This window comes from Gossypium hirsutum, chromosome A12 (assembly GCF_007990345.1).
Source record: "Gossypium hirsutum isolate 1008001.06 chromosome A12, Gossypium_hirsutum_v2.1, whole genome shotgun sequence".
Classification (NCBI taxonomy): domain Eukaryota; kingdom Viridiplantae; phylum Streptophyta; class Magnoliopsida; order Malvales; family Malvaceae; genus Gossypium; species Gossypium hirsutum.
The window spans coordinates 82300296-82372384 of record NC_053435.1 but is presented as its reverse complement, the minus strand read 5'-3'; the positions used below and the strand labels follow the sequence as shown (position 1 = coordinate 82372384).

The following is a 72089-nucleotide window of genomic DNA, read 5'->3' as shown; positions in this document are numbered from 1 at the left end:
ATGGAAATGCCTAGGCCGTGTGAAACACTAAATTAGGCCTATTTTGTCTATTTTTGGCCTGTTTCTTGCTCTTCTCGCCTTCCTATGCTCACCTAAGTATAAAACATGAAATTAAAGGATTAGGAGCATCAAATTCACTAAATCTTATGATAAATTGTCCAAAAATATGCTAAGCATGGGATTAAAAATATGTATATATTATGGTTTATCATCAACCGAGAGTATTATGAATAATATAGACTGTACTCCCGAGTAAAAACTTAAGGGTGCAGTATCATTGCTTCGCGACAAGGCATATCAATGGTGGTTATCGGTTGAGGAGGGTACTCAACTTTATCGTCTGAACTGAGACTTCTTCAAGACTGCTTTTCAAGGGAGGTATGTAGGGGCGAGCTATGGGGATGCTCATAGGCATGAGTTCATGAATCTCACGCAAGGTGATAGATCTGTGGCTAAGTATGAGGCTGAGTTTTTGAGGTTAAGTCGCTACACTCAAGGCATGGTGGCGTCTGAATATGAGAAATACGTCCATTTTGAGGATGGCTTAAAGAATAATTTGAAAGTACTGATTGCTTCATAAAGGGAGCGAGAGTTCACGGTTCTAGTTGATAAGGCAAAGATCACCGAAGAGGTCAAACGCGTAGACCGCTAGAATAGGGACCGTGAGAGAGGCAAGAATAAGATGGACTCGAAGCTTTCTAGTTCTGTTCAGATGCCTAAGATACGAGCCAGACTTGTTGGGCCAGTTAGAGTGGGGCTCCTGTTGTTCCTACTGGGATTTAGCCATGTAAAGATTGTGGTAGGCATCATCCGGGTAAGTGTTGGAGGAGGTTAGGGGTGTGTCTGAGGTGTGGGTCTTTGGATCATTGAATTCGAGAGTGTCCACAGCGGGTTGATCAGATGCAAGCTTTAGGACCGGGTTCTGTACAGCCTCAGAGGGCAGTTCAGCAATCGCCTAGAGGTCGTAGACTAGCTAGGGATGGTAATTCTATGGGCCAAAGACTGAGAGCACCGGGTAGGGGTGCTAGTCAGACTGAAGTGAAACAGCCTACTAGAGATGGTTTATGCTGCTCGACGCCGAGAGGATAGAGACGTTCCTGATGTTATCACTAGTATGTTCTTTATTTTCGATGTACCTTATATTACTCTAATAGACATAGGTTCTACTCAGTCTTATGTAGCTAGTACTGTTTTCGAAAACTTAGGGATTTTTGTTGAGAACACTTCTGGTGAGATTATTGTATTAAGCCCGTTGGGGTAGTCTATTCGGGTTAATAGACTTTATAAGAATGTTCTGTTAGAAGTGCAAGGGGTTGTATTTCTAGAAAATCTAATGGAACTTCCATTTGGATAGTTTAACTTAATTCTGGGTATGGAATGGTTGGTTGAGCACCGATTTAGTTTAGATTGTGCAACTAAGAGGGTTTTTCTGAAGACCGAGGATGATAAGGAGGTGGTTTTGATAGGTGAGTATCAATATTATCTATCCAATGTGATCTCCACTCTTGTGGTTGAGAAATTGGTTCGGCAAGGGTATGAGGCGTATGTGGCTTTCGTCAGTGTTTCAAATTCTGGGAACTCTTCTGTCAGGGATATCAGAACAGTGAGGGAATTTCTGGATGTCTTTCTTGAGGAGTTACCAAGTGTACCTCCGAATCGAGAAGTAGATTTTGGCATTGAGCTTCTACCGAGTACAGCGCCGGTGTCTATCGTTCTATACCGTATGGCATCGAAAGAGCTTACAGAGCTTAAGGCTCAACTTCAAGAGCTTATGGATCGTAATTTCATCTTCCCTAGTATGTCTTCATGGGGGTACCGGTGCTATTTGTAAAGAAGAAGGATGAGACCATGGGGATGTGTATTGATTATCAGCTGTTGAATAAATTGACTGTGAAAAATAACTATCCACTTCTGATGATCGACGATTTTTTTTATCAGTTTCGAGGGACTTCAGTGTTTTCGAAAATAGACTTCCAATCTGGGTATCATCAACTTAGAGTTAAAAAATTTGATGTTCATAAGACGACATTTAGAACTCGTTATGGGCACTACAAGTTCTTGATTATTCCCTTTGGTTTGACGAATGATTCAACTGCATTCATGGATCTGATGAACCCAGTCTTTCAACCATATTTGAATTAGTTCATCGTGGTCTTCATCAACAATATTCTAGTTTACTCTAAGGCCAAGGATAAGCATGATGAGCATCTTAGAGTAGTGCTTCAGATACTCCGAAAGAAGTGATTCTACGCTAAGTTGAACAAGTGTAAGCTTTGTTTGTGAGAGGTAACTTTTTTGGGGCACGTGGTTTCTGCTGAGGGGATTCGAGTTTATCCGAGAAACATTGAGGCTATGCTTGATTGGAAGCAGCCTAACAATGTATCTTAGATCCGCAATTTTCTGGGTCTTACGGGATATTATCAGCAGTTTGTTGAGGGATTTTCTATGATTGCGGCACCTTTGACTAAGCTTTTACGCAAGGGTATTCCTTTTTTATAGACTGGTGAGCAACAATCGAGCTTTGAAAAGCTCAAGTCTGTTCTAACTCAGACTCCTATTTCGATACAGCCTGAATCTGGTAAAGAGTTTGTGGTCTATAGTAAAGCATCACATATTGGTTTGGGGTGTGTTCTAATGCAAGATGGTAAGGTTGTGGCTTATGCGTCCCATCAACTTAAGACATACGAGGCTCTAGGTTCGAGAATGGACTTCAGTACTGCGTTTCATCCTCAGACCAAATGTCAATCTAAGAGAGTGATTTAGATACTGGAGGATATGTTTTGGAGTTGTGTAATAGATTTCCGAGGTAGTTGGGAGGATTATCTGCCGCTAGCTGAGTTCCCCTACAATTACAGTTTCCAATCTAGCATCCAAATGGCACCTTATGAACCTTTTTATTATCGTAAGTGATGTACTTCGCTATGTTGGACTGAGTTGGGTGAGCATCGAGTTTTGGGTTTTGAGTTGGTTTTTGAGACCGAAAATAAGGTTAGACTGATTCAAGATCATCTGAAAGCGCCTTCTGATAGACAGAATTCCTATGCAGATTTGAAGAGGAGAGATATTGAGTACTCTGTCAATGACTTTGCTTTTCTTAATATTTCTCTATAGTAGAAAGTTTTGAGGTTCAGTCGTAAGGGTAAGTTGAGCCCTAAGTTTATTGGGTCGTATCAAATTCTGAAACATGTGGGACCGGTCACTTATCAGTTGGAGCTACCTTTAGAGTTAGACCGTATCCACGATGTGTTTCACGTCTCGATGTTGAGGCAGTACCAGTCTAATCCTTCTCACGTTGTGTCTGTTAAGGAGATTGGTATTAAATCGGATTTGACTTTTGAAGAGGAGCCAGTTCAGATTCTAGATCGTGATATTAAGGTTCTAAGGAAGAAGCCCATCTCATTACTGAAGGTTCTGAGGAAGAATCATGGCACTAGGGAAGCCACGTGGGAACTTGAGAACTCGATGCTCAGCAGTATCCTCATTTGTTCTGATCAGGTAAATTTCGAGGTCGAAATTTCTTTTAGGGGGTAGAGTTGTAACGCCCAGAATAATTTAATTATGTTTCTATAAATATCTGACACAAGTATGTATCTGCTTCAGTGGTTAAGTGTTCTCGGTGTGTGGTGAGATCTGGGGTTCAAGTCCCATCTTTAGTAAATTTTTGTTATTTTTAGATCCAAGTCTTACCCTTGTTAAGTGGGCTTATATAGAATTGTCTGTTAATCCATATTAGAATGATCCTGCTAGTTTGAGTGGTAAGAGGGTTGGTGTGTTAGAGGTCCTCAGTTCAAATCCCTGAGTGAGTGAGGGTTTTTATTTTTGCTCGGTTCGAGTTTCGGTAAAGATAAAATTCCAAAGTGGTTGAGATTGAGGTGTTAGTAAGAAGTTGGGAATATCAAGTTGGTTTTTAATTTATTTTTATTTTCCAAAAAATTTCCTCAGTTGACTTATGTTGCTTCTCCTTCTCTGTATTTTTTTTCTTTTGTCTTCCTCTCCATCCTTTGAACTTTGCTCCAATTAAACTGTGGGATTTGTTGATTGATCGACATTGTGGTGTAATTGTGGCTTCTTTCTGTCCAATTAAATTGTGATGCAAATCGATAAGTTTAGGTAGGGTAGTTTTCCTTTCGCTCGGTAATTCTTTATTGATGGGTGTCATTAATGTCGTTTAAGGGAAGATTCTCAAAATCATCCGTCAGTATCTTAGTTGCACGGGAATTACCGTTGTTAAATTAAAGGTAAGGGTTGGTTGCTTAATGGATGGACGGACCGACTAGGGTTCGAGTTTAGTTTGGTTTTAAACGTCTAATTCAATGTTTTGTTGGACAATCTTAGATGTTGTGTGATTCGGGAGTGTTTCCGCATTGAAATCGTACCAAGTGTATACCCCTTACGCAGGAAATCGAGCTTCAGTAAAAGTCGAAAAACAATACTGTCAACCCTACACGGGCGTGTGTCTAGCCGTGTGGTTGGCCGTGTGTAAGACACGACCGTATGGTTGATGAGGGTATGGCCGTGCACAAGACACGATCGTGTGGTGGTGTGAGTATGGTCGTGTGGGCCACACGGACTAGTCCAAGTTGGACGTGTGGGCCCATACGAGCGTGTAGGTTTTTATCTAGACCATGTGAAGAACACGGGTAAGGCCAAATGGGCATGTGGGCCACATGGGCTAGGCCAAGTTGGGCTTGTGGGCCCACACGAGCGTGTAGGTTTTAGGCTAGGCCGTTTGACCCACACGAGTAAGGCCAATCTGGGCGTGTAGGCTACACAAGCACGTGGGCCCAAAATTTTAAAATTTTTCCTAGGGTCGCTCTGGTCGTTCTAATCGACTGTGGGCCTATCATAGGGTCGATAAGGGCTAACAAAACCCTAACACTATGTGATCTGATAGTCTGATATTCTGATCTGAGCGTGACATTGTGATGTATGTCTGATTATTCTGATATATATTTATTTTATATCTGTATATGAGCATGTAAGCATGATAATTTTGAATATATATATATCTAATTCGGGTGGCATTTGTATATGTGGAGGAAGTGTTGTGTATGGCAATCATCGCCTATATTCTGGCAGCTTGGCTACACATTATCTAATATGTGTCGTAGTGGCACAATATGGTGTATAAGGATGGGTGGGTATTTTTAACCCCACATGGTGTGATAGGATGGTCGTAGTTGGTGTGTAGATGATGGGGGAAGATTATGTATATCTACTTTGCATTTCTATTTCTGTTATCTGAATCTGCAAAGAACTTAAGTCCAAATCCGAGTCTGAATCAGAATCTGAATCTGACTGTGTATGTTATTTCTGCATGTACAGCATGTCTATTTCTGATGGGTTACACATTGAGTTTACGTAAACTCACTTCTTTTTGTCTGTACTGTTCAGGTAATCCACAACTTAGGCGAATTGGTGTAGCGGAGTCTTATGGTGACCACTAGTCTATGAACTGACTTTAAATAAAGGTTTTATTTATTTAAGAAATATTTCTAGGAGTTTTGTAATAATTGGACTCTCCGGACTGTTTGGTTTAATTTTTGGTATTTGGATTTTTCGTTTTATACTTTATTTGCGACGGTTTTACCAAAACAAAGGATTACCAAACTTGCCAATAGGATTTTAAAAAAATAACAATTACTATAACTTTCGTTGTAAATTAAGTTTTGGAAAACAAATTAATTGAATAACATTTTTGACAATAGATATAAACAAATATGGATTTAAAAGCTGGAATGATTCATAGTAATGACACCATTTTCAAAACACTTCTTTATGACATCTCTGAATTCAGTAATAACGTCTAGGCCGACTTTTTGGGTTCTACAAGCTATTATAAATTAGTTTTAACTTAAATAGATAAAAATACTTTAAAATGATCAAAATATACTCAAATTTTGATTGAAATAAAATTTAAATTATTTGATAATAATCTAATATCCGAATGAAACGGATACTCAAATTGAGTATTCCTCCCCACCATTTGCTAATAATCTCTTAGTCTGGTTCCATTTTCAAATCTTATAGTTACAAATTTAGAAATCATAGAATTTTGAGAAATTCTTGTGATGTTGGTTTGGATTTTGTTTCCTGGAAATGGACATTCGTAAGGAAGTTCTCTATCGCGGAGTCTTACAAATATCTCTTTGTGGCAGCCAATTCAGGATTTTTTAAAAGTAACAAGATAATATGGAAAATTGCAGCCCTTCAACGAGTTAAGATATTTTTGTGGTTGCTTATTTGTTTCCAGCTAATGAATAATGAGGAGCGTGTTAAACGAGGTGTGACTTAGTTTCCATTTTGTGAACAATGTGGCGCTATTTTGGAATCTACTTTGCTTGTTGTTAGAGATTGTTCTTATGCACAATCAATTTGGAATGTAACACCCCAAACCCAACCTGGACGTTATGGCTGAATCTAGCGATGTCACATGAGAGTGTTTTTGAAAATGTATTGACTTTCAAATCGTTCCAATTATTAACTTTCACCTAGTTTGGGGAAACTGTGCTCCAATTGATATGATTTAAACCATTTCTTTTACGTTGAAGCTTTTGAAACCCAAATAATTTTTTCTAAAACCGTTTCATTTACGAAAAATCTTAGTTTATTTTAGGAAAACAATACTTTGTTGTGTTGCAGTTTATAAATCCATAATCAACAGTTCAGAATCCCAAATTAAAAACAAAACAGTCCCAATGTCCATCATACATAAAATACTACTAATAAATAAACGATGTAACCGCAAAAACTGTAAATAAGCAGTTCAATATTGGTGGTCACCGTTGATCCCTCCGCTGCATCGATCCATCAAGTCTGAGGATTACTTACACAGATTAAATAGAAAAGGGTGAATTTTTGCAAACACAATGTGTAATCCCCACAGGAAATATACACAGTAGCAGAAGTCAGTCAAATATCCAAATAACAGTTAATTCGGGCCTAAGCCTTTACAGAATTGGTGTGAACCTTAGTCCACTTAGATACAGAATCAGATACGAATTGTGCCTTAGCCTATCTCAGATGTAACATGCATAACAGAGTAGAATAACATAGTCATGCCCACCAGCCCTGCACACCAACTCCGTCTAGTCCAACACACTATGTGGGGATAAAATCAACCCACCATCCCAACACACCATGTTGTACTGAAATTCGACACATAATCAGATAATTCCAGCTGTGCTGCCAGATATCAGGCCTAAGATCCTTTCAGAACACTTCCTCCATCATAACACCAACCCTACCCCGATGCAATGCATTATACAAATATGGCATGCTATAATGCAACTCAACAGATCATACAATTGTTCATATACGCATGCTAAGTGTAACATGCTTAATACATACATCACATAATCAGATCACAGAATCAGGGGTCGAAGTAATGCTTACCGACCCTACGGTAGGTCACAGTCGACTTGGGAGACCCGTGCAACCTTATAGATTATTTTAGAAAAATGGGCCCACACGACCCAATTGATAGAGCCCGTGTCTCGCACACGGCCCCGCCGACTGTCACACGGCCATGTTATGCACTCGTGTCATGCGCACATGGCCTAGTTCATCGACCACACGATCGTTAACTGCCACACGGCCTACCACACAGGCGGCCACACACTTGTGTGGCGTCGATAGTTTCATTTTTCAGTTTTTTTCACTACTTGTTTTATGTGTTTTCGGGTACACACCTGATTCGTTTTCAATGCGTAATCACTCTCGAACAAACCCAAGCCTATAATTGAACATGATTTACCCAGTTAATCTTTTATACAATCGAACTAAACCAAAACCCCAAAACTGATTAGACACTTTTCGAGTGAAAAACCCTTGCCTTACGAACCACGAACGCTTCCTACTATGAATCGACACTAGAACAGCCTTTCACACCAGATTTCTGGCTGTCAAAACAGTTAACAAAAAATCCCAATTATTAACTTCAAAACCAAAACCTCAAGGCACCAAAACCACTTACCGAATTCGCACGATACTCGATTGGACATTAAGAAACCATTGCAAACAACAAAAATAAAACCAAGAATGGAAAAAAAGAATGATAGAAGAAGAAATTTCAGTAGAGATGAAAGAGAGAAAGGCAACTAATGTCAGAACCAAAAGAGAATTTCGGGAAAACTAAAGTTTGAAAAAAAATAAACTAAACTGATTTGGTAAATCCCTTCAATCCCTTAATTTCCTCCACTAGACCCATCTCTAGTAACTACTCAAAATTCTACTACCTCTGGAACTCTATTGCAGAGTCGAACAAAAATAAACCTCCCTCACTCACGTACGAATTTGAACTCTAGGCCTCCAACACACCAACACACATCTTAACCACCAAACCAGCAGGCCCATTCTAATATGAATTACAAATGTTTTAATATAAGCCTGCTGACTAGAAGTTAAGGCTTAATTCAGGAAAAAGCCAAAATTCGCCAAAGCTAGGGCTTGAATTTGGAACCTCTCACACACACCCAAAACACTTAACCACTGAAACAAATACACAGTTGTGTCAAATCTTACAAAACCAACTTAATAAGATTTGGGGCGTTATATGGAAAGTAGTTGTCCTTATGAATTATTGGATATGCTTTTTCAATTTCCCTCTTGAAAAATGGATCACGTAGAACTTAGAGAATGAAGGTAATTTCGCATTTAGTTGTAGAAAATAGATCCCGATAGTTACGGGTGTCGAAAAATATATTTTTGAGACTCCATTTTCGTAAATCAGACTCGTAAATATTTATTAAAAATATTTACGAAGTTAGTTGTGTGGTTAATTAGGTTTTGGTTAAGAGAATTTGCTTTAATTAAGAGTAATTAGGCAAAAGGATAAATTGCATATAGGGTGAAAGTTGGATTATAGATTAAAGAAAAATTAAAGGGACTAAAGAGGAAATTATGTCATTTTTCTTAAATGAGGCGGCAAAAGTAAAAGTCTATGTAAAATTAATATATATTATAATAAAATATATTTACTTAACATTTAAGTATATATATTATAATAATATAAAACAATTAAATAAAAGAAAAAGAAATAGTAAAAGAAACAAGATAGAAACGAAACAAAAAGGAAAAAAAAAGAAAAATGAAAGAAAAGGAGAAAGGACAAAGCTAGGGATTTCAAAGTTTCAAGTTCAATTGGTTAGTCAATTTAGTACATTTTTCTTATAATTTTTATGTTTTTGGAATCACGGTGTTAAATACCCGACCTATGTCAAAAGTTTAGAAATTATTGAGTTTTTAAGTGTTGTCTATGTTGAATAATTTTAGTATTAGGGATTAAATTGACAAATTTTTAAGTTAGAAATGAAAAAAGATTAAATTGTAGAATAAATTATAAATTTTGAGTAATAGGGACTAAATTGTAAAAATTCAAAATTTAGGAATTTAACTGAAAATAAGGAGTTAAATTTAGTCTAAAGTGGAATTTGCATGAAAATAAAGAATTAAATGTGAAGAATAAAAGTTAGTCTCGGTTTAGGGATTAAATTGGAATTTAGGCAAACATTGAGTAAAAATTGAAATATTCAATATAAAATTTAATTGTCTTGTATTGATGAATTTTAATTGTTTTAATTCCGTAGCTAACGTCATACCGGAATCCTCGACTAAAAAGGGAAAAGATAAAGTCGACGAGGAATAGCTCGGAATTTCTAGTTTGTATTTCTATAATCCGAATTTATTTGTTAATTGTTATAATTCAATTTAATGTATATGGTAAGTGTTGAGGTGAGAATTATTGTATTTTGCAATTGAAATGGATTGATTTAGTATGTGATGAATTTATTGAATTTATATTTATTGAATTGGTGTATATATATATTGATTATATATTGATTATTTGAATTGAATTGAATATTGGTTGTAATTGAAAAGTCAAGTGAAACCCTATTAACTGTATCGAGCTGAGTCGAATATAGATGGCATGCCATAGGATTGGAAGAGTTTAGGGATTTCTTCGACTTCGAGTCGATGAGACACTTGGTGTCGATTTACTACTTCAGATTAATTCGATGAGGCATTGGGTGCCAATTTACTTCAGTTTAGCTGATGAGACACTGGGTGTCAATCTATTACTTCAAATTATCCAATGAGGCACTAGGTGCCAAACTGGTGTGTTTTGGTTGGATCCATGTATCTATCCGAATCCGAGTTGTGTTAATAGGGAAAAATGAATAATAAAGTTTTATGATTGATATTGGAATGACAAGGTATGAGGAATGAAATGTGAAATAAATTCTGAAAAACTATTTATATAGCAAGTATGAGAATTGAGATATTTGTAAATCAAATTAAATATGATATGGTTGTTGTAATATTTAAATATTAATATGTGTTTATATTTCAATTGTATATTTGAAATTTCTTATCTTTAAATATTCGGATTATAGAAATACCACTGAGTTTTACTCAGCATACGGTTTTGTTTTCCGTGCGCAAGTTAGGTATTTAATTTTGATCGCCAATTCAACATCCAACAACGGTCCCGAACTCAAACGTGGTGATGTCTTTCCTTTTGTGTCGGCATGTACCTAGGGTGTTTAACTATTAATCATTTTGTGGATTGATCGTAAATAATATTATAAGTTAATATTGGTTGGTTATATACATATAATTATGTGTTTATGATTGAGGTCATATTACGACATGTTTAAATTAATGTTTAAACGAACATGAAATAGGCAAAATAGATTGAATTTGGAATGTTTACAAATTAGACTTGAATAATACTTTGATGATATGAAATGTTTTGAAATTGTGTTTGTTTGATCAGTAATACTTTGAAACCCTATTTTGGCCACGGATATGGTTTAGGGGTGTTACAATTTAATGGTATCAGAGCTTTGTAGGTCTAGCCGATTCTCAGAATAAATCAAGCTCGGAATTGAGTCTAGAGGTACATGGCATAATTGAGTCAAATTGAGTCGAGATTTGAATGCTGATATATATCTGTTTATGTTTTATAGTTAAAAATGACGGATAATTATAATGATGATGTTAATCAAGAGATGTATACCGATGATGATGTCTCTAATGAGTTAGATGAAATCAAATCGGCAGCACTGAGTGTTAATCCAGTTAGTACTTAACAACCTAATGCTAAACGAGGTAATATTAGAGAAAGAGATGATTCACAATTACTTAGAGCTATTGTTGATGCTCTTCAGCGAATCACGAGAACCACATCCGCTACAACATCTACACCTACTATTCGTCGAGCTCCGATTAAAGAATTACGTTAATATGGTGCGATTGAATTCTTAGGACTAAAAGGATTTGATCCTTCTGCAGCTGAAATTTGGATTGAATTTACTAAATGTAACACCCTTTACCCGTGTCCGACACTGGAACAGGGTACGAGGCATTACCAGACTTAATCGTTCACAAACGTGCAAAAATCGGGCTAAGAAATTTCTTTTAATTCAAAACTTTTCATACACATGCATAATGTCCCATATACAGGCCTACAAAGCCCTAAACATGCATTGAAAGTAGTTAGGGACTAAACCGAGAACCTTAGAAAGTTTTGGGAAAACTTAGAAAATTTCTTTCCATGAAACAGGTTCACACGCCCGTGTGGACATAGGGACACGCCCGTGTGCCTTTGGCACGCCCGTGTCCTCAAGTCGTGTAACTCTCTGTTTATGACGTCAGTATGCAAATTGAACCACACGGCCAGACCACACGCCCGTGTCTCCAGGCTATGTCCCTCACACGGTTGAGACACACGACCTTGTCTCAGCCCGTATAGTCAACACTTAGGCTATTTTCCAAGCTTTCATGTTACCCATAAACCCTTATAGCCTTATACATATTAAAACCACAAATCATGGCATCATTTTAGTGATTAAACACTCTTTATTAAGGCATATTCATAACACTAACATGTCTTCTTACATGTAATGCATCTACTCATGCAATACCAAGTCTAGATTCCTTAATTCACATTCATAAGACTTGTCATTTTGATGATCACTCTTACCATTATACTATGGTTACCAACTTATCAATCAAGCACTCATGTTCAACCATTATCACGTTGTTTTTATAACGTGCAATTAGTACATGGCTATGACCACCTCAATTGGTCATAGAGCATACATCCAACACTCATGTCATATTACCAACCATGCATGGCAAACAAACATAATCACATCATAAACATTAGACATGACAAGAATAGCTAGGTTTACAAGCCATAATCAATATGAGCCACATCTCATGGTCATATACATATAACTCAATATAAGCCAATACATTTGGCCAGAGCATAATAACACATGTCAATAAACTAGATCCTTATACATGCCACTCACTTGAAATTTTTATTATATGCTTCATTATTCGAAAGGTAGTGACTTGATAGTGTGATGCTACCTCTAACGATCTCCAACCCCGAGCTAACCTGACAAGCTAAAAGAAATGGACAGGAGGGAGTAAGCTTCACGCTTAGTAAGTCCATATGAAAATAATAAGAAATTTATCAATATGTTTCCACCAATTCTTACAACATGATATCAAGGTAATACTATCATAATTTCCTTTTTTTCCTATGTTCAGGTCAAGCTATTTTCTCGAGTTATAGTCACTAAATTATTTATACCTGTAGTTACGGAACTCCAAATTAAAATCTGCTAATTTTCTCAGAAACTATACCCACATATATTCTTACCATAAAATTTTTAGAATTTTTGGTTTAGTCAATTAGTACAGTTTATTCTTCAAATTCACACCTGTTCTGTTGTTTCACAGCTTCAACCTTTCTTTACTAATTATCTCCTCACACGGGATTTGAATCATGTTACTGTTTGCTTCTTTTGAAAATAGACTTATTAAGGACTTTAATAATATAAATTGTAACTCATAATTATTTTTTTAAAAATTTTTAATGATTTTCCCAAATCAAGACAGGGGATTTCGAAATCATTCTGACTCTGTCTCACAACAATTTACATATTTCATAATATGAAACTTTTTTGCTTACACCATTTCTTCTATGTGAAACTAGACTCATTAAGCTTTAATTTCATATTTTATTCAGCCTCTAACTCAATTTTCACAATCTTTTGGTGGATTTTCCAAGTCAAACTATGGCTGTTGTCCAAAACTGCTTTAGTGTAAATTAATGATAGTTTATCACACCTTATTAATTCATTTTCACCACATTGGTAAAGATACATATTTATACATCATAAGTATAGACCTATAATCACAAGATCATCACAAATCATTCTCATATGCATGAATTACCTATTTACATCTTCACCAAATGTGCATCATAAACCGAAATCATTTCTCATAAGCTTGGCATACATACCTGTGTTACTCAACATGCTCATATTCATTCCTTACTAATCATACAACATGAATTGAATTCACACCTCATCAATTTCATGTAAGTATCTATATCACTTACAACATAGCCATAAGCTCTATCATTTCAACTTAAACCTTAAATTTCCTATTGAACCATTTGGAATACCACAGGATAATCACTAAGCCTCAAACATAGGGTACGATGCCGATGACATGTTCTAAACATGGTCTTACACTGGCTCACACATCTAAGTCGATGTCATGTCCCAGACAGGTCTTACACTACCTTTCATATATCGAGGCCGATGCCATGTCCCAGACAGGTCTTACACTGGCTCTCATATATCAGTCTCAATGCCATGTCCCAGACAGGTCTTACACTGACACATGTCAAGCCGATGCCATGTCCCAGACAAGCCTTATACTGGCTTGCATATCTCGAGGTCGATGCATGTCCCAGACATGTCTTACACTAGCTTCCATAATGTGGACGATGCATGTCCCAGACATGTCTTACACTAGCACACATATCACCCAAATGTTATGGCATGATTATCCAATCTATTCCTAAGGTTCAACCGAGAGTTTATCATGATAAGTCTCATCATACCATTACTCATAGATGCATTCAAGCCTTATATGCAAAATCAAACTTTCAATGCATAATAATGATAAATTTGTAATATTTACGCACAACCTACTTGTTTCAGTGGAATGTCATATTCCATCCAATTTCTAATGTATTTAATCATCACAAAAATGTTATTAACATTTGGAATCACTTTCTCATACATAACCCCATCAACATATAATTAAATACAATCATAGCAAAATATATTTCAAGTATATTAACAATAACATGGATAACATGTTTATTTATCACACGTACTTACCTTGAATGCAATTTCAGCTAATTACTCCATTTTAGTCCATAACCTCATACTTTTCGATTTAAGCTCAAATCTCGATTTTCTTGATCTAACATGATGAAATTTATTCATTTAATCATTACATTAATTAAAACATTCTATAATTCACAATTTGGCAAAATGATCGTTTTGCCCTTAGACTTTACAAAAATTACGATTTTGCCCTTAGGCTCGTAAATTGATTTTTATCAAATTTCCTCCTTAACCAAGCCTAGCCAAATTCTTTTTGTAACTATAGAAACTCACAATTTTGATTATTTCACACATTTACAACTTATTTTACAACTTTACAAAATAGCCCTTTTTAGGTGATTTCATGCAAACTTCTTTCACAAAAGTTGTTTATTACACAACCATGACTCATTTTATTATTCAGTAAAAAATATGATTAATCACATGTAAAAACCCTAAACATTCAACCATTTTGCAAAATAGTCCCCTCATTAGCTAGATTAAGCTATAAGGGTTCCAAAAACACAAAAATTAACAAAAATGACCATCAAAGTCCCTCAATTGCAAGGGTGAAGAGTGGCTGAAATTTTCAAGATTCTAAAACCCCAAGTTTGCTTATATTTTCGGTGGTAAAGAATATGACCACTTAGTCTTCTTTTTCTTATTTTATTTTTAGTCAAATTAAGTCACCAACGCACCTAACTTTGTCAATTTTGGCAATTCTTGTCCCCTATGGCTAGCCAAGCACCTATTAAAGGTCTATTTGCACTTTAAACACCCTCAATTATAGTTCTCTAGGAATTTGGTATATCTATCTAGTAAAATAAAACTTTTACCCTTTATGATATTTAGTCCTTTTTCAAAATTAAGCTCCTAAACGCTAAAATTAATTCATCAAATTTTTCATGCTCTTATAAAAATATTCTACAACACCAAAATAATAATAATAAATAATTTCTCCACCCTCAGATTAGTGGTTCTGAAACCACTATTCTGACTAGGCCCAAAATCGGGTTGTTACAGTAAACGTATTTTGCAACAACTTGAATGCAACCCACATGAAAGTTTAATATGTGATGTTTCTCTACTGCAAAGAGAAGCATATACTTGGTGGCAGTCAGTGATGCGTCATGTATCTGCAGATCAGGTAAATTGGGAATTCTTCCAAAAGGAATTTAAAATAAAATATGTGGGTGAATTGTATATTGAAGATAGAAAACAAGAGTTTTTGATGCTGAAACCAGGTGAATGTTTTTGGTTGATTATGAACGAGAATTTTTACGACTTAGTATGTATGCTGCTGAGTTTGTGCCGATTGAAATTGACAGTAGCAAGCGATTTTTACATAGTCTACACGATGAGTTACGAGTATAGTTGGTATCGTATAAAATTATTGAGTTTGCAGATTTAGTTGAACAGGCAAGAATTGTAGAGCAAGTTCCGGGTTTCGATAAAAAGACTAAGAATATTTGTACTATTAGAAAGCGCCCTGGAGCTGCTAGTTCAAACCCACCACCGAAGAGATTAAAAGAATTCTGTGGTAGCTTGAGAACAAATTTTAAATCAGATAGAACTGATAGAAATTGTTATAGACAACTGACTGTATCTACGGGTAGTGTGCGAGGTCTATCCAAGGATACTGATATTTCAAATTGTGAGCACTGTGGGAAAAAGCACCTTGGTGAATGTTAGAAATTAACTCGAGGTTGTTTTCCCTGTGGATCTATAGAACATTTTGTTAAAGATTGTCCAAAGAATGAAAATGTTACACCTGTTACTTCTTAGAGATCTATGCCTGCTTCTATAGTTTGCAGGTCGAGTCGAAGTGGTTTATTTTCGAGAGGCGGTGCTAGGAAGGAAAATGATGTCGTTACTCAATAATCGGAGGACAAAACGCCAGTTCGAGCTTATGTTGTGTGGACTTGTGAGGATGGTGATGCTAATGATGTGGTGACAGGTATATTTTTATTATATTCAGAACCTGTTTATGCTTTGATAGATCCAGGATCTTCACATTCATATGTTAATACTAAATTGGTTGAGTCGGGAAGTTTAAAATCTAAAACGCCTAAAGTATCGATAGTGGTTTCTAGTCCATTGGGACAATCTGTGTTAGTGAATCAGGTGTATAGGAGATGTTCGTTAATGATACAGAATATAACTTTTGATTTGTTAATAATGTCGTTTGGTAATTTTGATGTGATTTTGGGTATGGATTGGCTTACGGAGCACGGGGTGATTATGGATTGCTGTAAGAAGAAGTTTGTTGTTCAGAGTGAAAGCAGTGATAAGATTGAGGTGAATGGTATTTGAACAAGTGATTCAACTCATATCATTTTAGCAATTTGAGCTAATGAACTTCTTCATCAAGGTTGTGAAGCTTTTCTAGCCTATGTCATTAGTTCGAATTCTTTTGATAGTCAGTGTAGTAAAATTTGAACTGTTTGTAAATTCCCTTATGTGTTTCTCGAGAAATTACCTGGATTACCACCGGATTAAGAGGTTGAGTTTGCAATTGAAGTGTTTCCTGGTATGGCTCTAGTGTTAATGCCCCCTATCGTATGTCACCTATAGAGTTGAAAGAATTAAAAGTACAATTGTAAGACTTATTGAAACGTGGTTTTATACGCCTTAGTGTATCGCCTTAGGGAGCTCCAGTGCTTTTTGTTAAAAAGAAATATGGTTCCATGCGACTTTGTATAGATTATAAGAAATTGAATAAGTTGACGATTAAGAATCGATACCCTCTACCCCTATTGATGACTTATTTGATCAACTAAAAGGAGCTTCTGTCTTTTCAAAGATTGATCTGAGATCGGGTTACTATCAGTTGAAAGTGAAAGAAAGTAATGTACCAAAGACAGCATTTCGAACACAGTATGGTCATTATGAATTTTTAGTGATGCCTTTTCGATTGACGAATGCTTCAGCAGCATTTATGGATCTCATGAATCAAATTTTCCAACCGTATTTGGATCAATTTGTGGTAGTTTTTATTGATGATATTTTGGTCTATTTGAAATCCAAACCTGAGCATGAGCAACACCCCAGAACCATTTTACAAGTGTTACGAGAGAAACATTTATATGAGAAGCTTAGTAAGTGTGAATTCTGGTTATCAGAGGTTGTATTTTTAGGTCATGTTATCTGAGCAGTTGGAATTAGAGTTGATCCGAAAAAGATAGAGGCAATTGTTCAGTGGAAAGCACCGAGGAATTTGTCAAAGGTTCATAGTTTTCTTGGACTAACTGGTTGTTACAGAAGATTTGTAAATAGATTTTCGAAAATATCCTTGCTGATGACAGAGTTGTTGTATAAGAGTGTTCAGTTCGTTTAGGATGATCAATGTCAAGAAAGTTTTGAGAAATTGAAGCAAATGTTGACTGAAATGCCGATTTTGACCTTACTAGAATCAAGAAAGGATTTTATTGTTTATAATGATGCTTTCTTGAGCAATCTTGATTGTGTTTTGATGCAAGACGAGAAAGTGATAGCTTATGTGTCTCGTTAGGTAAAAGAGCATGAACGTAATTATCTGACGCATGATTTAGAGCTAGCTGCTGTGGTTTTTGCTCTAAATATCTGGAGACACTATCTATACGGGGAAAAATGTTATGTTTATATTGATCATAAGAGTCTCAAAAACATTCTATCTCAAAATGAGTTGAATTTGAGACAGCTTCGTTGGATAGAGCTTCTGAAAGATTTTGATTGTATTATTGATTACCACCCTGGTAAAGCTAATGTTGTCGCTGATGCGTTGAGTAGAAAAACAACAATTGAATTGCAAGTAATGTTTGCTCAACTCAGTATCAATGATGATGAAAGCTTATTGGCTGAATTAAAAATCAAACCGGTGATGTTTGATCGGATCAAGTCAGCATAGTTAGAAGATGACAAGTTGACGAAGAAAAGATAAATGGTTCAGAATGGTACATTAGAAAATTTTAGCATTGATGATTATGGTTGTTTGAGACTTCATGACCGAATCTGTGTTCCAGATGCTTCTGAATTAAAAGAGTTGACACTTCGTGAAGCTCATGACCATCATTTTGCTTTGCATCCTAGAGAAACAAAAATATATCGTGATCTGCGAGAATTTTATTAGTGGACAGGAATGAAAAGAGATATGGTCGAGTATATGGCTAAATGTTTAACTTGTCAGTAAGTTAAGGCAGAACATCATGTTCCTACCAGATTAATTCAGCCTATTTCTATTCCTAAATGGAAATGGTATTGTATCATGATGGATTTTGAAACGGGATTACCTTTATTGATAAGTAAGAAAATTGCTATTTGGGTGATTGTTGATCGACTTATGAAATCAGCTCATTTTATTACGATCTCGACTGATTGGTCACTTCAAAAGCTTGCTGAAGTTTATATTCAAGAAATAGTGAGATTGCACGGTGTCCCTATGCCGATAATTTCTAATTGAAATATGCGATTCACTTCAAGATTTTGGAAACAAACAGATGCATGAATCTCTTGGTACACAACTTAATTTTAGTATAGCTTTTCACCCGCAGACTGACAGACAATTTGAACGTGTTATTTAGATTTTGGAAGACATGCTTCGTACTTGTGTTATTCATTTTGAATTAGGTTGGGAGTGTTACTTACCTTTGGCTGAATTTTAATACAATAATAGTTTTCAATCAAGTATTCAAATGGCTCCGTATGAAGCTTTATATGGTCATAGATGTCGATCACCTATTTGTTGGATGGAATTGAGTGGAATAAAAATGATCGGGTCGGAATTGATCCAAGAAACGGAAGACATTGTTAAGAAAATTCAAGATAGATTGAAGACAGCTTTTGCATACAAAAATCATATGCAGATTTGAAACATCGAGATATTGAATATTCTGTTGGCGATAAAGTATTTCTTAAAGTTTCGCCTTGAAAGAAAATTTTGAGATTTGACCGAAAAGGGAAACTGAGTCCTCATTTTATTAAATCGTATGAGATCACAAAAAGAGTGGGACCAATTGCATATCGTTTAGCTTTGCCTACTGAATTACAGAAAATACATGATGTTTTTCACGTTTCAATGCTTAGAAGATAAAGATCGGACCCATCTCATATTATTTCGATAGAGGATATTGAAATTCAACCTGATTTGTCATATGAAGAAGAACAGGTTGAGATTTTGGCACGTGAGGTGAAAGAGTTGCGTAATAAGCGAGTTCCGTTAGTGAAAGTGTTGTGGCATAGTCATAGTGTTGAAGAAGTGACTTGGGAACCGGATCTCAGTAGCCCCACCTCTTTTCAGGTAAATTTTGAGGACGAAATTTATAAAGAGGGGAGCATTGTAACGACCTGATAGTCATGGGTGTCGAAAAATGTATTTTTGAGACTCTATTTTCGTAAAACAGACTCGTAAATATTTATTAGAAATATTTGCAAAGTTAATTGTGTGATTAATTAGGTTTTGGTTAAGAGAATTTGCTTGAATTAAGAGTAATTAGGTAAAAGAACTAAATTGCATATAGGGTAAAAGTTGAATTATAGATTAAAAAAATTAAAAGGGCTAAAGAGGCAATTATGTTATTTTTCTTAAATGAGGCGGTAAGTAAAAATCTATGTAAAATGTAATATATATTATAATAAAATATATTTACTTAACATTTAAGTATATATATTATCATAATATATTATATAATATAAAACAATTAAATAAAAGAAAAAGAAATAGTAAAAGAAATAAGATAGAAACGAAACAGAAAGGAAAATGAAAGAAAAGGAGAAAGGACAAAGCTAGGGATTTCAAAGTTTCAAGTTCAATTGGTTAGTCAATTTAGTCTCTTTTTCTTGTAATTTTTATGTTTTTGGAATCCCGGTGTTAAGTACTACCCGACCCATGCCAAAAGTTTAGAAATTATTGAGTTGTTAAGTATTGTCTATGTTGAATAATTTTAGTATTAGGGATTAAATTGATAGATTTTTAAGTTAGAAATGAAAAGAGATTAAATTGTAGAATAAATTGTAAATTTTGAGTAATAGGGACTAAATTGTGAAAAATTGAAATCTAGGAATTTAAGTGAAAATAAGGAGTTAAATTTAGTCTAAAGTGGAATTTGCATGAAAATAAAGAATTAAATGTGAAGAATAAAAGTTAGTCTCGGTTTAGGGACTAAATTGGAATTTAGGCAAATATTGAGTAAAAATTGAAATATTCAATATAAAATTTAATTGTGTTGTATTGATGAATTTTAATTGTTTTAATTCCGTAGCTAACATCGTACCGAAATCCTCGACTAAAAAGGAGAAAGATAAAGTCGACGAAGAATAGCTCAAAATTTCTAGTTTGTATTTCTAAAATCCGAATTTAGTTGTTAATTGTTATAATTCAATTTAATGTATATGGTAAGTGTTGAGGTGAGAATTATTGTGTTTTGCAACTGAAATGGATTGATTTAGTATGTGATAAATTTATTGAATTTATATTGATTGAATTGGTATATATATATTGAATATATATTGATTATTTGAATTGAATTGAATATTGGTTGTAATTGAAAAGTGAAGTGAAATCCTATTAACTGTATCGGGCTGAGTCGGATATAGATGGCATGCCATAGGATTGGAAGAGTTTAGGGATTTCTTCGACTTCGAGTCGATGAGACACTTGGTGTCGATTTACTACTTCAGATTAATTCGATAAGGCACTTGGAGCCAATTTACTTCAGTTTAGTCGATGAGACACTGGGTGTCAATCTATTACTTCAAATTATCTAATGAGGCACTGGGTGCCAAACTGGTGTGTTTTGATTGGATCCGTGTATCTATCTGAGTCTGAGTTGTGTTAATAGGGAAAAATGAATAATAAAGTTTTGTGATTGATATTGGAATGACATGGTATGAGGAATGAAATGTGAAATAAATTGTGAAAAACTATTTATATAGCAAGTATGAGAATTGAGATATTTGTGAAACAAATGAAATATGATATGGTTGTTGTAATATTTAAATATTAATATGTGTTTACATTTCAATTGTATATTTGTAATTTCTTATCTTTAAATATTTGGATTATAGAAATACCACTGAGTTTTACTCAGCATACGGTTTTGTTTTGTAACACCCCTTACCCGAGACTGTCGCAGGAGTCGAGCACGAAGCGTTACCAAACTTAGCTTACTAATTCGGGGCATAAAAATTTGATTTTAAAATTAATATAGTTTCATTAATTCATTATGTCCCTAAAAAGGGTCCTCGAGACCCTAAAACATGAAATTGAAACGGTTCGGGAACAAACTGGAATCAATAAAAATTTTCCAATCACTTAAACAAATCAAAACAATTTATTTCATCTTTCATAAATAAACTGTCCATCTGCATCATAGTCATTAAATAAATCATAACTTGAGTTATGAAACTTGAAATTAAAATCCATAAATTTTATCTGAAACTAGACTTGTATATCTTCTTACTAATTTTTTTTCAGAATTTTTGGTCTAGCCAATTAGTACAGTTTATTAGTTAAAGTTTCCCCTATTTCAGTGTTTGGCTGCTCTGACCTCTGTTCACTACGAATTAATCTTCTCCCTATACAGAATTCAAATAACCATGCCGTTTATTTATCTTAAAATTAGATTCAATATGGAATCTATACATATAAATTAAAACTCATAATTATTTTTGTAAAATTTTTAGTGAATTTCTAAAATCAGAACAAGGGATTCAAAAATCACTCTGACCCTGTCTCACAAAAATTTAAATATCTCAAAAAATAAAACTCCTTTATTTACTCTGTTTTTTTCATATGAAAATATACTCAATAAGGTTTAATTCTATATCTCATTCACTATCTAAATCAATTTCTATTATTTTTAGTGATTTTTCAAATTCATGTCATTACTGCTGTCTGATACTATTTTAAAGCTAATTTCACCTTTTTCATGATTTCCATGGAATAACTAGCATTTAGGCATACATAACACCAAACATGTCCTTGATTAGCCATTCCAATAGCTAATCATTATCAAGCATTTACATACCATTCATTAGCCATATCACAAGATCATACACACAAAATGGCTACGATGCTATACATGCCATACTCAAAATGAAACGTCTAGCTATACCAAAATAATCCTTGTGATTGTGTGCTTGGACCTCCAACGTACTTTACGATCCCCGAGTTAGCTTGACAAAACTATAAAAAGAAGGAAAATAAAGGGGGTAAGCATTAAGCTTAATAAGTTTGCATGCAAATAAATAACAAAATTCATAAGAATTATCTTACTACTTGGCATGATACTACTTGATGTAACTTCATTAATTGTTATAGACATATTTTAAACTTCTTCACTTACTCACTTACTTAAATACTTACTTACTTAATCAAATTTATTAATGCATTTTACTTACCTTTTTCCTTATCAAGCATACATGAACATTATATACTTACCTTTGCTCTTCTAGCATGAACTTGTCTTACCCTTTTTAGTATAACTTGTCTTACCTTACCTTACCTTGATATTCTCTTTAAATTTTCCCGTTGAACCACTTGGAATACTAAGGATACACGGGTACCTTACCATTGCCATGAATTGTCATGGTCTTACGTGGTATTCTTTTGAAACTTACCATTGCCATGTCTGGACATGGTCTTACATGGTATCCTTGCCTTATGAACTCACCAATGCCATGCCTTGGCATGGTCTTACATGGGACCTTTGCCTTATAGAAACTTATCAATGCCATGTCTTGACATGGTCTTACATGATATCCTTGCCTTAGAAACCTTACCAATTTCCATGCCTTGGCATGGTCTTACATGGTATCCTTAAACCCTAATGTCATGACATTTGTATCCTACATATTCCTAAGGTTCAACCGGGACTTTTTGAAATTACTTCTCCGTCAATTCATGCTTGAGTCTTCTTTGAATAATTTCATAAAATAAATTTACACATGCTGTAAATTAACAACATTAACATAAAATAATAGAATATTTCATTTATTTACCGCAAACTTACCTCGAAACAAAATACGATCAACTATATCGATTTAGTCACTATCTTTTTCTTTCCCCGGTCTAACTCCGAATTTCGTTCTTCTTGATCTATAATAACAAATTTATCTTATTTAATACTCAAATTTATTAAAACAATCCTTGACTCAAACTTTGGAAAAATTACATTTTTGCCCCTAAACTTTTACATATTTACACTTTTTCCCCAAGGCTCGAAAATTAAACTTCATCCTATTTTCTTATGTTTTATGACATGCCGATCATTTTTCCCCTCTATGGCAACATCAAATTCTCACTCTAACATGTACTTATGAACATTAGGTATTTTTACTGATTATGTCGTTTTACTCGTTTTCACGTAAAATCGCTTAGCAAAAGTTGTTTAACACAATTTCAAGCTTCATATTCTACCATAAAACATCAAAATAAACACATTTCACCTATGGGTATTTTTCCAAATATAAACCCTAGGTTAAATTATTACCAGAATAAGCTTAATCAAGTTACTGGGACTCTAAAAACGTAAAAAAAACATTAAAAACGAGGCTAAAACGGACTTACAATTGAGCTTGGAGGCTTGAAAAACCCTATCTATGTCTTCCTCATGTGAAATTCAGCCAAGGGGCTGAAGATGGACAAAAATTGGCTTTTAATTTTGTTTTTAATTCATTTTAATAAGTAAATGACCAAAATGCGCCCTTAATTAAAAACTATGATGTTTTATCTTCCTTTAGGTATTTTTGTCCAAACTAGTATAATGGTCTAATAACTATCCAAGGAACTCCACTTTAAAAACCCATTACTCACAAGTACTTAGTACCTTTATGAACTAGAACACACATTTTACGACTTTTTCAATTTAGTCCTAAATATCAAATTGGACCCTCTATCGATAAAATTTCTAAACGAAATTTTCACACAATCATGAAATCATGCCATAGACCTTAAAATGATAATAAAATAAATTTTTCCACCTCGAATTTATGGTTTCGCAACCATTATTCCGTTTAGGCCCTATTTCGGGATGTTACATGTTTTCCGTGCGCAAGTTAGGTATTTAATTTTGATCGCCAATTCAACATCCAACAATGGTCCCGAACTCAAACATGGTGATGTTTTTCCTTTTGTGTCGACATGTACCTAGGGTGACTAACTATTAATCATTTTGTGGATTGATTGTAAATAAGATTATAAGCTAATATTGGTTGGTTATATACATATAATAATGTGTTTTTGTTTGAGGTCATATTATGGCATGTTTAAGTTAATGTTTAAATGAACATGAAATAGGAAAAATAGATTGAATTTGGTATGTTTACAAATTAGACTTGAATAATACTTTGAAGATATGAAATGTTTTGAAATTGTGTCTATTTGATCGGTAATGCTCTAAAACCCTATTCTGGTGAAGGATATGGGTTAGGGGTGTTACAGATGATGATTTTGTAGGTCATTAGTTTAATTAATTAAAGATATATGTTTAATTAATCATGATTAGCTTAACTAATTAAGTTTAATTAACAATTAAATCAAAATATAAACCAACTTTAATAGAAAAAGATGAAAAAAGGTCATCATCTTCCCAAAATCTCCACCGTCCTCCATAAATAAAAGAAATAAAAGCTTAAAAACCCTTGTGCATTCAGCATTAAATCCATCCATGTAAGTCCTGGAACCATTTTTCTTTGATTTTTATAGATTTTTTTTTATCATGAGAGCTTGATTAAGCTAACCTATGTATCAATTTGATCAATTGGCAAAATTTTGGTAAGTTGCCATTGTTGAGAATTGAATGAATTGGGTGTGAAATTGTTAGAAATTAAGCTTAGATGAAGAAAATGACTAAATTGTAAAGTTTAATTGTTAATTTCATACATTAGGGATCAAATTGAATGAAATAATTTTTTATGAAATTTTATAGGAATAGGAAGTAGAGGGTCCCTAATGAATATATGTGAAATTGGATTTTGATCCGAAGCTTTAAATTGAAAGTTATGCTTAAGGGCTAAATTGAATAAATTGAAAAATATACATAAATAGATATTCAGTTATGAATTGGCTGGTAATTGATCGTGTGTAATTTTTTTTACTGTTCATAGCTAACGTCGATGTGAAACCTTCAAGAGGGAAAGGAAAAGTGAGAGTTGTTGACTAGTGACGCGAGACCACGTTTTGTACTTTTGTGATTCATGATAGAAGTATTTGTTTGCATATACATGTTTATTGATTGATGAATCATTGAGGTGAATATATGTTAATAGTATGACATGTTTCGGTTGGGTTTGTATAGATTATCGGGATAGAGGACTAAAATGAATAAAAAGGAAAATGGCATGAAATACATTGATTATATTATATGATATGGAAATTGAAATAAAGTATGTGATATAATGTGAAACGTATGAGTTTGATAATAATTTGGATTATGATTATGATTATGATTGAGTGATTTTATATGTATTGAATCATAAAATGGGTTGAATGTTGGTACCCTATTAGTTGTTCGGGTTATGTCAGATATAGTTGCCAGTTTACCTTACTTCGGTTTAACTGATTATGCACTTTGGTACCAGTTTTGTATTTTGATTGGACGATCCATGTATTCATCCAAGTCTGAATCATATTAATAGGGTTATAAAGGTGAATTCAGCAAGTGAAATTGTTAAATGAAATGGTTTAACGACATGGCCTCATTTATATTTCTACCTGAAATATGATAGAAAGATCAAATAAGCTATTGAACAAATTATTGAAAAGGAGCCCAGGAGGTAAAAATGATTGTGAATGAGTCAAATGACTCCAAAAATGTGATTGAACAGTAAGCAACCGGGGTAAAAGATATTAAATGAATATGATATTGAATGACATGTGGTTTTTGTAAGCTTGATTTGAATTGATTAATGAGTTGGCTTATCAATGCTATATGTATGTTATATGTATGAAGATATGGTGGAAATGGATTGTAAATGTAGTCATGAATTAGTTAAACATGAAATGTACAAGTATAAGCATTTGTACTAGATCATGGTATTAATGTTTGTGTTATACTATCTTGAATCATGAAAGTACCACTGAGCCCTACCGTTTAGCGTACAATTTGTTTTCTCCGTATGTAGGTATAGGTGATCCTCGAGAATACGAGAAGAAGTTCCAACATCCAAAAAGTGATCCCCAACTTAGCAAAGTTTGTAAAGTTCTCTTCTAATTAGGATATGGCATGTACCTAGGGTTTAAGCTAGTTTTGTATCATAAATGTTTTTTTTGGAAGTTGGTTTATTAGTGTTATTTTGAAGTACCATTTTGGAATATTTTGGCATGAAATGCAATTGGTATGTTATTGAATTGATTGTTTTTGGAATGTTTAGATGTTATTTCAAGTAGCCCAAACTTGTACCAAGTTGATCCTTTTGGAAATAGTGAGACACATTGCGACGACGTAGTCTCAACATCGCAACAAGATCAATCAAAGAGTTACGTTGCGACTTCAACCTGATACTTGAAAATATTTACAAATTGGTCCTAATTCGACCTTGAGTTAGCATTAGAGCTTTTGTAAGCTCGTATAAGACCCTAAAATGATTGTGCATAAATGAACGTTTAATGGTATAAATTTAATATAATTTATCGTAATTACTCCGGCAACAAATGTGACATCCTGTAACTCGGACCTGGAGATCGAGTCCGGTATCAGGGTGTTACATGCACAATAAATGACAAAGTCAATGAATTTTTATTTTTTTTTTATAAAATCAATTGAACTTAATCACTACAAGACATTACCTTTACTCTTCTTCAGGAATTCCTTCGGTGTTCCAAATTATATCTTTCAACCCAGATGAGAAACTTTTGTAGAACTGCCATGTTAAATGAAAAATTAAGTAGATAAAATTTACTTAAATAAATATACTTGGATAATTTATCATTGAATTATTTAGAGGTGAGCAGTTATATTGGTTAAATCGGTTAAGGATTTGGTTAGAATAGGTTATTGAAATTCATAATTGAAGCAGGGAAAGAGATTAGTTAATTGACTGAAGTTAAATTAATTCGTTTAGGTGGATCAGAATTAAAATTGGTGGATGGATTTTTTATTGTTGAAGATTTATAAATTAATTTAATTATAAATGAAAAACTTATCGATCTTGAAATATCGATGATTCCATCCGTCTATGTTCCAATAAAAGACATCTCATTCATTGAACACATAGATATGGCTTAGACAAGAGAGATCACAGTAAAAATGGGGTTCCTAATGAACTATGGTTCAAAAGGTCTAATTCAGAAATTCAATCTCTACTTTACAAGAATTGAGAAATTAGTCCCTTTAATTTCTCATAATTTGATTCTAGTACTTTACAAAAACTAATAAGATAGTTCAGTTGTTGATAAACACATTGTTGAATTGCTAATTAGTTGCTTACAAATTGTTGAATTGCTTCCATGTCAACAATTTGACAACAAAATTTTAACAAAATTATTTAAATGGACTAAATTCTCGATATTCCTAAAGTAATAAAACCAAATAATAACAAATTAGGGTATAGGGACTAATTTCTCAATTTTCGCAAACGTTGCTATGCAAGTATATACCTTGTGAAACTCCAATGTGTCCACCAGTTTTCCGGAACTCCACCATGTGCAAGCATGGAGCAACCTCAAACACCTGAGATCAAAACAGCAATGATTATTTTATTTTATTTTTTGCATTTCTTTGCTTCTATTGATTTTAATAATAAAAAAATGTTAGGCAACAATTAAGTACCTCAGTAGCTACAGAAAGTTCGCCCTTTCTACCACTTTTATCACCTTTCAGTTTCATCTATTATGGTGTGAATAACACATACATGAGACATAAAACATAGTTAGTAATCAAACATATGTGGAAATCAGCCAGTGCATGCCGGTGCAACATTGAAGCCTAAAGGCTTTGCAGAATCCTCAATTTTCGAGATGATTTCGTTAGGAGGACATTGGGAAGCAAAACTGGTCTGTCGCTTTGCAAGATGCTGTCGTTCCGAATTCCGATCCGACCCACAAACCAAAAAGATAATAATATGACTATAATATATTCAAATTCTTGAATCAACAGAACATTTTAGCATACCATTTGTTTCTCAAACAAACTGTCAAGACAAAAGGTTTGGGACCTAGAGATAAGTTCAAAAGCATTCATGGACATAGGTTTCACTTTCCTTTCTGTTACAAGATTTTCCTGGAAAATCATGGAATTAACAATAAGTAAATGTCACATAATGACAGACCACGTTGTGTTTATATATATAAATGGTTATGACAAGACGCCAGGACCTGTTTGGAGTCATTGAAAGCAACATCAATGTCATCAAGGTTTACATCCTCTTCTTGCTCGAATTGGGGTAGTTTGTACCCTTTCTTGAACCATTTATCTTGTAGAATTTCAGGAACAGTTATACGCTGCCACAAAAAGCAGAATTTCAACGCAATTGATGCATGCATGTATCATTTATAACAAGTTTTCGGAACATACAGTAAGAGGGTTCGGATCGAGAATCCGTTGTATCAATCTCCTTGAACCGGATGAAAACCACGACGGGCAAGTGAAATCAGCCTTGGAAATCTGAATATATTATCATAAAAAGGTTTTAACCAAGTTCTCATCCGGAAAATAATCCACAACTTGGGATTTTTACTTACTTTTTGATACATGCTTATGAGGTTTGGTTCATCAAAGGGCATATAACCAGCCATGAGTACAAAGAGGATAACACCACAAGACCATGTATCTGATGCTCTACCATCATAACCTTGATCTCTAAGCACCTGATAAACAAAATCAGACACAATGTTACAACTCACCGTATCACCATAATGGGTAAAAGTATCGTGGAGGCCTCTATATTAGTAGTTAAACTATATTTTACTCCTATTCAAAAAAATGGACAAATTAATCCTTAAACATTTAATCAAAGAGTAAATTAGTCCTTACGTTAAAAATGTCATTTATCTCTACTTTAGTAGAAATGACGAACTTATTTTTTAATCTAATGTATAGAAGCTAACTTACTCATTTTCAGAGTAGATGAGACAAAATGCAGTCCAACTTGAACCTCCATAGTACTTTTATTTCTCTGTAATGTCATTATAAATACCTCAGGTGCACCATAATTTGGTGTCCCACAGGCTGTATGGAGCAAACCATCCTCCTACATTATTTGGAAACATATTGTTACTTTGCTTACATAATTTGCGAACATATTGTTACATTGGTATAAGGTTTTACCCAAACTTCTTGTGATAAAGAATTTAATCCAAAATCTGAGATTTTGAGAACACCATGGGTGTCTAGAAGAAGGTTTTCAGGCTGCAAAAAAAAAAATGGAGTATTACATATGAATTATGCTACTAATTGACAAAGTCTGAAAAGTGTTGAAACATACAAGTGATGAATGAGTTAATTAAAGGGCGAGTTGAACCTTCAAATCTCTCTTGTAAACGCCTGTACCATGGCAGAAATCAACTACATTAATAAGCTGGTGGAAAAAGGTTCTAGCTTCATCCCCTTTGAGTCTCCCACGACTGGCCTATATAAATATCAAATGATTTTTAGTATAATAAATAATAAACCCCGATTTTGTGTATATTAAATTATGATACACTCACACTATAAGTGAAAAATAGAATCATGTAATAAATTTATTTATAAAAAATTAATATACAAAACTAATTATGTAATGACCTGAATTTTACTGATGTCAAAAAAATGTATTTTCGGGTCTTTATTTTTGAAAAGTGGATTCGTAAATATTTATTTAAAAATATTTACGAAGTACAATGAGTGGTTAATTAGAGTTTAATTAAGTAAATTTAATTTAATTAAGAATAATTGGATAAAAGGATTAAATTGAATGAAGTTTGAAAATTTAATTATAGAATAAAGAAAATTAAAAGGACTAAATAAGTAAATAAACCAAAAAGAGTGCCAAGTGTATGAAAAAAATAAAATACAAGTATAATAAATATAATACACACATTTGTAATACATATATGTATTTGCTTATTATTTAAGTAAATATTAATGTATTTATTATTATTAAATTAATATTGTATGATAAATAAATAAAAAATTGACAAATGTATGGTATGTATAGTGACATGTGTGATACTAATATACATACATTTGTAAAATACATGTATATTTACTTATTATATAAGTATATTATTAAATAATATATTATATAATAAATAGATTAGTGAAAGACAAGTGTGATATTATAATGGATACAAATGTTAAAAGAATATTTGTTATTAAATAGATTTTTATAATGGATAATTATTAAGTTATTATATTATATTATATATATAATGGTTTAATGAAATAAAGAAAGAAAAAGAATAGAAATAGAAACAGGAAGGGAAAATTGAAGGTTTGAAGCTTGAGGTTTAAATAAGTATGTTAATTTAGCCATTTTTACTTAATTTTGATGTTTTAGAAGCTTTAGAACAAAGTTTTGATGAAATTAAGTTGATATTTTGAAAGTTATTAGATTTCTAGGTAATGTTCATGTTGAGTAAAATGATGAAATAAGGGTTAAATTGATAGAAATTCAAGTTAGAAATGAAATAAGGATTGAATTGTAAAGTAATTCATAAATTTTATGTTGTAGGGACTAAATTGATGAAATTTAAAAATTAAGAAAATATTTTGGAAAATCAATAGTTAAGTATGAGTTTGAACAAAAATTGAATAGAAATGAAGTATGAATTAAGATAGAAAAAGTAAGTGAATTTAGTTAAGATTAAATTGAGATTAAAGTAGAAATTGAATAGAAATTGTATTAATTAGATATAAATTAGTAGTGAATTAATGAATATGAATTGTTTTAATTCTCGTAGCTAATGTTGTCTGGGAAAATCTCGGCTAAGTAAGGAAAAATGGCAAAGACAACGGGAGTTAGCTCGAGAAAATACGGTTTGTTTTTCTATAATCTGAACTTAATACTTAAATTGTTGGATTTATTATTTAATATATATATGTAGTAGGTGTAGGTATTTTGAGATGATTATTTGAATTGGATTGAATATTGATTATATTGAATTAATTTATGAATATATGTGAATGTTTGAATTGAAATGAATATTGATGTGGAAATTGAATAATAAATATTTGTTATATTGGAAAATATATGTAGTTGGAAGTGTGATGAAATTGATAGAAAATTGTGATTATTGTGAAATTGAATATTTATTAGTGAAAAGTGAATGGAATTATATTGAATTGAAAAAAATATAGTTAATTAATTAAAATATGAATTAATTGAAAATTGGAAAGTGAATTAAATACCCTATTAACTAGTCGGGCTAGTCGGATATAGTTGGCATGCCATAGGTTATGGAAGAGTACGGGTTTTGCCGGCTTACTGATCAGGCACTTATGTGTCGGATATTGTTACTGTTACTGTTACCTATTCGGCACTTTGTGTGTCGGATATTGTTACTGTTACCGTTACTGTTACTGTTCCGGATTTATTCCGATGAGGTACTTTGTGTACCGTACTGTTACTGTTACTGTTACTGTTACTGTTACTGTTACTGTTACTGTTCCAGCTTCGGTCGATGAGGCACTATGTGCCGTACTGGTGTGTTGGTTGGATCCGTGTATCCGTCTAGGTCCGAGTCATGTTAATAGGGGTAAATAAAGGAACTGGAAAGATCAACTGTTACTGAATAATTTAATTGTTACTGTATATTTGATTTTTACTGAATAATTGACTGTTACTGGATAACCGATCAATTGATTGATACTGAATAACTGACTATTACTAAAAAAATAATTGTTCTGATTGACTGATCGTTAATGAATATTACTGATTGATTAATTGCTATTGAAAAATAATAAATGATTTTGAATTTAAAGTAGACCAAAACATTGGTTGGAAAGTGAATGTTTGAATACTCATTGAGTTTGAATAGTTCAATATATATAAATTAATATGTTTTATAATTGTTTAAGTGTTCAGATTATAGAAATACCACTAAGTGTATACTCAGCGTACGGTTTGTTTCCGTGCGCAGGTTAAGTTAAGGCTAGATCATTAAATCAGCATCCCAGGCCGATCCCGAACTCGATGAGGTAAAGCATGTTGAGTATTGGTAATGGCATGTACCTAGGATGTCTTATGAGAGTCATTTAGGTTGTGAAAGTATTGATAAAATAAGTAAATTATGATTGGCAATGGTATATAGTATGAATTTGAAATTTGAAAGAAAAATTCGTAGTAATTCTCATTTAGTCCCGAATTGATTTTACTGTTCATATTGGACGCGAGAGCCCATTAAAGGGACGTCATCTTAAAATTATGATGAGTCTGAACGTTTATATTTAATTAATGTCTGTATTGTACTGTACTGATTGGTAATGTCTCATAACCCTATTCCAACGACGGTATGGGGTTAGAGGTCGTTACAAATTATATGTGTATGTTTTTTATCTTTTATATGACACATATAAAAAAAATATCTTTAAAATGATATAATTTACTTCGTATAATAATATTTTAATAATTACTTAATTGAATTGATTAATTTATAACACCCATTTAATAAAGTAATTAATAAAAAAATAATTTTTCCCACTAGTGGATGCTATAAATTAACGACAAAATGCTTACAATTTTGTCAAAAAGCTCTCCACCATCAATATATTCGATCACTATATAAATCTTTGTCTTGCTTGCCGTAACCTATGGATTTAAACAATAAAAATTAAAATAATATAATATAATCTTATCAGTAATAATCTTACATCTATGTTCTAGGGATTAAGATTATTTACCTCGTATATTTTGATTACATTGGGATGCTTGATGAGCTTCATTATTGATATTTCCCTTTTTATCTGTTCCAAATAAAAGCACCCATTCAAGCAAAAAGGAAAATAAAACATCTTGAATGCAATAAAATATGGGATTAATTTTATTCCCAAGATTATCTTAAAAGAATCAAAATTTTAGATTTGTATTTCGTAAATAGATCAAATAGTTTTGGGAAAGCTTATTTTTGTTTAGGATATTCTCTAATTCGATTCGGTTTTAAATTTACTCATAATTCAATATGACAGGTCAAGTAAGAGCTTTAATCCCTCCAAAATACCTTGATTTCTCTGAAATAAAAAATTACTATTTAGCCGCTCATTAATTATGAATAGAAGTTTGAACTTTAAACCCAAAAATATAAAAATTTTATTTAACTTAAAAAAGATATAAAATAAAATTATACTTTTAATCTTTAAAAATTTATAATTTAATTATAAATATCAACACATATTCTTATATCAATTAACAAAGGGTTAATATAAATTTTGACCCTTTAGACTTAGTAAGCAAGTCCATATTAGTATTTGTACTTTTTTTCCATTTTATTACCTAAACTTATAATTAAGTTCATTTTTATCCTTAAATTCGAATTCAACTAAAATTTAATGACATGACACTCTAAGTTAGACCACATTATCACCTAAATGATGTGTTATATCATCATTTTTAAGTTCAAGCATCAAAATAAACCAAAAACTATATAGGAACCAATTAGGACCTAATTGCAAAGGGGCTAAAAATTATATTAAATCCAAATAAAAAGTCACTGGTCCATGCATTTTACGTGGAGGATCATAGCAATGGTCCAACTTTTTGAAATGAGTAGACGTAAGACCCACATTTTATTGACGACCGGCAAACATCTATGTGGTTTTCCATATACATGCAAAGATTATATTTTTACCTGTTCGACAATCCGGCGACGGAGGACTTGTTCACGGTCTAGGATTTTAATGGCGACACACTCGCCGATCTCCACATTTTTAGCGAATTTAACCTTCGCAGAGCTCCACTCACCCAACGTTCTTCCCAGTTCGTACTTCCCCACACGTGTCCTCATCGTCCGTACCTGCCCCGCGGTATTATTACTACTCTTCTTCGTGCTCATTGTCCTGCCTTAAACAATCCGTACAGATTTCCCCTTTTTTAGGGGGGTTCTTTGGCGTGGGGAGAATTGACGAGAGAGAGAAAAAGAGCGGAAATGTGGTGGTGAGGGGGAAGAAAACGGCGGAGGCAACGGCGAAGGAGTGGCAGGAATGATTTGAAGGGAAGCATGGAATTATAGATATCGAGGCATTAGAGGGATTATATTGGTGAGCGGGAAATGTGGGGCCCAGAGGATAATGACGTGGATCCGGAAACATAGTTGTTCCTTCCGTGGCTGCCTTTTTGAATTTACTAACTTAACCCTTCTGATCTTGTCTATTAAATTTAACGAATTTACGTAGAATGGGGCAAAAGACAATTATCCCCTCCCATCATTTCTTTCTTTAAAAGGAAACAAAACACGTGGGTTAACGAGTTTCGTGTTGGAGTGGATTTATTTTTTTGCTTTATTACTTGTCTCGTTTTCCATATTTTAAAAAGTAGAATAAACTATAAAAAATACTCTCTCTTTTTTTCGGATCATATATTAGTTATTTATATTTGAAATGTTATATTTTAATTACTTATATTATTATTTTGTTACAAAATAGTCATTCTATCGTTAAGTTTCATTACCTCCCTAACGACGATATTACATGGTAGTCTAAATGAATTTTAAGTATCAACTCCAAGTGAGATGAGAATAGATTTTTAATTAAATAAATTTAATTAATTAAAAAATTTAAATTAATTACACCTTGAACTGAAAAAGAAAAATCGTTCGTCTCTTTTTTCTTTTAGTTTTCTTTTCTATTTTGACTGAAAAAATTATTCTTATCCAAGTTGGTATTTAAAACTCATTTGGGCTGCCATGTAGGATTGCCGTTAGGGAAGTAATAGAGCCTAACAATGGAATGACTACTTCATAACAAAATGATAACGTAAATGACTAAAACATAATATTTCAAACATAAATAATTAAAATGTAATTTGAGGCAAACAAAAGTGACTATTGTTATGGTTTACTCTAAAAAGTATTTTATTTATTTATAATTCTAAATTGAGAAAAATTAATATTTTTCCATTTTTATCCAATTTGAAATATTATTTTGACTTAATTCCCAATTTAATAATTATTTTTCTCAAATACTTAAATTTTTTTATCTGAAGTATGCAAATGTGAATGTTTTTAGTTGAACAAAAAATTGTTCACACAATAACATTTTTAAAATTTTCAGAACACAAATTTGAAGAAATTATTTTTAGAAATATATATTATTTAAAAATATTTTATTTGAATTAAATAATGTAGTAAAGAGAAAAGGTACCGTTTCTTCCTGTTTCTCATTGACTCCCCCTCTTTAACTAGCAGGAAAGTTAGAACAAATATTAAGGTTTGAGACCCAGCTGATTCCTTTCATCTGTACTGCTCCCATTGACACCAATTCTTCATCTCTTCTCTTATATTTTAAAATTTCTATTCAAAATATTTACTGGAAACCTTCTGGGGATTCAAGTCTCTCAAAGGGTAAAATATTTTAATATAATTTGTTACTCTGTTGAAGAGAATTAAGGTTCATGATAAAATGAACTGATGATGTCCCTATTTAAGAATTTTAAAGTTGAAGATAGAAACAATTTATGTTTAGGGTTGAACAAAACTCGATTTTTTAAAATTTTGATGAAGTGGTCTGGGGCGAAACTAGGGGGCTAGTAGACCTGATCTCCCTAAAATGGAAAACTTTCTATTTAGACTCTTTAAATTTTTTAAAATTTTAAATTAGTAAAGGTAAAATTACACTTTGGCCCCCAAAAAATGATAAAATTTGATTTAATTCTTTAAAAATTATAAAGATATAGGCTATAAAAATAGTGAAATTATATTTTTACTATAGTAAAAATTACAATTTAATTTCAGCCCCTTAAAAAATTTCTAACTTTGCCCCTTAAAGTGGCATATATATAGATTATCGTGTGGATGACATATCATTATTTAATTAGTTTTTTAAAATTTAAATTTTCAATATTATTATAAAAAATTAAAAATTAAAAACCATTAAAATTATTTAAAAAGTATGAAATTTATAGTAAATATTTTATTATATTTTAAATTTTATTAAACATTAATATGTTATTATCTACTTGACAATTTATGTATATGCCAACATTAGAAAAATTAATATTAATTTTTCTATTTAATAAAAATCCATATTCAAAACTAAAAGAGAAAAAAATCAAATAAAAAAATTAAAATAAATATTTTTATGAAATTTTGAGTGGGAAAAAATCATTGTGCCTGACCTTAATGCATTTGTAACACGTGGACCAATGGAACTCTTCAATCCACAAACCAACCGAGCAAGACTGGTGATCGTCATCGCCATCATGATTGTTATTAGTATTCTCCATAAATCAGCCAATGGAACTCTCTTTTATACCATACCATTGCCTTATCTTCCTATTCAACGTCTCTAACGACTTCATCATGTGGGAACCACTATTTTACTTCCTTTAGTTTTCATCAATTATTAGTAATACAAATCCTATTAGACGTGTAAACTACGGATTTTAAACATAGATATATATTTAAAATAATTTATTATAAATAATAAAACATATAAATTTAAACTAACTAATTATAATAACACATAAAATTAAAATACAAATATATCGTATTAATAATACTAAATATATTACAATTATTTATCCTGACATTATCATTAAACGTGAGTTAGTATCGAGTTGATTTATGATACCGATTCAACTAACAAAATAAATATATACAATTAGAATAAAAATAAATAAATATATACAATTGATGGAAATAATAAATTATGCATATTAAAACAAGTATATATAAAATACATCAAAATGAAACTTTGATTAAATGGTAATTTTAATGTTTTATTATTTCAATTTCCATTATATGCATATCTTTTTTAGTTTTGTGAAAATAAAAAGACTAAAATATTCTCGAATAATATGACTTATTTTAATTATGAAAAGGTATTTTTTTAATTTCCTTAATCACCAACTCATTAAAACACTTAATAAATAGTATAAATCATTTTATTTTAAAATATAATAAATTAAATACTTATTTAAAAAAAATAAAGTGATTTTTAAATTATTTAAAAAGGGAGGATTTTTTTTCTCCTACTACGTTAGAGAACCGATTCAACATGCATAGAACATGTATGACACTTCAATTTTTTTTTCCTAGAAAAGATAAGATTATCAAATGTTAGCCTTTTATGAAACCACCAATGGCAGTTTAATAGAAAGTTGACATGTGAAACTGCCGTGTGGCCATTTAACCCATTTTTAAGTGTAATTTATAAGAAAAAGTTTTTTTTTAATATTTATAGAAATGAGTTAATTTTTTTATTATTTACTAAAAAGGGCCAAATTTTTTAAAAGCGCGTCCTCATCAGCGCGATGTCAGGTGACATGTCAACAAAATCCTCCCCCAAGGACGCGTTTTGCTCCGTTTTTTAGGGTTAAGATTTTTCTACATTTAAGGTTAGGGTTTTACGGTTTAAGATTTTTAAGAAAAAAATCAAAGAAATTAGGGTTTTGAGTTACTTAATTAAATTAATTATTAATTTAAAAAATAAATTAGATTTGGGTTTAGGGATAATTAATTAAATTATGGATTAGTTTTTTAAAATAATTTTGTGTTTAGGGTAATGGAAAAATATATTAGCAATAAAAAAATTTTCTACAATAGTTTCTGAAAAAATAAATTAGAGAAGACGTATCTGAAAAATAATTTTAAGAAGATGTTTTTAAACAAATAGTGTCGAAAACGCTTCAAGTAGGATGCATTGCCAGCAAAAGTACTGAAAAAAGCTCCCACGTGGACGTTTTTTTTCTACAGTAGTTTCTGAAAAAATAATTTTGAAAAGATGTTTATGAACAAATAGTATCAAAAACGCTTCAAGCAGAATGCACTATCAGCAAAAGTACTGAAAAAAGCTCTCACGTGGACGCTTTTTTTCTACAGTTGTTTCTGAAAAAATAATTTTGAGAAGATGTTTCTAAACAAATAGTGTCAAAAACGCTTCAAGCAGAATGCACTATCAGCAAAAGTACTGAAAAATCTCCCACATGGACGCTCTTTTTCTACAGTAGTTTCTGAAAAAATAATTTTGGAAAGATGTTTCTGAACAAATAGTGTCAAAAACGCTTCAAGCAGGATGCACTATCATCAAAAATACTGAAAAAAGCTCCCACGTGGACGCTCTTTTTCTACAGTAGTTCCTATTTGGCTTGAGCCTATAAATGAGCCAAATTTTATTCTCAGATTGCATAAGTTACAGCAAGAAAAATTAAAGACGCTAAGCAGAATAGAAATTGAAGATGAGTGAACGTATTAGTGTTTTTATTTACTATGATAGTGAGGTCCGTCACACCGAGAACAGCGTTGTTTTTTTATCGGAGAATACAATGCAACTGGTTTTTAATCAGAACATAGATTTTACAGAACTTTGTAAAATAAGTAGGCGTAAAATTTTCGAAACGATGCCAATGAAAGTTTTGTCTATTAGGTATCGATTTTGTACTTCTGTTGATCCTGTGACATATGACTCATTCGACATCAAAGGTGCTTGTAGCTTAGAGGCAATGGTGCAGACTCATCTCGCTAGTAGATCACCCTATATTGAGTTATATGTACAATTTTCATCGTCAAATGATGCATTTGCGACTTCAACATCTACTGCTGTTCGAGAGGAATACACGAACCCTGCCCGACACTCTATTAGTGGATGGGACATGCACTTCGGTGGGTTCATGTTTGATGCTGGAAATACGCACTGGGAAATGACATCAACTTCCAGTAGTTGGCAATTTACATCTAATTAGGGACGTTATGAAACGCCCAAAAGAAGGGATGATGTACTCCTTACGACGCCCACCGGTAAGGGGACCTCGTACGTTGCAGATGATGGTGGGTTAGATAATGAGTCTGATGTTCCACTTTGAGAGCCCAACCTCGATGGTGCAGAAGTTGCATTATTTTCTGAACTGGAGCCTATTGCAACCGAACCTGAAGATGTTGACAAGGGTTTAAATGAAGAAGAATATCTACGATTCAGGGCATACTCCCCTCCAGCCTACATGCATAATGTCGATCTATCGCAGATGTTGCGTTGGAGTTTCCAGATCTACCACACTGAACACGTGATCATACAAGTTCGTTATTGGATTCGGGTCAATTGGAAGTTGGTAATAAGTTTTCCAATAATGATAATTTTCTTGGTACATTGAAACAACATAGTATCATGAACAGGGTTAACTACCACGTGGTTAAATCTAAATCTGATAAGTTTGAGGCAAAGTGTGCAGTGCAAGACGGTACATGTTCATGAAAATTTATGCCTCATTGAGGAAAAGGACAGGGTTGTAGGAGATAAAAAAAGTACAATGGTCCACATACATGTGCTAGAGGTACAGTAGGGTTTTTGAATAATACTATTATTATGTAATGTTGCATTATTTAACGTACTTCACTGACAGGTGTTGCACAAGATCATCCCAAGATGGATTCAGATATGTTAGCTAGCTTAATACTACCGACTGTGAAGACAGATCTCAGGACTTCAGTGCAGGTCTTAATTGTCAATATTCGTAACTAAATGAGGTACGCGCACTCTTACCACAAGGCTTGGATAGCTAAGCAGAAGGCGTTAGAAAAGATGCATAGTGGGTGGGACGCTTCATATCATGAAATGTGGCAGTTGTGTCAAGTGCTAAAGGGATACATCCCAGGTTACATAACAGACCTTGAAACGACACTTGCATACTACAATGACCGATTTTTCCGTGGATGCTAAATGTTTAAATTTCTATTCTGGAGCTTTAAGCAATGTCGAGACATATTTCTATACTGCAAGCCATTGGTACAAATTGACGGTACCTTTATGTTTGGTAAATATACCCATCGGCTATTGCTAGCTGTGGCACAGAATGGCGAAGACGCGGGTGAACACCATGCACACAGTGTGTCACGATCGAGATAACCTATGGTTTCATGTGACGGAGTTTGACAGACTGCACCAAGGTATTACTGGAGGGCAATATCCTGTACACTTAAGAAATAGGACTTGCGACTGTGGGAGGTTTGACGCACTTTGTTATCCATGCGCTCATGTAATTGCAGCTTGTCAGAATCTTCGTTTGGATCCCATGAGCTATGTCGACGAAGTGTACAAAATAAAATACATGTACAACGTGTCAAGACACTTATTCTCACCGGTCCCAGATAAACATAAGTGGTCGTCTATATCGCTTGCTCCGTTTAAGTTGTTTCCGGATAGAGAATTGCATCGTAAACCAAAGGGTCAACCTTACTCGACTAGAATACGTAACAATATGGATATTCGAGAAACAACCAACCAACAAAAGTTATGCGGATGGTGTAGGAACCCAGGCCATACAAGTCGATCATGTCCAAATCGAAATAGCTGATAGTTGTTGTAATAAAACTATGTTGCATTATTTATATTTTATTAAAAATATAAAAATATTCAAAATATTACCTTATTTAAAAGAAATTCTATTTTATTAAAAATATAAAAGTAAATTACAATTACTTTATTCAAAACAATTTTTATTTTATTAAATGAAACAATATAAAAAATTTTGTACAAATATATTAAAAAAAATCAATATTGGTGCGGGCCCGATTTAGTGCCACATGGGGTTGTTGACGGTTACGCGCTGGATTCCTCATTTGTCCAGCTTCTGGCAGGGTTGTGGTTGCTCCAGTGGGGATTCTGATTCCTTCAACAAGGGATCTAGTTGTGGGTGTTGGGAGGATGACCCATCTTAATAGAATAGTAAATGCAGAAGTGTTTGCATCACCCATGGCGAATGAGTTTAAATCCCATAAAGAAATGAGGATTGATAAAAAAAAGAGCTCATCAACGACGCCTCGTGCGATCCCTAATGCGACGGTGGCTTATAGATTGGCGGTCTATTTGGAGTAATCGGGAATGGAGATGAACCGGGCCATGCATTCCAACCTGCCATAGGACTGGAAAAAGGAAACATATAAGGGTCAGGATACATAAAAAAGCTAAATACGCACCTGACATAATCTGAACAGGCTGTGATGTGGGTGTCGTCGGTTGAAGTGATGGGCCCGATGATTTTGTGAGCGCTGTTGATGGGCCTGGTGATTGTATGGACGTCGTTGATGGGCTCGGTGATTGTGTGGGCACTATTGTTGAGCCCGCGTCGTCATCCCTTCTTCTTGGATTTAAAGGGCCTCGTTGTTCCCTTTCGACGCGAATTTTCCATCACCTTTCATCTACCGACAGTAAATATGGCTTGCCATGAATCCTAAACCATGGCTTGCCATGAATCCTAAACCATGGCATGTATTCCGGTACGCACGCTAACTCTGTAACAATGATCGGTTCCCGAGTAGGTATGTAATCATACTGATTTTCCTACATTTCACTATATGCTGACCAATATCTCGGTCAATCCATATGCAACTGCCGTAAGTCGATTTCGTGCTCATCATCGAGCACTTCAAGTGCCACGGGAATCGGTTGTCAGAATCCAAATTGCCGCAATACTCTATCTGACTGGTGCATCTCCACGATGGCATAGTTGACCAATGGGACCTTCACATGCCAAATGTTTGAATTTTGAAAGTATTCATCAGAAATTACTGCCCGAATTGCCAGATCCTCGTATGGTGTCCATTGAAACTATATGAACATTATAAAAATATTAGTTATATACACAATACTAAATACTAAATACTAAATACGAATCGACTATTTTATCATTTATATCTATTTTATTTAATAGTTACTTACGCTTCCGACCGTTGGTCTAATAGAAGCCGTATATCTTCAAAAGAGGTAGGTAATCCAACATAACTTGCCGAACGGTTCCACCTAATTAAATAAATTTTTAGCATACGATTATATTTTAAATCTACGTAGTAATTGTAAAATCTAATATAAAATTTACCTCGTTATGAGTGGAAATGTATATGGGTGATCCACTCAAGGACGTAAAAATGGAAAGCGAAACCGTGCCCATGATTGCAGTGGTGATAGACAACCTCCGATATTGGCTTTATTCGATCGCGTCGCCCCGCAAATCTCCCGGTACAATGTCGGGCATCTCAGATAAATTCACCAAATAAATTCACCAGCTGCTCTAAAATCAACGAGTTTCAACAGCCATCTCAGATGTATGAGGTTTCGTGACAAGTCGAGCATCAGATAACCTCTAATTATCTCAAGAATGTATGCCCGAGCATATCGTATTCTTTCTAGTTCAGCCGAATCATTATCCGGCTCCGGGAATGTGTCTCGTAACCAACCTATCTCGATATGACCTCCGTTAATATTATCCGGAATAGCACCTAAAAACTCGTAGCATACAGCTCTCCAATCAGTATATTGAGCAAACCCGGTGACTGCGTACCCATCCACCGACAATCTCAATTGCAAATGCACGTCTTCCAGAGTGATAGTACACTCTCCACATGGAAGATGAAATGTTTGCGTCTCGGGTCACCATCTCTCTATCAACGCACTAATGAGTTTCGTGTTCAACTTGCACCCCTAGCCTATCGTGGCCATGTGCCAAAAACCTACTTCCTGCAGGTAATTCTCTATCAACAATGATGGAGGACCAGACATATTACGGATATAGCATTGCAACACCCGATCTACAGACTTTTATAAAAAAATATAAAATAAAAATTAATTAAAATTGCATAAATAAAAAAAATCTTAAATAATATTGAAAAATTAAATTTAACACTTACCATTTTCATTTGTTCGATGGAGATGTGTTTATTATCAAGACGAATTAATTCTTCGACCATTTCTAACACAATCGAATATTTTTTTATTTAAAAAAATTATTCAGAAAAAATTTAAATAGAGCTTTTTTGCAAAAACTAAAAAAGAGCTTTGGGAGGAATTTGAGAGAATATTAAAATGATTAAAGTGTGAAAAAACTGAAAGGGGGGTTTTATAGCTCTTTTTTTCTGTTGGGGGTTCAAATGGTCAAAAAAATGGCCGTTGGGGGGGGGGGGTAAAACGGGCAAAACGCGTCCTTGGGGGAGTGTTTTGCCACGTCAGCATAAAGCATTTCCTTAAGGGTACGCTTTGTGCTGACGTGGCAAAACGTTCCCCTAGGGACGCGTTTTGTTGACATGTCACCTGACATCGCGCTGACATGGACACGCTTTCGAGGAATTCGGCCCTTTCTGGTAAATAATCAAAAAGTTGGCCCATTTCCGTAAATATTAAAAAAAGGGCTTTATCTTGTAAATTGCCCCATTTTTAAATATACTCTACTTTTTTAAATAATCTAAATTTCATTTTATTTTTTAAATAATGATTTAATTTGCTGTTTTTTATAATAAAACTTACTATTTTGGCATTCAGGTTAGGAGAATGGACAAACAAAAGCAATGTCGGAATTTTTTCAGTGAGTTAAAATTAAATTATAAATTTTTAAATATTAAAATGTAATTTTCTTATCATATTAACTTGTAGTTTTTAAATTTTTTTTGGAGGGACTAAGCTCATCAATTTATAACTTTTGTGGAAAGATCATTCCCATCATTTAGGGACAAAGTCAGAAAACTGTTTTACTGAAGGTTAGAGATGAATCATAAATTATTGGAAGGTCAAATACAATTTTATCATTATATTACACGTAATTTCATAAAAATTTAAGGATTTGAATGACAAATCTATCATTTTTAGAGATCAAGAACCTACCTGCCCTCCTTTGTCTTTGTCCCTACCTCCACCTTGGCACCACCTGTAAAAAAATTTACTTAAGTTTAAAATTTAGATAGTGCTTGTAAATCAACTTAGTAATTGAATTTAGGTGTAATTGCTTATAAATACACAATGATAGCATATTTGAGTAATCATTGTAATTGATGCATTCCATCGAAATGAGTGTAATTGAAACACCCATATTACACTTTTCAATTTTTAGGAGAGGGTGAAATTTTGAGTAATTACATAGGCAAAATTCACTCAAATCTTTTTTTTAATATACAAGTTATAAAAATTATATTATAAACATGAACATACATGAGTGTTTGGAATAGTTATGATAAAAATTTTCTTATATTATTAATTCTAAAAAATTATATTATATAAATAATTTATGTGTTTATAAAGTTATAACAAAAATATATATTATTTAAATTCTCAAAAATTTATAAAGTTATTGCTAAAAATTTTATTATAAAAATAATTTACATTTTATAAAATATTATAATATATTATTTATAAAAACTTATAGTCAAGAAGTATGAACATAACTTATTTATGTTAATGTTATATATTATAAAAATAATATATTTATTCATAAAAAAATTTATAATTTTTTATCATAACTTATTTATAAAAAAAATTATAAAGTTATGATAAAAATTATATTATTTATAAGAAGTGTTACTAAAGTTGTTGGATAATTTATAACGAACACATAAAATATTCAAAAGGGAATAAACCAACAAATATACACTAGAACAATTAGATAAAATTACATATGATATGTATTTTTCTTCTCATTTTTATTAGTATTTGTATTATCAACTACTTTCTTAGACTAACATAATACATATGATGATTTAATTTTAATTTTTGTTACTTGTTGAGAAATTATTTTTATCACACTAATCATTTTTATAGTAATTAATATTTCTTAAAAATATAAATTATGTAACTATATAATTACAATATGTACTACTAAACATGATAAGGGGAATTATGATATAATTACACTATCATTCAAACACGTCTAGTTAATTACAATTCTTTGTAATTACAAAAGAGTGTAAGTAATTATGCTTATACTTTCATTCAATTACTTTGTGCTTTCCAACAGACCCTTAGTTTAAATTTGACATTTAGTCTAGAGTTTGAATTATAAAGAGTTAAATATGTAGTTTACCTCCTGAACTTGTCCAAAAGTACTTAGTTGGTACTTGAACTTTTCTTTTTTATACCTGAACTTGTATTTCGACACACACATTCCCCTAATTTGTTAATAGTGTTAATTTTTTAAGGATTAACATGTAGCTTGCCCCCTAAACTTGTACAAAAATACCTAGCTGGTACTTGAACTTGTCCAAAAAGTACATAGTTGGTACTTAAAATTGTCAAAAAAAGTATACTTGTTTTAAATTAATTTTTATTTTTTAAAAGATTTTCAATTTTTTAGTTTATGTCCACCACACATCATATTGAGAGGTTGCCACATGTCATTATAGGATTGACTATCAGTGCCACATCATCACAAACTAACGGTATTAGTGTGGATGTACCAACCTGGGTGATGGAATACAAGTTCAGATACTAACTAGGTATAAAAAAAATCAACACGAATGAGGCTATAACAACTTCAAAGAAAATATCAAAGAAATTTTTAAAAAAGTTAAATTATGCTATTAGTCGCTATACTTTATGAAAGTTGTGAATTTAATCTCTATACTTTAATTTGGCCATTTTTTAGTCCATGTACTTTTTAAATTTTATAATTATAGTCCTCACCAAAATATAAACTGTTAAATTCATTAAGTTCTACTATTTTCAAATTTTGATGCGATAAACGTATTATCATATGTGTAATGTCATGTGTAACAACTTGAAAGTCAGTAGTGCCGGAAAATACGGTTTCGGAACTCTATTTCCATAAATCGGACCCATAAATATTAAATTAAAATATTTACAGAGTTGGTATAATAGAATATTAAAATTTAGTCCTTCAATTTTGTTTATTAATTATTTAATTTAAGTACAATGATTAAATTGTAAAAGTCTAATCACTATATATTTTTATTTAGAAAATGAATTGAGGACTTAAATTACAATTATGTAAGGTTTAAAACAGCAATTAAACCATAGTACAATGAGATATAGTGAACGGTATAGTGATAGGTGATTAATTAAGTAAAATTAATATAATTAACTAAACTAAGTTTAATTAATAAATAAACTTGGTATAAATACATAATGAGTTGATGGAAAGAGAAGAAAAAAGCTATCATCTTCTCCTTCCATGGGGAATATACATAGGAAGAAAAACACCAAGGATTTCTTAACTTTCAACTAGCAAAATTGGTAAGTATTCAAGTCATTTTCTTATAATTTTTATGTTTTTGAGGTCATGAGAGTTTGATTTAGCTAGTCCATGTACCAATTTGTAAAACTGTTAAAGTTTTAGAAAGTTTAAATTAATAATTTCTTAAAGTTTTAGGTGTTAAATTAATAGATTTTAAGCTGAGATTTGAAAAAGGACTAAATTGTAAAACTTAATTAATAGTTTTATATATTAGGAACTAAACTGAATAAAATGTAAAATTGATAGTGAGAATAAGAAATAGGAGGTCCCTAATGAACAAATGAGAAATTGGATTTCAATTTGAAAATTTAAATTGAAAGTTATGCTAGTCCTAGTTTTATGGACTAAATTGAATAAATTACAAAATATGTGTGATTTGAGTTGAAATTTTGTAACACCCCTTACCCGTATCCAAGGCTAGAACAGAGTACGAGGCATTACCAGACTTAACAATACACATAGATGAAAATCGGGCCATAAAATTTCATTTAATTCAAAACTTTTCGAACACATACATAACAAACAAAGCTAACTGTATCATTACATCAAAACATAGGACATGGTACGATTAGTTAAACTTATAAACCATAATGGATAAGGACTACATCTCATGATCATATACGATAACTCAATGCAGACTGATACGTATGGTCAAAATCATAATAAAAATGCATATCACAAACCAACTTCCTATACATGTCACTCACTTGATATTTTTAATATTTGAATTAATTCTCCCAAAATGATAGTTTGATAGTGTGATTTTGCCTCTGACGATCTCCAACCCCAAGCCGACCTGCCAATACTAAAGAAATGGAGAGGATGGGTAAGCTTTACGCTTAGTAAGTTCATATGAAAATAATAAGCAATTACTACCACGCTTTTCAAGATAAAACACTATAATTGTACAATTACACATGTTCAGGTTAAGTTGTATTATCGAGTTACAGTTATTAAATCATTCATATCTGAAGCTACAAAACTCCAAATTTAGTTTCGTTAATTTTCCTTGAAACTAGATTCATATATCTTTCTCCCATAAAATTTCCAGAATTTTTGGTTTATCCAATTAGTACATTTTATTCATTAAAGTTTCCCATATTTCAGGGTACGACTACTTTGACCCCTGTGCACTACGAACCAAATTTCTCCCTATACAGAATTTAAAAAACAATGCCGTTTGTTTCCCTTAAAAATAGACTCAATAAGGAATCCATGCATGTAAGGTATGACTCTTAATAATTTTTTTACAATTTATGGTTAATTTCTAAAGTCAAAACAGGGGATCTCGAATTTATTCTGACACTATCTCACAAAAATTATAATATCACATAATATATAGCTCTTTTGCAACCCCTGTTTCTTTTATATGAAAATAGACTCATTAATATTTAATTCCATAATTTTTTTGAAATTTAATTAAACTTACATAATTTTTGGTAAATTTTCAAAGTCATGCACTGCTGCTGTTCAACACTGTTTTACTACTAAAGTTCACTTTTACACAATTCACTTAATCCATTCTATTTTACCGAGGTTCGCTCAAATATCGAGCATATTGCTCATAAATTCATATAAACATATACTTGCACTTGTTCATCACATAATCACTTTCACATGTATTTTCATTTAATCGATTTCCCGTTGAACTTATCAGAATAATAACAGATACACAATTGCCTGCACATTTTCCCATTTCCACACTTGTAGCCGAAGCTATCTAGTACGCATAGTAGCCTGCACTTAGTACTACACACGTGATCACAGTTTTCGGGTACGCATAGTAGCCTGCACTTAGTACTACACATGCGACCAATTATCCGGTACACGTAGCCTGCACTTAGTACTACACACGTGACCTCACAATAGTTCATTTGTATCGTTTCTATTCCGAAGGTTCAACCGGGAAATTCCTCACTTTTCAACATTTTACTAAATTGTCCGTAATCAATTTAAATTCATAACTTACATCAAATAACCATTTGATAGGCAGCCACATTTCATATGATATTAAAATATAATAACATAAAAAGAATTGATAGATTATTTATGTACGAACTTACTCGAAGTGTCGATCTCACTATCCATAGTACCAATTGTCCATTCATAGTATAATAAGACACAACTCAAATATCAAATCAGCTTTTAAGAATTTACATAACATATATCACATATTTCATATATCACTTGTCATATATCATCATTTTCTTGCATTTCATGTAACATTCTTTCATGTCATATTTCCTCATCATAAACACCATTCCATCAACTTTTCCAATATATTAAATCATACAATATATGCAATAATAGTAAGAAATATAATTCAAACATAACATTGCATTATTATTATCATACGAACTTACCTCGATCCAGAAACGGCAATTTACCATTGTAGTCCATAACTTTGTATTTTCCTGATTTAAGCCCGAATCTCGATTTCCTTCATCTATAATATCACATTTAGCCTAATAATTAGTCACACTATTCATACGGGTCCAAAAATCATATTTTTACAAATTTTCATTTTGACCCCTAAACTTTTGCATATTTTTACTTTTGCCCCAAGGTTCTGAAATTAAAGTTCATCCTATTTTCTTATGTTTTATGACATGCTGATCATTTTTCCCTTCTATGGAAACATCAAATTCTCACTGTAACATGTACTTATTACTATTAGGTATTTTTACCGAGCCTTTTTACTCGTTTTCACTTAAAACCGAGTAGCACAAGTTGTCTAACATAATTTAAAACCTCATATTCTATCATAAAACACCAAAATACACAAATTTCACCTATTATTATTTTTCCAATTATGAACCCTAGGTTGAATTATTACTAGCATAAGCTAAATCAAGTTACCGGGACTCTAAAAACGTAAAAATCATTAAAAACGAGGCTAGAACGGACTTACAATCGAGCTTGGAAGCTTGGAAACCCTATCCATGGAGTCTCCCTTGGTATACACGTCCATGGTGAAGAATATGAACAAAATTGGCTTTTAATTTTGTATTTTAATTCATTTTACCCCTAAATGACCAAAATGCCTTTTTTACTAAATTTTCCAAAAATTCCATCCATGTCCATTTTTTGTCCATAAACTTAGAAATTGGTCAAATTTCTATTTAAGACCTCCTAATTAATATTTCAAAGCAATTTCATACTAGAAACTTCTAGAATACAAGTTTTCCAACTTATTCAATTTAGTCCCTAACTTCAAATTAAGCACTTTATGCATAGAATTTCTTCACGAAATTTTCATACAATTATGCAATCATATCATAGACCTCAAAATAAAAATAATTATTTCTATCTCGGATTTGTGGTCACAAAACCACTATTCCAATTAGGCCCTAATTCGGGATATTACAAATTTAATATTCTGTAATGTCGTGTGACAACCCAAATTAGACCCTGGTCGGAATGTGGTTTCGAGACCACATTACCGAGCCAAAAATTTATTTTTGTGTTTTAAATTGCATAAATTTTTGTGTGATAGTGAATATATGAGAAATTAAATGCTTAATATTAGCTTTAGGATTGTGAATTAATTCAAAAAGGACCTAGTTGACGAAGTTAGAAAAGATGATAGATGAATTATAAGGAGTAAGCAATAATAGGGTGAGGAAGCATGGCTTTGCATGTCAAATTGCCCATAAAATACATGGTGGCCGGCCAAGGAGTGATGATGCTCCACTCATTCTAATTTAATATGTTTTCTTTTGGTTAACAAATGATGGGGATAATAATAGGAAAGTGAACAAAAAAATGGGTGTCATACTTGCCATCTCCTAGACGAAAAACCAAGAAAAAGAAGGGGAGAAAAACTTGGAAAGAGTTCGGCCATTGCTTGTATCTAGGAGGAGTGTTTGATGTTGTGGCATGAAAATGAGGGAGTTTGAATGCTTAATAAGGAGGGAAGAAGGAGTGTTCATGTTTTCTTTCTTTTGCAATTGTCGTAACTAGAGGAAGAAGAGGAAGCAAGATTCGGCCAAGGTGGTCCTTTAGATCAAGGTATGTTCAATGATATTTTTGGAAGTTTACACAACCTTTGGGTGATGAGTCTAAATTCTATCTATCCCATGGTTGGATTTGGGGTTGTTGGAGAGTTAGGATTCAGCTAAGGAGCTTAAAAAAATTTTAGTTGATACCTTGATGCTATTAGCATGCTAGTTATATGGATGTGTTAAGTTGCTTGTTATGTTAGCATGAAAGTTGAAATTGTTAAGCTATTTTGTTGGAGGTGCCGAATTTAGGACTAGGAAGAGAATGAGTATTCGGCTAACATAGTGGAAAGGTGGGTGTTGCCGATTGCTAGATTTAGACTATGGGAGTGGCTATAATGGGCATTAAGATGTGAAACTTAAGAAATGTAATTATATGTGGATTTACATGATGTTACAAATAGATGTGAAAATATGCTAGATTAGGAAAATTCGATTAAGTGTTCATGAGATGAAATTAGGTGTTAAATCTAATTGTGATGCCCATTCCGAAGTATATATATACATATATATATACACAAGTATGCCCATTCGGGATGTTACCTTTAATTATGTGTATAATCGACTAAATGGGTAATTAGTGAGGATGGTTGCCGAATATACAAACATACATATGCATGTGTAATTGAATTATGAATGTTTAGCAAGATGGCTAAACTAGTTGATTTATTGATTAAGCTCAAGGAGTTAAAGGAGGAGAATCAAGCAAAGGCAAAGAAAAGATCATCGAGTAGCCGAATTGGAACCGTCTTACCCAACACCAAGTAAGTCATTAAGCATATAGTTGGTATTAATTCAAATGGTCAACGTTTATGTAATGATGCTGAATGGAATGAATAAATATATATATGCATGTACGTATGTGATGATGAAAGTGTTGAATGAAAAGAAAAGAGGTGAGATGTATTGAGTTGTTGATCTCGGCACTAAATGTGCGGGTATAAACATTTATGACCATGAGATTGGCGCTAAGTGTGCGGGTTTAAATTGTGCAGCACTAAGTGTGCGAGTTGACTATGTAGCACTAAGTGTGCGAGTTTGACTATGTAGCACTAAGTGTGCGAGCTTGATTATGTAGCACTAAGTGTGCGAGTTTGATTATATAGCACTAAGTGTGCGAGTTGATTATATAGCACTGAGTGTGCGGACTTATTATATATTTTTGAAACATTATGGACACTAAGTGTGCGACGTTATTGAGTCGATCACGGACAACGGATCGGGTAAGTACCTTGAGTTCATGGCTAATAGGTGCTATGTCTATATTTGGAGTTGAGCTTGGTAAGTTTGAACCTATGTGACAAATATACTTGAAGTCACGTACATAAGATTTATCGTGGAATAGGTGAAAGGCCGTTTAGTTGTATGATTGTAACGAAAATAAAATGATGTATGAAAATGCCTCAAATATCCTATTGATGAGTATACGGAATGTGAATGCATGATTTGGTATGAGATTGAACCGATAGGTCTGAGGAACCATGGCATGGTTCGGTATGGATGGAGTAACTAGCCTCGTTCCATTTTATTTCCTATTGTGATAATGTTATTAATGGATGGTAGTGCATTGCTTATGACTTACTGAGTTATAAACTCACTCGGTGTTTCCTTGTCACCTATTCTAGGTTTCTTGGACTCGTCTCTTTTTGCGTGGTCGGGCCGTCATCGAAGTCATCACACCGGATAGCAAGTTTTGGTACTTTCTTCTTAGTTGGCTTAGGAGAACAGGCATGTATAGGCTATTATGTTGTGTTTGAACTTTGGTATGTAATCTTTTAGCCATGCGAAAATGGCATAAATATTCGGTTGGGTTTGGATTCATAACGTTAGGTCGCAAATCTTGATAATTCGACCTTTTTATGCCATACGTCATGGTTGATTATTTTGGTGTTAAAATTCATGATATGGCAATAGTGTAGTAGGGGGAAGTTTGACAATGATTAGCCTTTGGCATGGCTATTCATGATCATAATTAGTGATATGTATGATGAATTACTAGTTAGATCAAGGAGAAATCACGAAATAGGCATAGTTGCTTTCGTAACAGATGCTGGCAGCAGCAGTGATGTGAGATCGAAAAATCACTAAAAATAGTAGGAGTGGAATTAATTGATGAATAAATTATGTATTCGAAGATCGATGAGTCTATTTTCATATAGAAGTAACGAAAAGATCATATGGACAGTATGTTAAGAGATATTCAGGTTCTCGTGAGACAGGGCCAGAACGGTTTCTGGATTCCCTGTTCCGACTTTGGAGATTTATTATAAATTAACCAGAGATAATTAGGAGTCATGCCATATATGTACAGATTCCTCTCTGAGTCTAGTTTCTATAGAAACAAACGACATCAGTATTGAAGCTCTGTGCAGGGAGATATCCAATTCGTAATGCGCAAGGGTCAGTGTAGTCGATCCCTGTAACATGGGAGACTTTGACTAATAAACTGTACTAATTGGCCCGACCAAAAATTCTAGAAAAAAATTATGGAGATGGGCATATGAGTCTAGTTTCAGGGAAAAATCACGAAACTGATTTTCGAGTTGTGAAACTCAAGATATTATTTTTAAAGCGACTAGTACGTAGATCGGCAGCTTGTCTGGGAAATGTCGAATAAGTGGTTTGAAGTCTGTTAACACCTCGTGTTTGACTCCGGCGACGGTATCGGGTTCGGGGTGTTACATTTAATTGGTATTAGAGCCATGGTTTAGTCGGTTCTAGGACTACCATAGCACGTATGAGTCTAGCTATACATGCCGAATGTTAATGTTTAACTGTGTGATGACTTCTGACGGTTAAAATTTTATGTTTTGATTAGTAAATGGATCCCGGTGTAGAAAGAATCTTAGCGGATGACATTGAAAGTGTAGCGGCTGCTCCTGCACAAGGGACACCGCCTATTGAACCTCAGTCATCTGCGAATAATCAAGGTGAGGGGGCTAAACAAGCCTTCTTTACCATGATGAATGAGTGGGTCGCGTAGTATGCCCAAACCAATCCGGCTGTCCAACAATTCCCGAATTTGAATAATCCACCCCCGGAGCCAGTAATGCCATCAGTTACTGATCCTGTGAGGCTGAGTAAGCCACCTGTAGACTTGATTAGGAAGCGCGGGGCTGAGGAGTTCAGGGCCATAGTTACTGATGATGCTGAAAGGGCCGAGTTCTGGCTTGATAACACCGTTCGGGTGTTCGATGAACTGTCATGCACACCTGATGAATGTCTAAAGTGTGATGTATCTTTGTTGCGAGACTCAGCCTACTATTGGTGGAGGACCTTGATTTTCATAGTCCCGAACGAACGAGTAACTTGGGACTTCTTTCAAACGGAATTTCGGAAGAAATATATTAGCCAACGGTTCATTGATCAAAAGCGTAAGGAATTCTTGGAACTCAAGCAAGGCCGTATGACAGTATCTGAATACGAACATGAATTCGTGAGACTCAGTAGGTATGCCCGAGAGTGTGCAGCTGATGAGGTTGCTATGTGCAAAAGATTCGAAGAAGGATTGAATGAAGATTTAAAGCTACTAATGGGTATTTTGGAAATAAAAGAATTCGTAACACTAGTCGAACGAGCCTGCAAGGCGGAAGAACTTGGAAAGGAGAAGAAGAAGGCTGAATTTGAAGCTAGAGACTATCGTAAAAGATCGACGGGTAAAGCTCCGTTCTCAGCTGTAAAGAAGTTCAAGGAGGACACTAATAAGTCGAGGACGACTGCGGGAATTTCCATCAGAGCAAAACCATCGACGGGCTCTCGAGCTACTTCGGTAGCTAGTGTGGGCAATAATCGTCAAGAGAAACCTGAATGTCCCCAATGCGGAAGACGACACCTAGGTGAATGTTGGGGTAAGTCTACTAACAGGGCCTGTTACGGATGCGGTTCGAAGGACCACTTCATTAGAGATTGCACGGAGCTTGATGAGAAGAATAAGATTCAAGGTGCAAGACCTAGTGGAGTGACAACTAGAGGTAGACCACCGAGAATTTTAGGAGGTAGGGATGGTAGTCAGAGAGGGGCCCCTGATACGGCTGTTCGAGCCGAGAATCGTACTCCTGCTAGAGCATATGCCATTCGCGCACGAGAGGAGGCATCCTCCCCCGACGTCATCACTGGTACCTTCACTCTCTTTGATACTAATGTGATTGCATTGATTGACCCTGGCTCTACTCATTCATATGTATGCGAAACCTTAGCATCCAGTAAGACTCTACCTGTTGAGTCTACTGAGTTCGTAATTCGAGTGTCAAACCCTTTGGGTCAATGCATACTTGTTGATAAAGTGTGTAAGAGATGCCCTCTAATAATCCGAGAATCCTGTTTTCCGGCCGATTTGATGCTTTTGCCGTTTGACGAATTTGATGTTATTCTTGGTTTCGATTGGTTGACCGTGCATGATGCGGTTGTGAATTGCAAAAGCAAGACTATTGATTTGAGGTGCGCAAATAACGAGATAATCCGAGTTGAGTCTACGGACTTAAGGGGGTTGCCAGCTATAATATCAGCAATGTTGGCCCAGAAATATGTAAGAAAAGGGTGCGAAGCATACCTTGCGTATGTACTTGATGACAAAGAGTTAAAAAAGAAACCCGAATCTGTGCCGGTGGTTTGTGAATACCCGGATGTGTTTCCTGAAGAATTACCGGGTTTACCACCTGTTCGGGAGGTAGAGTTTGGTATTGAGCTTGTACCTGGGACTACGCTGATTTCGATAGCTCCGTATCGTATGGCACCAACCGAGTTAAAAGAGTTAAAATCTCAGTTGCAAGAATTGACGGATAGAGGTTTTGCTCGACCAAGTTTCTCACCTTGGGGTGCACCAGTATTGTTCGTGAAAAAGAAGGACGGAACCATGAGGTTGTGCATTGACTATCGTCAACTGAATAAAGTGACGATAAAGAACAAGTATCCGTTACCGCGTATTGATGATTTGTTTGATCAATTAAAGGGAGCATCAGTGTTTTCAAAGATAGATTTGAGATCTGGTTATTATCAGTTGCGGATTCGAGATTCGGACGTACCCAAAACTGCTTTTAGAACGAGGTACGGTCACTACGAGTTCTTAGTGATGCCGTTCGGGCTCACTAATGCCCCTGCGGTATTTATGGATTTGATGAATCGAATCTTCAGACCATATTTGGATCGGTTCGTAGTTGTGTTCATTGATGACATCTTGGTCTATTCAAGAGATGAGACCGAACATGCTGAACACCTGAGATTAGTGGTGCAAATTTTGCGGGATAAGCAGTTATATGCGAAGTTCAGTAAGTGTGAGTTCTGGTTGAGAGAGGTTAGCTTTTTGGGTCATGTGGTATCCGCAACGGGTATTCGAGTTGACCCGAGCAAAATTTCAGCCATACTTAACTGGAAGCCTCCAAGAAATATTACCGAAGTTCAGAGCTTCCTGGGGCTCGCCGGTTATTACCGACGATTTGTAAAAGGTTTCTCGATGATAGCCACACCAATGACGAAGCTACTTCAAAAGGATGTTAAGTTCGAATGGACGGAGGAATGTCAGAAAAGCTTCGATCAACTGAAAACTCATTTGACTGAAGCTCCAATTTTGGTGCAACCCGAATCAGGCAAAGTGTTTGTCATTTATAGTGACGCATCCCTACTCGGGTTGGGTTGCGTATTGATGCAAGAAGGTCGAGTTGTGGCCTATGCGTCGAGACAATTGAAGCCACACGAGAGAAATTATCCAACTCATGATCTCGAGCTAGCCGCCATCGTATTTGCTTTGAAAATATGGCGACATTATTTGTTTGGTGAAAAGTGCCATGTATTTTCGGATCACAAAAGTCTCAAATATTTGATGACTCAAAGAGACTTAAATCTGCGACAAAGACATTTGCTTGAGTTGTTGAAAGATTACGAACTTGTCATTGATTACCACCCGGGAAAGGCTAATGTGGTTGCGGACGCCTTAAGCCGGAAATCGCTGTTTGCTTTACGAGCGATGAATGTGCGCTTGTCTGTTCTACCCGACAATGTGTTAGTAGCTGAATTAAAGGCCAAACCATCATTGATTCATCAAATTCGTGAAGCTCAGAAAGTCGACGATGAATTGGTTGCAAAACGGGCTGAATGTATTCCGAATATGGAATCCGAATTTCAAATTGATGATGACGATTGTTTGAGGTTCAGAAGTCGGTTGTGTGTTCCAAGAAATTCAGCACTCATTTCGATGATTCTGAACGAAGCTCATTGTAGCCGAATGTCAATTCACCCGGGGAGTACGAAAATGTACAACGATTTGAAACGTCGGTTTTGGTGGCATGGTATGAAACGGGACATCTCCGACTTTGTTTCGAGATGTTTAATATGTCAACAAGTGAAAGCAGAACATCAAGTGCCTTCAGGATTACTTCAGCCGATCATGATACCCGAGTGGAAATGGGATCGAGTCACAATGGACTTTGTGTCCGGACTGCCATTGTCAGCAAGTAAGAAGGATGCGATTTGGGTTGTTGTTGATAGACTGACTAAGTCGGCTCACTTTATCCCCGTGTGTACGGATTTTTCATTGGATAAACTAGCCGAATTGTATGTTTCTCAGATTGTGAGATTACATGGAGTACCTATTTCTATCGTGTCGGATAGAGATCCGAGATTCACCTCGCGATTTTGGAAGAAATTGCAAGAAGCTTTGGGTACCAAGCTGCATTTTAGCACCGCTTTTCATCCACAAACCGATGGTCAATCCGAGCGGATAATTCAGATACTTGAGGATATGTTGAGATGTTGCATCCTCGAGTTTAATGGTTCATGGGAACGGTATTTACCTTTGATTGAATTCGCTTACAACAATAGTTTTCAATCAAGTATTAAGATGGCACCTTACGAGGCTTTGTACGGTCGTAAATGCCGTACCCCAATATTTTGGACTGAACTTAGTGAAAGTAAGATCCTTGGGGTTGATTTGATTAAGGATGCCGAACAGAAAGTTCGAGTAATTCGCGAAAGTTTGAAAACTGCTTCGGATCGTCAAAAGTCGTATGCGGATTTGAAAAGAAAAGACATTGAATATCAGGTTGGAGACAAAGTATTTCTCAAAGTTTCACCCTGGAAGAAGGTGCTTAGATTTGGTCGTAAGGGCAAATTGAGTCCGAGGTTCATCGGTCCGTACGAAGTATCCGAACGAGTTGGACCCGTTGCATACCGATTAATTTTGCCCCCTGAGCTCGAAAAGATTCACAACGTTTTCCATGTCTCAATGCTTCGACGATATAGGTCCGATCCATCGCACGTAATTCCTCCATCGAAGATCGAGATTCAATCTAATTTAAGTTACGAAGAAGAACCAGTTCGTATTTTAGCACATGAAGTAAAAGAACTACGAAACAGGAAAATCTCATTAGTGAAAGTACTGTGGCATAAACACGGAATTGAAGAAGCCACTTGGGAACTTGAGGACTCTATGAAAGATCGATATCCAAAATTATTTACCGGTAAGATTTTCGGGGACGAAAATTTCTTATGTGGGGGAGAGTTGTGACAACCCAAATTAGACCCTGGTCGGAATGTGGTTTCGAGACCACATTACCGAGCCAAAAATTTATTTTTGTGTTTTAAATTGCATAAATTTTTGTGTGACAATGAATATATGAGAAATTAAATGCTTAATATTAGCTTTAGGATTGTGAATTAATTCAAAAAGGACCTAGTTGACGAAGTTAGAAAAGATGATAGATGAATTATAAGGAGTAAGTAATAATAGGGTGAGGAAGCATGGCTTTGCATGTCAAATTGCCCATAAAATACATGGTGGCCGGCCAAGGAGTGATGATGCTCCACTCATTCTAATTTAATATGTTTTCTTTTGGTTAACAAATGATGGGGATAATAATAGGAAAGTGAACAAAAAAAAATGGGTGTCATACTTGCCATCTCCTAGCCGAAAAACCAAGAAAAAGAAGGGGAGAAAAACTTGGAAAGAGTTCGGCCATTGCTTGTATCTAGGAGGAGTGTTTGATGTTGTGGCATGAAAATGAGGAAGTTTGAATGCTTAATAAGGAGGGAAGAAGGAGTGTTCATGTTTTCTTTCTTTTGCAATTGTCGTAACTAGAGGAAGAAGAGGAAGCAAGATTCGGCCAAGGTGGTCCTTTAGATCAAGGTATGTTCAATGATATTTTTGGAAGTTTACACAACCTTTGGGTGATGAGTCTAAATTCTATCTATCCCATGGTTGGATTTGGGGTTGTTGGAGAGTTAGGATTCAGCTAAGGAGCTTAAAAAAATTTTAGTTGATACCTTGATGCTATTAGCATGCTAGTTATATGGATGTGTTAAGTTGCTTGTTATGTTAGCATGAAAGTTGAAATTGTTAAGCTATTTTGTTGAAGGTGCCGAATTTAGGACTAGGAAGAGAATGAGTATTCGGCTAACATAGTGGAAAGGTGGGTGTTGCCGATTGCTAGATTTAGATTATGGGAGTGGCTATAATGGGCATTAAGATGTGGAACTTAAGAAATGTAATTATATGTGGATTTACATGATGTTACAAATAGATGTGAAAATATGCTAGATTAGGAAAATTCGATTAAGTGTTCATGAGATGAAATTAGGTGTTAAATCTAATTGTGATGCCCATTCCGAAGTATATATATACATATATATATATATACACAAGTATGCCCATTCGGGATGTTACCTTTAATTATGTGTATAATCGACTAAATGGGTAATTAGTGAGGATGGTTGCCGAATATACAAACATACATATGCATGTGTAATTGAATTATGAATGTTTAGCAAGATGGCTAAACTAGTTGATTTATTGATTAAGCTCAAGGAGTTAAAGGAGGAGAATCAAGCAAAGGCAAAGAAAAGATCATCGAGTAGCCGAATTGGAACCGTCTTACCCAACACCAAGTAAGTCATTAAGCATATAGTTGGTATTAATTCAAATGGTCATAACGTTTATGTAATGATGCTGAATGGAATGAATAAATATATATATGCATGTACGTATGTGATGATGAAAGTGTTGAATGAAAAGAAAAGAGGTGAGATGTATTGAGTTGTTGATCTCAGCACTAAATGTGCGGGTATAAACATTTATGACCATGAGATTGGCGCTAAGTGTGCGGGTTTAAATTGTGCAGCACTAAGTGTGCGAGTTGACTATGTAGCACTAAGTGTGCGAGTTTGACTATGTAGCACTAAGTGTGCGAGCTTGATTATGTAGCACTAAGTGTGCGAGTTTGATTATATAGCACTAAGTGTGCGAGTTGATTATATAGCACTGAGTGTGCGGACTTATTATATATTTTTGAAACATTATGGACACTAAGTGTGCGGCGTTATTGAGTCGATCACGGACAGCGGATCGGGTAAGTACCTTGAGTTCATGGCTAATAGGTGCTATGTCTATATTTGGAGTTGAGCTTGGTAAGTTTGAACCTATGTGACAAATATACTTGAAGTCACGTACATAAGATTTATCGTGGAATAGGTGAAAGGCCGTTTAGTTGTATGATTGTAACGAAAATAAAATGATGTATGAAAATGCCTCAAATATCCTATTGATGAGTATACGGAATGTGAATGCATGATTTGGTATGAGATTGAACCGATAGGTCTGAGGAACCATGGCATGGTTCGGTATGGATGGAGTAACTAGCCTCGTTCCATTTTATTTCCTATTGTGATAATGTTATTAATGGATGGTAGTGCATTGCTTATGACTTACTGAGTTATAAACTCACTCGGTGTTTCCTTGTCACCTATTCTAGGTTTCTTGGACTCGTCTCTTTTTGCGTGGTCGGGCCGTCATCGAAGTCATCACACCGGATAGCAAGTTTTGGTACTTTCTTCTTAGTTGGCTTAGGAGAACAGGCATGTATAGGCTATTATGTTGTGTTTGAACTTTGGTATGTAATCTTTTAGCCATGCGAAAATGGCATAAATATTCGGTTGGGTTTGGATTCATAACTTTAGGTCGCAAATCTTGATAATTCGACCTTTTTATGCCATACGTCATGGTTGATTATTTTGGTGTTAAAATTCATGATATGGCAATAGTGTAGTAGGGGGAAGTTTGACAATGATTAGCCTTTGGCATGGCTAGTCATGATCATAATTAGTGATATGTATGATGAATTACTAGTTAGATCAAGGAGAAATCACGAAATAGGCATAGTTGCTTTCGTAACAGATGCTGGCAGCAGCAGTGACGTGAGATCGAAAAATCACTAAAAATAGTAGGAGTGGAATTAATTGATGAATAAATTATGTATTCGAAGATCGATGAGTCTATTTTCATATAGAAGTAACGAAAAGATCATATGGACAGTATGTTAAGAGATATTCAGGTTCTCGTGAGACAGGGCCAGAACGGTTTCTGGATTCCCTGTTCCGAATTTGGAGATTTATTATAAATTAACCAGAGATAATTAGGAGTCATGCCATATATGTACAGATTCCTCTCTGAGTCTAGTTTCTATAGAAACAAACAACATCAGTATTGAAGCCGTGTGCAGGGAGATATCCAATTCGTAATGCGCAAGGGTCAGTGTAGTCGATCCCTATAACATGGGAGACTTTGACTAATAAACTGTACTAATTGGCCCGACCAAAAATTCTAGAAAAAGATTATGGAGATGGGCATATGAGTCTAGTTTCAGGGAAAAATCACGAAACTGATTTTCGAGTTGTGAAACTCAAGATATGATTTTTAAAGCGACTAGTACGTAGATCGGCAGCTTGTCTGGGAAATGTCGAATAAGTGGTTTGAAGTCTGTTAACACCTCGTGTTCGACTCCGGCGACGGTATCGGGTTCGGGGTGTTACATGTCGGATATTATTCATAGCTAAAGACGACTCAGGACCGTCGAGAGAGAAAGGAAAGGAGAGAGTTGGCGACGAGTGATGCAAGCTTTCAATTTGTATTTCTATGATTCAGTTCAATTTAATTATTGCTTATTCATGTTAAATTACATGATTTAGTTATGAGGTAAGCATATAATGCTTGTATTAGTTAAGATGAGATGGTTGATATGGTATACCGAGATAGATGACTAAATTGAATAGAATAGAAATTTGCATGGCTTATTTGATATATGAAATTGATGATGAATTGAGATTGATAGAGTGTGAATTTAACATATAATGAAATTGGAAAATGGTTGCCTATTAAGCCTTTGTTTGTTTCATTGAAAATGACTTCCGAAAAATTATTTTTGGAAAATGACTTACTTTTTTTGAAAAGTTAATATTTTATGGTGTTTGGATGAATTTGTGTAGAATATTTTCTATTATTTGATAGATTTCCTGAAAATATTTCATAAAAGTTGTTTTCAATTAAACAAACACACATTTGAGATTTTCTTATCTTTTCATTGTTTAATCGAGTTTATTTTATATCTATAAATTTATATTTTACATTGTTCTTTGTAAAACAAACACGACATAAATATATATGTTATAAAATATTATAGTGCAATTTCCTTTTAACAATCGAAATTTATTTTATAATAAAAAATATTTTGTAATAATCAATGTCATATATCAACTTAATAATAAATAATGCGTAATTAAAACTTAATTTAAATTTTATATATTAAATATATGAGAGTACATATTGACACATTAAAGTTGTAAGGGATAAATGAAACCAAGCATTATTTAAACAAATACGCATGTTTATATAATTAAAATATTTATATTTTTATACTAGGTTCAAATCTGTCATAAGTCCTTATACTCTTCATAAATTTGAAAATTAGTCGTTGTATTTTTATTTTTGGGTTAGTCTTACTTTTTAAATATCAAAATTCAGGTTCAGCTGTTAGCATTATTACAAATATTTTATTAAATTCATGTTCATTATAACGTCATTTTTTTAGTTACATGAATATTGAGTATTTTTTTATTTAAAAATGTGACATCAACAAAATTTACAAAAAAAATTGACAATGTTAGCAATTGGACTTGATTTTCAAATCTGAAAAGTAAAGGGACTAAATTATTGAAAATAAAAATACAGGGACTAAATTCTAAATTTGTGAAGAGTACATAAACTTACGCATATTTTAACCTTTATACTACAAAACATTTATTATTAATATATTTATAATTGTAATAAATATTTATTATTAAATATTAATATTGAATATTTTTCAATAATATATAAAGAATATGATTTAAAAATATTATTTTTAAAATTTATTACTAAAATAAAATAAAATTATTAAATAATTTATTATATGATTATATATAAATAATTAAATATGTATGTTTAATAATATTGAAAATATAATATTTTATATTAATATTTTATTATTTTTAAATATTTTTAAAAATAAAAATAAAAAATATTATTAATATAATAATATTAAGTTTGACTTAAGTTAATTTTTATATAAAAATAAATCACCCATAAAAGAGCTCTTTTCTGGAAAATGACTTACGCTTTTCAAAAAGGTAAGTCGTCTTATAATAAAAAAGGCTTATTTTTCGTTGAAGTTGTAACAACCCGTTTTCAGTGGGGTCAAAAATAGTGGTTTTGGGACCACAATTTCGATGAGTGAATTATTATTTTATTATTTATTCAATGCCTAGAAATTATATTAAGGTCGTATTAAAATTTGGTTAAGAAATTTTGATGTTTAAATGGTTAATTAGGTGGAAAGGACTAAATTGTAAAAGGCGTAAAAGTTAAATTCTATTATTTAAAAGTTAAATGGCTATGGAACTGAAAGTTAATGGACTTGAGTAGTAATTATTTCATTTAAAGAGTTAGCGCATGTGCATGGACAAGGTTTTATTGAAATTATTGATTAATGATAAGGGTAAAATGGTAAATTAGTTATTAAAAAGAAAATTAAGTAAGAAAAGATGAAACAAAGTTATCATCTTCATTATTTTGCCTATTTGGAACCCTAAAATAACCATTGGAGAATAGAAAGGTTCGACCAAGCATTGTACCCTTGCATGGTAGGCTTTCAAGCCCTATTTTTAATGATTTTTATGTTTTTGAGTTCATTTTAGCTTAATCTAGCTAGCCTGGGGGTTAATATGCAAAATTTTTAAAGGTTGAGGGACTTTCCATGGATGTTTTTGAATGTGTTTTGGTGTTAGTTGATGGATTATTTATCTTTGTTGTAAAATAAATATGTTTTGTTAAGTGATTTGTGATGAATTTTGGAAATAGGGATTAGATTGTTAAATATATAAATCCATGGGTTTTTTTGTGAATTTTTGGTAATTATGGGTTGTTTCAAGGTCCCTTGTAACATTGATTAAGTTGGATTTAGGCTAAAATGAGTTATATTCAAGTTATGAGCTTAACGACTAAATTGTAAAAAGTTAAAATTATAGGGGCAAATTAATAATTTTGCATAAATATGAATTATTGATTAAATTGAATTCTAGAAGTATTTAATTGAATGAAATTATTTATTTAGATAAAGACAAACCACAATCGGACTTAAATCAATGAAAAGTTAAAGCTTCGGATTAGTGTTCGATTATACTTTTACGCCCTAGTTATCGAGGTAAGTTCATATGAATTATGATCATTTTAATGTTAGCTAAATTGACTATTTGCTATGTTATTTTAGAATAAATGAATCTATATACAAATGTATTCATGTTATGGTGAATTGACGGATAACGAGTCTCAGTTGAACCTTAATAATTCTTAGGATACGAATGACATGTCATTAGGGATTTTATGTTTCGGGTGCTAGTCTTGAATGTCCTACCGATAGTTGAGGTCTTGCATTTGTTGCGGAGTCCCCAAAACTCATGTAAGCAGCATCATGTAGCTTACATTCCGACCCACAACTCGTATGAGCATGTCCATTTTACAGCTCATATGAACATTGATATAAAGGAAATGTTACAGTTATATGTAAATGTATACTATGTATGAGCTTTCCCAAGTATCCAATGTAATTCTAGATGGTTCAACGGGTAAGAAAAGGAAAGGACATGGTAAGTATGCAAATGGAATAAAACATGAAGTTATGAAAAGCTTGATGAGTTAAATGATGTATATATATGCCTATGGTAATCTACTTATCTTATGGTTGAATCCATTTGCATCATGAATAAGTATACTAATTTGTGAGTTGATGATGCTTGTATAGGCTTATGCTAAGCTTATGGTTTTGGTTGATATTATGCTTATGCTATAAACTGTGAAAACGAAATGATAAGTTATGTATAAGTTAATATGAGCTTACTAAGCACTCATTGTTTACGTAGTTACTTTCCTATGTCTTATAGATTATCAGAAGCATAATAGGTTGGAAGCTCGTCGTAGACCTGTCACACTATCCAACAACCATTTTGGTAGTTTTTGAGTGTTTTGGCCAAGGTTAATAATGGCATGTATAAGATCTTTGTAATGGATATTTTGGTATTTTTAAGTTTTTGAAGTTATGTTTGGCTTGGTGAACTTTAATGCCTTACCAAGTTATATTATTTTGGTCACTTTTTAAGTGCTTGTATATAAGGTCTTTTTTGGCATGTTTGTGATGGCTTGTGAATGGTCATTTGTGGTATCATGTGGTAGATAATTGAACTAGGTTATTATGTTTTAAATATGACAATGTTAACTTGTTTTGGTAAATGGTGTTTTGATACAGTTGTGGTGCCTTTGAAAGACATATTGGTTAGATGAAATAGGGTGTTTGAAATGACATGTTTATGTGTGTTTGAGTAAGGTTTAAACCTCTTGATTATGTGCCAAAATAGTATGGATGGTTAGGTATGAATTGGAATTGAAATGGCTTGATTTTAGGTAAATTTTGGGTTTACACGGCTAGGGACATGGGCTGTCACACGGTCGTATGACACACACTGCTGTGTGTGGCAACTCAGAGAGTTACACTGCCAGACCGTGTGACCCTATCAGTGAGTTACATAGGTGAAGACACGGTTGTGTGTCCCTTGTTCGAATGTTACACGGCCTGGACTATGTCACACGACCATGTGACCCCTATTTTCACATTTTTGCATATTTTTCTTAAAACTTCAGTTTTGTTTCAATTTAGTCCTGAATTGCTTTTAAGCTATTTTTAGGGCCTCGAAGACTCGATTTAGGGACAAAATGCATATGAATGAATGGATTAAAATAAATTTGATTTATTTTATGTTATAATGTTAAATGATTTCCGGTTGAACGGTAATACTCCGCAACCATAATCCGACAATGGAGACAAGTTAGGGGTATTACAGAACTATACGTCATTTTTCAATGACCAAGCTGTTTTCCATGAAACAAACACAAGAAAATGCAGAAAACATTTCTGGAAGTCATTTTCAGTGAAACAAACATAGCCTAAATGTACAGGTCATACTTCGATTTATCCGATGATGTATTGTGTATGTTAGTATAATTACTTCGGCTTGTCTGATAATGCACTGTCTGTGCCAGTATAATTGCTTTGGCTTACCTGATGATGCATTATGTATGCCAATATATTTCTTCGGTTTATCCGATAATGCACTATGTGTGCCAGTATATTCCATCAGTTTATTCGATGATGAACGACATTGTCAGATTGGGATGCAGGTTGGTTAATAGGGTTATAAACGATTGAATTACTTAATTGATATGTAAAATGATATATAAAATGAAGTACAATATACAAAATGAATTGAAATTGAACCTTAGGGGTTCATTGTGAATTAATGAGCCAATAGATTCGGAAAAGATATGAAATGTGTAATTAAGTGAGATGTATGTGTATATACATGCATGTTAGGGATGAAAAATGAATGAAATTGATTGTAACTATATACAGTGAATGAAATGAACTTAATGGCCAATGAAAAGTTGAGAATTTGGTAAACTCATATGCATATTCATTGAAATAGAATATAGAATTGGTTGTATATGTGCCATTGTGTAAATGAAGGTGTTTTACTTGAAATGGTATGATGTTTGAAATGGAATTGAAGATGTACATGTTGCATATATATATTTATTTGGTCTTGAATCATAAGATTTACCACTAAGTTTTATCACTCATTGTGCAGTTTGTTTTTCCATGCACAGATTAGGTCCCAAACGAGATTCTGAGTATCAACTTCAGCATCCATGTAACCTCCCCAACCCTGCATTGACGTTAGGCCCAAATTCGGGAGATTACATCGACCACCAAGATGACCTAGTACAATCAGAGTTTTTTTTTTAAACAGTAAAATTAAAACATTTGTTTGTTTTTAGAAGAAACTTAGTCTAATTTTAGAAAATCCCATGAGCTATCAAAAACAGATTTAGATGAACTTTTCTAGGTGACAGTGATTACCTTTTTAGAAAACTTGGTTAATTTCTCATTTCTTTATTACTCAAAATTTAATTATATTTTTAGTAGTGGAAAAAGTGATATCTAACTTAGCTTTCATAAAAATTGAAGTTCATGCATAATTAAATAACATCCATATTTCAATAACCTAAAACCAAATAAGATGTCATGCATACTATATAAAAAGAAACCAAATCCTAAGTCCCATGCCACAATTCAATATGTTAGCCAATTATTCAAGTCTTTGTATCATCCGGTACCTGGACCAGTGATCTGGTCGGGCATAAGGTGTTACATTTTGTACTTTAATGTTTCATATGTCCTAAACTTGAATCAGTTCATTTATTCATTAACACATATTTCAAGCTTACCAATCAAGCATATCATCTCAACTTCATTCCATGCCATTTCAAATACCATATATAATTTATCACACTCTTGAACACAATCAAATACATATATGCTCGATAACAAGTATGATTCAAGTCACCAAATCAACATTTTAAGTAAAGGTTAAAGCAAGCTTGCTATATGTAAGCATGTTTACATACTAAGTTGCAACACAAGACACTTTATATACATGCCACAATCTACGACTCAAAATTATCAAAAGCTACCAATTCGGTGATAGAATAGTATGAGCTTCAAGTCGATTCGGCTTGATGTGTTTCACAAGGTAATGATCTACAAGGAAAAGGGAAAACAAACGGGTAAGCATATAAAATTCTGAGTAAGCTCATATGGAAACTAAAACTTACCTTAATCATTTAAGCAGAAAAAATTCATCTACTAGCTACCAAATTACCTTCATTGACACTTGAACACATATCTATACATGTAACATCACCACAAATCGAATACATTAGTTATGTTCTCGAATAGTAATACCATCAACATTTAAAACATAATCACATAGCAATATATATGTCAAGTATCATCAATACCATTTCATTTTCAATTCATGATTAAAATTTTGTTTTCAATCAATTGAATATCGCCAGATGAAACTATAGTAAAATGAACTCGAATACACGAGAATGTAATCCTTACACAAGCTGATAGTATTTCAGGGTTGCTCATACAAGCTGACATTATAGTCAGATTGCTCACAAAAACTGTCATTGTATCGAGGTTACCCGTCTGGGCTAAACCTACGGTACATATAATTTGGGAATCTACAACAAATGCTAGATCTTGGAACAACATGTAAATCCCTGATCAAATACATATATAACCTTAATGGCATGTCATACGTATCCTAACATTTTACTAAGTTCACTCGAGCATCATTTATGTATAAACGATATTATCAATTTCTGTACACAATTTCATTTCTCATACAAGACATATATTTAGTCAACAATCTCATGTACAGCCTGTTCTATTTCCATATAACCAATATTCTTATGAATTTACAATTCAGTCCATTTCGAGCAATTAGTGCCAAATTCACTAATTCACTTCAATCTAACATATAAATGCAATAGAACCCAAATCAATATGAACTTACATGGTCAAAACAACAAACAAATTGAATCTTTAGAGACTAATCAATAATTTTTGTTTCCCTCCAATTTGTTCCAATTCTTGATCAATCATTGTCGAAAGCTTAAAACCCTTGAAAGTTTTTTTTCTTATTCACTTATGATTGGTTGAATAAGAAGAGAAATTCTCTTTTATTCGACCACCAAATTATAAATATACTGATATTAATATTAAATTTAGTTAATTAATTAATTAAACTTCACATTAATTAAATTTATAAATTCTTAATCCTACCGTCCACTACCACCTCTTGAAAATGATTTATTTATCATTTTAGTCCTTAGGTTAATTGCAATTTAAGTCCTTAAATCTTTAGCCAATTAAAAATCTATGGTGATAAAACTTTTATAATTTAGTCCATGTATCCTAATTAAGCAATTAATAAACAAAATTGAAGCAGTAAACTTTAATATTCATTTATACTAACTCTGTAAATATTAAACTAGAATATTTATAGACTTGGTTTATGAAAGTGAAATTCCAAAACTGTCTTTTTTGATGCCACTAGAAATTAGACCGTTACAATCATGATGTAATTTAACAAATGAAAGCCTTAAAAAAAAAGAAATTATTGAAATTGTCTTTTATACTCAATTTGATACTAAATAAAAGATTCTTTTGACAAAACTACAAAATTTTAAAAAGAATATATATTTTGACATAAAATAACAAAACCATTAGACTTTTTTTTCCATTTTTATGAAACAAATTAAATTAAATAGATCCAGTTTTATTTGTATAAAAACTAAATTAATTTATTTAACAATAGAAAACTAATTTAAATTAAAGGTAAATTACATTTAAGGTCATTAAATTATTAGTAAATTTATGTTTTAGTCACTCAACTTCAAAATGTTAAAAATGGTCCTTAAACTATTCGAAAGTTTTCATTTAAGTCGCTAGACAGTTAAAATTGTTGTTGTATAACCTTCTCTGTTTGTATTGTCTGCTCCAATCTAAAGCTCTTCTTCCTCTTATCTTCTATAGTTCAATTTTTTTTCATGAAACTACTTTAAACATTACGAATCTACGAATCAAAATCCAAATAATGTCTTCTTTGATCTTCAACATTGACCATCAAAATGACTTGGATCTAAGATATGTCTTACTTGTTGATGGGTATTGATCCACCATAGCGATCATCAAATCAAAACTTAACAACATAGTAACTTAAATAAAAACTTTCGAATAATTCAATAATTTAAAGAGAAACTTTTAAATAGTTCAATGACCGTTTTGTAACTTTTTGAAGTTGAATAACCAAAACATAAGTTTACTAATAATATAGTGATTTTGGTGTAATTAACCCTTAAATTAATATTATACACAAATTAAATCGAAAAAAAAATCATTATTCGGGTGAGTTTTGTCTTTCAACAAACAGAACACAACAAGACATGGACCAAATCTAGCTTCTTTTTCTTCGGCTTTATCCATTTTACCCTTTTTCTAGGATATTTATATATCCCCCGTCTTAAATTCCTCAACCATCGTCACTAAGTAAAAACCCTATTTCAAGAATTAAATTAATTTGAAAAAAAAAACAAAAAGCAAAAAACGGAGGACATCCTCCACACTCATCTGCTCAAACACGGTAAAAAAAATAGTACATACCCTTTTTTTTCCATTTTTTTGTTTAATATTTATCTATATTTGATTGAGATGTTTTTTTGGGGGAATTTTTTTTCATGGTGATTAGGTTTAGGGTTTCTTTTGGAGTAAAGTAAAAGTTCACACGAAGATGCCGCAGCCACCCCAAATGATTCCTGTCATGCCTTCATATCCACCTACTAATATTACTACTGAACAGATTCAGAAGGTGTGTATATTTGTATATATATTTTCTTTTTTTCGTTATTGTCCATGTATTGTGTTTAATGTTAGTATGTTATAGTTATGGGGTTGTTGAGGAAGGAGATGTTGATCTCGAACTTGTAATTTTTTTGGGTAATCTTTAGTTATGTATGAGATAGAAGAAACCCTTTTTTTTATCTGTTCCAAAAGAAAAACAAATGAAGGCCTTTTGTTGGATTTTATGAACATAACGTTTATGACATGGAAGAGTTGATTGTGCTTTTAATGGTAGTTATTTGGGATGGAATGGTGGTTGGTATTCAGTTTGAAAAGGTGCGATAAAATTGATGAGTGAAATAGAGAAATGAATGGAAGTTATTGGTAATGCGGAGCGATATAGTTGGACCATCTTGAATGGTGAGTTGCGTATGGTGTAACAAACAGTTATGCTTGATGTTGGGGGAGAATGAACAGTGTTTTTGCCCTTTTCGATTTGATTCTCAGTGTTTTGATTCTTTAATGCAATGAAATATTTGTTTGAACTCAATGATTTGAAAACAAAAACCGATAGATCTGCTCAAAGGCATACATGAAATCCAGCTATTCTTTCTATTCAGCAACTTCTTATTGAAGGGGCTATCCTTTCCTTGGTTCGGTCCTTTTTTCTGTTGTGCCTAAACTCTAGAAAAACCATATATGGTGTAATGTATGGCTTTACTGTTTCTGTTGTTTTTGTCTGTTTTCGCTATTTGTTGTGTGTATTCACAATATCTTTCACTTAATGCTTAAAAATGGAGTATATTATGATTCATTAAGTTCTTGTATTTTAATTTTCATTCTTACCAGTATCTTGATGAGAATAAGAAGTTGATTTTGGCAATTTTGGACAATCAGAATCTTGGAAAACTTGCTGAATGTGCGCAGTAAGTGATTTATAAATTTCAGTTTCTTCTTTTATCTACCTTAGTGGCGCATGCTGCATCTTTAAGTTAATGTTTGAGGTTTATTATATATGTTTGCTTTAAGTTGGAAGCGGCTTGTTGAAAGTGCTAGATGCTGTAGGATGTATTATGGTTCACATACCTCAAACTGAAGTATTTAATGTTATCGTCAATTAGTTGTAAATTCTTCCTTCCTAGATAATTGTGTGTGTTTTTAGTTGAAAGTGGGACTCGAATTGGGAGTTTCCTAGATCCAAACTGGGATGAGTCTTCTGCGGATATGTCTGAGCCTTGTAATGCATATACGGATGGTAAAATCTCCACTCCAACCAAACCCGATTTGGTTCTTGTTGCCATTTATCTTGCATCAAGAGCATTTATAGAACTAATTAATGATCACTATATTATTTGTCATCTGTATACATTAGCTTGGTTTTTCTGCAAATGTGCTATCAAGGATTCGTGATGGAAACCAAGTTTATTGTATTGGTTTTTCTTTGTATACATCATTCGCACATGCATATATGCTTACATGTGCAATATCTAGGCAGTGTACCTATACAAGATTTTGATGATGTAGGTATCAAGCTCAGCTGCAAAAAAATTTGATGTATTTAGCTGCTATTGCGGATGCGCAACCGCAATCGATGCCAACAATGCCTCCTCAGGTGAGTGTTAAGATAACTTCTTTCTTCTAATCTATCCGCTGCTACACTGCTTCCTGACACATTTTCCATCATCAAAGATGGCACCACATCCTGCAATTCCAACCGGAGGATATTTTATGCAACATCCTCAGGCTGCTGCAATGGCACAACAACCTGGCATGTACCCTCAAAAGGTGCCATTGCAATTCAATAACCCACATCAAATGCAAGACCCTCAGCATCTCCTGCACCAACAGCATCAGCAAGCCATGCAAGGTCAAATGGGAATCAGGCCTGGAGGACCCAATAATGGCATGCATCCCATGCATTCCGAGGCCAGTCTTGGAGGTGGCTGCAGTGCTGGCCCCCCTCAATCTTCAGGCCCAAGTGATGGACGTGCTGGAAACAAGCAAAACCCTGAAACCGGTGCCAATGGACAGGGCAGCACAACCGGCGACAGAGCCGAGGAGGGAAAGTGACTGTGATGGTAGGTTTATTTTACAATAGAATTTGTATTCCTCTGGTAGTCATCTCATAGACTGTTGTAGAATTAAAACCTTCAACTTGCTCTTTAATGTAGCAGTTTAGGTAGTTTAACTCTTGTTGAGAGGTTGTTGGCATGCCAACGAATTAAACAACAGGTTGTTAA

The 72089-nt window shown here is 33.4% G+C and overlaps 3 protein-coding genes across 3 annotated transcripts in view; 1 reads left to right on the top strand and 2 right to left on the bottom strand.

The window, feature by feature from the left end:
* Positions 1-26966: 26966 nt before the first annotated feature.
* On the bottom strand, positions 26967-28408 carry LOC121203323 (CBL-interacting serine/threonine-protein kinase 9-like). The gene is made up of 5 exons (XM_041084183.1): positions 28289-28408; positions 28086-28190; positions 27947-28003; positions 27755-27847; positions 26967-27038 (listed from the first exon to the last, which is right to left on the bottom strand). Exons 1-5 carry the CDS (start codon positions 28406-28408, stop codon positions 26967-26969), a joined length of 447 nt encoding a protein of 148 aa, XP_040940117.1.
* Positions 28409-28419: 11 nt separating this feature from the next.
* On the bottom strand, positions 28420-34291 carry LOC107919373 (CBL-interacting serine/threonine-protein kinase 9-like). Its single transcript, XM_041082849.1, has 9 exons — positions 33940-34291; positions 32996-33058; positions 32832-32903; positions 29637-29744; positions 29444-29524; positions 29313-29366; positions 28858-28983; positions 28691-28780; positions 28420-28617 (listed from the first exon to the last, which is right to left on the bottom strand). Exons 1-9 carry the CDS (start codon positions 34141-34143, stop codon positions 28456-28458), a joined length of 960 nt encoding a protein of 319 aa, XP_040938783.1. The 5' UTR covers positions 34144-34291; the 3' UTR covers positions 28420-28455.
* Positions 34292-69415: 35124 nt separating this feature from the next.
* LOC107923287 (GRF1-interacting factor 3) overlaps positions 69416-72089 on the top strand; it is a 2805-nt gene continuing 131 nt past the window's right edge. Inside the window, exons 1-5 of the mRNA XM_016853496.2 lie at positions 69416-69652; positions 69758-69877; positions 70699-70775; positions 71374-71461; positions 71539-72089. The exon at positions 71539-72089 is cut by the window's right edge and continues 131 nt beyond it. Coding sequence (XP_016708985.2) covers positions 69800-69877; positions 70699-70775; positions 71374-71461; positions 71539-71919 — 624 coding nt within the window. The 5' untranslated portion in view covers positions 69416-69652; positions 69758-69799 and the 3' untranslated portion in view covers positions 71920-72089. The remainder of the gene's footprint in view (positions 69653-69757; positions 69878-70698; positions 70776-71373; positions 71462-71538) is intronic.

Excerpts from the sequence above, each read along its gene's own strand:
- LOC121203323 (XM_041084183.1), bottom strand. The coding sequence starts at position 28,408 with ATGATTTTCCAGGAAAATCTTGTAACAGAAAGGAAAGTGAAACCTATG. Across the intron at positions 28,191-28,288 it reads GTTTGTTTGAGAAACAAATG|CATCTTGCAAAGCGACAGAC; the intron begins GTATGCTAAAAT and ends TCGGAACGACAG. Across the intron at positions 27,039-27,754 it reads GTATATACTTGCATAGCAAC|TTCTACAAAAGTTTCTCATC; the intron begins GTTTGCGAAAAT and ends TTAACATGGCAG.
- LOC107919373 (XM_041082849.1), bottom strand. The coding sequence starts at position 34,143 with ATGAGCACGAAGAAGAGTAGTAATAATACCGCGGGGCAGGTACGGACG. Across the intron at positions 29,745-32,831 it reads GAGAGCTTTTTGACAAAATT|GCCAGTCGTGGGAGACTCAA; the intron begins GTAAGCATTTTG and ends ATATTTATATAG. Across the intron at positions 28,984-29,312 it reads CAAATTATGGTGCACCTGAG|GTGCTTAGAGATCAAGGTTA; the intron begins GTATTTATAATG and ends TTTGTTTATCAG.